This window comes from Musca domestica, unplaced genomic scaffold (genome assembly GCF_030504385.1).
Source record: "Musca domestica strain aabys unplaced genomic scaffold, Musca_domestica.polishedcontigs.V.1.1 49, whole genome shotgun sequence".
In the NCBI taxonomy this organism is placed as follows: Eukaryota; Metazoa; Arthropoda; class Insecta; order Diptera; family Muscidae; genus Musca; species Musca domestica.
Genome location: NW_026712344.1, coordinates 687,151 through 759,239, shown reverse-complemented (window position 1 = coordinate 759,239; position 72,089 = coordinate 687,151). Strand labels below are relative to the sequence as shown.

Genomic DNA, 72,089 nt, shown 5'->3' with positions numbered 1-72,089 from the left:
CAGAAAAATATGCCAATAATGATGTTAATATAGATTTTGTAGTATTTTGTGACATTTTTTTTATTTTTTCATATTTTTATCGCATGCGATTTTTTCAATTTGACTCATAATATTGAAGTGTATATTTTGTAATATTTTTTTCACTTTACAACACAGGTTGGGGTTATTATATATAGATTGCAATTATTATCCGATCCTCACGGAAAGTTTCGCAATGGTAGGTTTAGGCTCAGAAGGGCTAGGCCTATTGTTTTCAAAGAAGTCCGTAATATATTAGGGGTTGAAATGGACCAACAACTAAAAATTTTCCTGATTTTGCTGCCGTTATAAAGGTCACAAATAGAAACCAGAGGACACGGAATCTCGCATAAAGTTAGAGTTTAGAACAGCGGGTACAATGGACCACTAATTTTGTGTGGAAACATACCAGCATTACTTACAGGCGATATCCGAAATACTCAAAAGGCGAGCTTTTGTCTTTTTTATGCTGATTTCGTTCACGAATATAAGCGAATATCGTAGACAAGCAAATCATATAGATGAATCTAAATTAGGAGATTCAGAGGGACCTTTTGTTTTTGGAGATGATCGCAAAATATTTAGGGGCTCAAATGAACCAAAAACAGGAAAAATTCCTGATCACACAAATTGAAGCCAATCGACACACCTAAGGAGAGAGCATGACGGAGCGCGTTAATATTAGGCAAATATACCTGGTCAAAATGCTAAGAGTAATATCTGGGCAGTGTTCCGTGATATAATTTCAAAAGCGAAATCTATCAAAATGGTTCCGATAAAGGTGTTTTTTTTTTGTAGATTTGGAGGGCATCACATAGTCGGCCACGCACGACTATAGCCTTTGCTTAATTGCTTTTTTTTGTTTTTTTTTTTTTTTTTTTTTTTTTTTTTTGAAAATTACCAAATTCTTTCCAAATGTTGATAAAAATTCTTAAATTTCTGTAAATAAATAACAGGTTTCCAAAGACTGTGTTGCGACTGAAATTAGTTTACATCTGAATTATTACCCGGAAATTTGATAAATACGCTGTAAATATCATCTCCATCTATGCAAGATATAAATAAACGTCATTAGTTTTCTGAAAAATTTTCATTTTGAGTTTCGATACACTTTTAGTAAATATCTTTAGATTTGAATTAGTTTTATATTTATTTTCTAGAAAATATTTCTTCTTTTATTCTCCTGATCACTTCTATTGAGCGTGCAAAACATCCAATCTAACCTAATTTATGGGTTTTCATTGTTATTTTAATAAAATTAAATCATTCATTTCACCAACAAGTCCTAGTTGATTTGATATCAACAAAATTTATAGCCTTGTGAAAGAATTGCAATCAATTACAATTGTGTTCGATTTTCAATTGAAAACTTGGAAACTGATCAAATTAATCGACAATCAACAACAATTGTGAAGATATCAAACACTTTATGGTGTGACAGTTACATATCTTGACATGGATGAAGAATATTCGAATGCATTCACCATACATTCCATACACTTCCTATGGAAGGAGGCAACTAATTGCAGTTGGTAACCGGCCGACAACCACATGATTGTAAACTCAATTCGATGATTTGATTTTAATTCTCCTAGAAATGGATTTCGATCAAAACTAAATTTTGAACGTGTCTTGGCACAAACTGACTTAGAATGTGGGAGTTTCTTGCTTGTCGGCCAAATGATTTGTTCACCTTTAGTTCGTGATTGCAATGGCTAGTCAGCCATGCTGTGGTCTAAGTGGGTTTCCAGTTCAAATTCTTGTGACCAAAATACAAAATCAAAAACAATTTTCCACAACACCACCTAATGCCTCACAAAAAAAAAAAACGAAAAACACAGTTAGTCTGCTGTTATTTTCCCGCTACCTAATCTCGGGAAAGGCTACCCAAAAAAAATAAACAACAACAAGGTGAAGAGTGTTCCAAGCGAATGTTCAAATTGACTTGCAAATACATGATGGCTACTTTGTTACAATTTGCTAAGCAGCAGCACAAATTCAAACGTGGTGGACACGAGCATAACATTCATACAAATCGGCCGGGATAAAAATGTACTACACTCGCCAATGCTTCAATAATCGCCTCCCTCCATCCTCCCATTGCGGGTATATCTAACATTCGAAATCCAAAAGAATACCAAATCGTAGTTGAAAGAACAAAACTCTTACCTGATACGCTTATCGTTCGCTTTGTATCTGGTGTGCATAATCAATGAGTTTTGTGTGCATTACAAATGTTCTACGCTGCTGTCCGATGCCATACTTCCATGGCTAGCTGCAGCAACAGTTGGTGTTAAGGTGGCTGGCTACTGAGATTGGTCATGGTCCGAATAAAAACACCTTCTCCAAAATGTTTTTCGTTGTTGTTCTTTTTTTTTTTGTGAAATGCTTAAGTTTTTTTATATCCTCTATCATTGGAGTGATGGTACACAGATTTTATCGTCCTGTATGTAACACTTAAAATATTTGTCGTAGAGTCTATGAAGTATATTTTGTGGGGTTGATAACACGATCGACCTCACTATATTTAAGAAAATTTTTTAGTAACTCACTAAAAATTTCAAAGCCTCCCTCTCTCGTTCTGTTCCTAATATATAAACAAATTCATCTTAGACCCCATAAATTATATATTTATTACGCTATATTAGGCTGAGGCGATTTGTATGGAAAGAAAAACCAAATAGGCACGTTGCGTTTCTGATTCCTGGGTTTGTACGTAGTAAAAAAGTACACTAGGCTATATGTTTACGGTGAAAATCGAGACCGCCCAATATCATTTGATACGGCCAAAACGTGTCTTATCGATATACCGGTTTTAGACCCTTGGTTTCTTTGGAACAAAACATTTTAATATTTTTCTTGTATTATCAATTGTAGATCGAGTTCGGTACCTCCCCCACAAAGGGCCAACATTTTGAAAGGAATTCTAACTTTTATAAAATTTTGAAGACGGAATATATCGGCCTACTCCTTCTGGTACCTCTCTCACAACGGATAAAAATTTTTAATAATTATCCAATTTTCATATGATTATCCAATTCGTCTCAAGCTCGGTACATCCTAATATTTCTATATCGGTTCACTCCTTTTGGTATCTACCCCACAATGGGTCAATATTTTGAATAATCATGAAGATCATAAATCGCAATATGAGTATCCAATTAGCCTAAAACTCGGCACATACCAATATTACCAACAACACAAGATCTGGTGGGAAGATGGTGTATATCGATCGACTTCTTCTTGTACCTCCCTCAATACGGGTAAACATTTTGAATAATAACAAAGCTTATAAATCACGATATGAACATTCTATTTGTTATAAAATCGGCACATCTCAATATTTCTACCAAAACATGATCTCTTGCAAAGATGGTGTATATCAGTCCATTCCTTTTTGTAACTCTCCTACAACGGTTCAAAATTTGTTTTTTTTTTTCTAAAAAAGGCGGAATCTGGAAAATTCGCCTTTTTTCCATTTTTGTTTTAGATATTTTTGTATATTACAGTAAAGACAATAGTTAAGAACTCTCTAAAACATTACAAAAGCATCGGAATGCTCATTCTGGCTGTTGCTACCTTGTGAAAGTGCACATTTTCATTAAAATATTGATAAGCTAGAAAATACCAGCTACTTCCTCAGCCCAATGCCCAACTTAGTACCATTTAGTACTTTCCGTATAAATATAGTACACATTTTCGAAACTAACTCTACCAATAGTGGCATCTATATCAAACTTCTGGCAATCACTTCTTTTCTTTCACCCAATACACAATTTAGTACCAGATAATACTTTTTCGCTACCCATTTTGATTTTATATGCATTCAAAATTTTATTTACGAATATGTGTTGGATAAAAAACAAATTCAAAAATTAAAAAAAAAAAATGCACCACTTTAATGCGTTAACAAACAAACCATTAGAAAAAAACAGTAACATGACATGCATACACGAAGGGTTTGTCCTTCGGATTTATTTATTTCATAGCAAATACCAAGCGTGCAGGAAACTGCAATTTTTTGAAGTTGAGTGGCATTAGTGAATTCGAGGTAGCAACATACTTCCCCGTAATAAGCGTATTTCAAATTAACTGTTGTGTTGTTTTTTAGTGTTAGCCTAAGGCGTTCTGATCCGATTTAAATATAATTTTAAAAAATTTACTTTTACACCAAATTCCGCCACAACGTTCATATTTCATTGAAATTGGTGCGTCAAATATGTGAAATCAACCAATTAATTTATCACATTTATTATTGTAACCAAATTCCACCACATATTCTGAATTTCATTGGAATCAGTCATATATATAATTTGGCAATTTTTTTCTGGTGTCAGATTTCGTCTCTCTCGCTTTGGGTGCACCAAATACATGAAATCGGCCGAAAATGTATATGGGAGCTATATCCAAATCTGAACCGATTTCAATATAATTTGGCAAATTTATTTTTGTTCCAAATTCCGTTACGCATTCCAAATTTTGAGACTGTATCTGTAATCGATCAATAGATATGTGCATACAAAATCTAAATTTTGGGGAGGTACCTCCGATTCTGATGCTATATCTCCACTTCCAAGTGGAATTTCAAAAATGTATATAGCCTATGTTACTTTCAGGCGATGTTGCAGTATACATGCAAATTTTCAGGAAAATCTGCTCAGCGGTTTTCGAGTCCATAAATTACTAACAAACAAACATACAAACATTTTCCTCTTTTTTAGATATAGATTTCAGAAGTTTATCTCTAACTCTTCACCCAATACCAAATTTAGTAACATTGTGTAATTTTTAGTACATATTTCCCGAACCATCTCCAAATCTCAACCAAACACACTAACATTGATCCCTAATGCCAAATTTTATCCAGTATACGTTCACGCAATACAATATGTAGTACCATGTAGTATCTTTCGTACACTTGCTGAACGCATTTCCAAAACAAACACTTTAACTCAATCCTACCCGCGAACCAAGACCCCAATACGAACATTTCAAATTTCCAGATTCTACTGTTCACCCAAAATGGAATTATACCAAATTTAGTACCATTTTAGTACTTTTGGTAAAGGTTTTGTTAGTTAGTTATCCTACACAACATGAATAATTTTCCATTCATAGTTCAGATTTACAGCTCTATTCCTTTCCCAAATACCAAAGTTTATACTATTTAGTACTTTTCGCATTTTTTAGTACGTATTTCCAATTCCCCCGACATGTATCAACCAAACCGCACAAAAGACGACCATAATACCAAGTTCTAGATTTCCAAATTAATTTCTTACCAAAATACTAAATTTAGTACCATTAGGCACTTTTTAGTATGTATTTCCAGAACCACTACCAAATCTCAATCCCACACACATTAATAGTGATCCTAATGTCCAATTTCAGATAGCATTTAGTATCTGTTCACGCAATACCAAATTTAGAACCACTAAGTACCTTTCGTACGCTTGCTGAACGCAATTTCAAACACAAATCTTTATCATAACCCTGGCCACCAGCAGAGACCCCAATACCAATAATTTAAATTACTAGCTTCTTCCGTTCATTCAAAATGGAATTGAACCAAATTTAGTACCATTTAAAACAGCTCTTACACTTAACACAAATTTCCAAAACCACGCCATTTCCAAGAATTAATTCTCATGCCAAATTGCAATTCATTCCGTAATACTAAAGCCTTCAAGGCCAATAAATAGTATTAACAATTCTCTACATATTCAAATAACTCCAAATGGTACCAAATGTAATGCATTTTAGTACTTTTGGTAGACATATTGTTCGAACTTCCAAGAATCCTATAGTTTGCATATCCTACACGACATCACGGAATCTTACTCCAAATTTCAGATTTCCAACTCTAATCCTTCCCTAAATGACTTCTTGGTACGTATTTCCAAATCCAAATTGTCACCAATCCTGCACTCCAAATTTCCAAAACTATCTTCGAACCTAACTTATACAATCCTATAGAAATCTTTCAGAAATACAGCTCAATCGCTTGACCACAATTATAATTTCTACCGAATTTATTACCATTTAGTACACATAGGTACAAATTTCTGTAACTACCTACATCATAAAATCCAATAAAAATCTTATATCAAAATTTAAGGATTCCAACTTTATTGGATCTCCCAAAAATTTAAATTATACCAAAAGTAGTACCATTTAGTACACATAAGTACGAATTTCCAAAACAACCTACATTCCTCGGCCCTAGCATGCAATAGTAATCTTATTTCTAAATTCCACAATTCCAGCTCTATCGGTTCATTCAAATTCAAATTGTACCAAACATACCAAAATAGTACCATTTAGTACACATAAGTAGAAAATTTCCATAACTATCTGCATCATACAATCCAAGGGAAATCTTACTTTCAAATTTCAGGATTCCATCTCTACCGGTTCTACACAAATTCAAATTGTACCATATTTAGAACAATTTACTACACATAAGTACGAATTACATATACTACCTACATACCTCAGTCCTACAATGAAATAGTAATCGTATTTGAAAATTTCAACATTTCAGCTCTATCGATGAGCCCAAATCGAAATTAGTACCATTTAATACGTTTTGTTTACATAAGTAGAAATTTCCTCCATATTCAATTTGTACCAAATTTAGTACCGTTTAGAACTTTTCCGTATACATGAGTACGCATTTCCAAAAATAACTCCTTACACCGACCCTAGATTGTCGGCAACCTAGATTGTCACTCTAAATTTCAAGGCTTTAGCGACAACCGTTCACATGATACGAAATAGTACCAAATGTAGGACTTTTTAATACTTTTCGTACAATTATTGTGCGAATTTCAAAAGACTCTTTGATACATCTATCAGTGAACCTTATTTCAAATTTAAGAGTCGTAAAATACAGGGTGATATAATAAATTGCAACGAGTTTAAGCGACATAATTTTAATATTTGTTTTATTGAATGAAAGCAAAATATGTCGGAAATAGCATAAAATTTTAGAATAAGTTTAGATTAGTTCGAATTGGTCACCTTTGGCACGAATTATGGCCTTCAAACGGCCAATGAAACCTTCACACGCTGGCCGAATGTTGCTCTGCGGTATTTTGGCCCATTCCCGGCGAAGCGCTTGCTTGAGGTGATCGACACTTTGGTATTTTTTAGTGTCAGCCTTGCTTTCCAAAATACTTCAGACACAATAGTCCAACGGATTGGTATCCGGAGATTTTGGTGGCCATTGGGCACTGGAAATGAAGCCAGGAACATCATTTTGTAACCATTAACTTGGTTGGAGCGTGCTGAATCCTGTTCGGAATGTCCACGGTCTGCGGCCAAAATGTTTGCGTGCTCAAGGCCTTAATACACCCTCCAGAATATTTTCGGGATAATATTCGGCATTTATTCTAATGCCACGGTTGATTAATACGAGCGGAGAGCGACCATCGGCTGTTATGGCGGCACACACCATTACCATGGCCGGCGCTTGAGTTCTGGTGGCCAGCCGAAGGTCCACATTTTCAGCTTCCCTCTTTGGCAAGTAAGCCTTATCTGACACCTTTGGACCAAGATTGACCCTCACCAAAGAGTTCAAGGTTCTAACTATAGTCGTTTCGTTTGGGCCTTGATGAATCGTTAAGACAGTCAGTGAATTACTTTACTCTTTTATTAATAAAGATAGTACCATATTAAGTCGTTTCATATTCTTAAAATCGAAAACACTCCACAAATGCTTCCTTAAAACAGATGTACATAAACCTACAAACATATACATATGTCGGTATAAGCATCATGTTGCAACAAAAGCAAAACAATCACCATCATCGTCATCATCATCATCATCTATATATGTATATTGTCTTGCCCAAATGCTGTAGCAATATAACATCCGTTAGAATAACGATTTGTGATATTCACACTATCAAATTTAACGACAAACGATTTTCTTCGACAGGGGTTCTGAACATTTTCAGGTGTATTCCAGTTGCATTGCCAAATCATCGAATTGCAGTGCTGGTGGAACAACGGTGGCAATGAAGGCTGTTACCGCCTGCTGCCGTTGATTCGCCAAAGACAACCATCATTCTTCGTACCAGTAAGCAACCACCTAACTTACAAAAAGGAACAAAAACAAAAAAAAAACGTGAGCAATAAAAAATTATCACATTCTTAATGCTCAGCCATTGTCGAAATTAAAGGGGGGACGTGTACTGACGTGCATGCATTTTAGGCGTTTGCAATTTCGCCTTGAATTGGCGAAGAGGTGAGGCTGCTTCTTTTTTTGCTTTTTGTGGCACAATTCAGTTCAACATTGAAATGTTCTGTCGAGAATCTGCAACACTAAAAACAAGAGAGAAATACATCAGCATAACAAAAATAACAACAACAATAGATGTTAGAATTATATTAACCTATATAAAAAGAAGGAAGACAAAATGTTGTGTGCTGGTGTACCGGAAGATGACAGTTGGATAAAATGACAAAAACAGTAAGGAAACACTTTTGTAGAATTGAATAATATTGGAAGCAAGTTGAACATTTATCAGTTGGTCTTATCGATGGCTGTATGAAATCAGTCCATATCCATAAGGTTTTGACCCATGTCAGCACAATCATGGGAGTTTATGGTCCGAATAACCCATTTAAATACTTATATTAATAAAAGAGTAAAAAGACTGACCTAACGATTTATCAACGCTCAGACGAAACGGCTGTAGCTAGAATCTTGAAATTTTGGGTGAGAGTCACTCGTAGTCCAAAGGTCTTAGATATGGCTGGGTTTTTGGAAATTCGCACTACAGGGGTACGAAAAGTACTAAAAGGTAAAATGGTACCCTTTGTATTTGAAGAACCAATATACACATAACTCTTAAATTTATAATGAAGGTCACTGATGTAGTATATGACGGATATACAGAAGAGTATTTTACACACGAAAAGTACTTTTCTACCAATTCGAAATAGAACGAATTTTGGGCGAGGGTCACTCGTAGTCCAAAGGCGTCAGATAAGGCTGGGTTTTTGGAAATACGTACTAGAATGGTACGAAAAGTACTAAAAGGTAAAATGGTACCCTTTGGATTTGAAGAACCAATACACACAGAGGGTGAGATTCTGTAATAGCACACAAATCAGATTGAAACACCTTCTTTTGAATTGTAATTTTTATACCCTACACCACAAGGTGGTCAGGGTATTATGTCTTTGTGCATTTGTTTGTAACAGGCAAAAGGAAACAAGATAGACCCATCCGTCCGTCCGTCCGTCTGTCCATGTATTCTTGTGAACAAAATGCAGGTCGAATTTATTATCCGATTGAGATGAAATTTTGCAAACAACATTTTTTTGGCCCAAGGATGAACCCTATTGAAACTGAAGATAATCGGTAAAAACTTAGATATAGCTCCCATATATATCTTCGTCAGATTTGCCTTTTATTGTGCACCAAACGTGTAATATCAGCCCGAATAGTATGGAATTTTGCACATACAACCAAATTAGGCCTGAAAATAAGTATGCCAAATTTGATCGAAATCGGTTCAGATATAGCTATAGCTCCCATATATATTGTTCATCCGATTTGTTATTTTTGTCCTCCGCAGCCGTAATATGCACTCTGTAACAAAAATATTTGGGGAAATATATCAAATTTGTTGTATTTGTTACCTACAGCCTTAATATGCAATCCGTAACAACGATATTCAGGGAAATATATCAAATACAGCTCCGAAACACCTTTGATAAATTTTATCGAGATCGGTTCAGATTTGGATATAGCTCCCATATATAACTTCGTCCGATTTACATTTTATTGTGCACCAGACGTCTAATATATGCCCAAATGGAATGGAATTTGGCACATACGACCGAATTGAGTCTAGAAGATAATATGACAAATTTGGTGAAGATCGGTTCAGATATAGCTATAGCTCCCATATATATTGTTCATCCGATTTGTTCTATTTGTTACCTACAGCCGTAATATGCACTCCGTAACAACGATAATCAGGGAAATATATCAAATACAGCTCAGAAATATATTTGCCAAATTTTATCAAGATCGGTTCAGATTTGGGTATAGTTCTCATATATATCTTTATCTGATTTCAATTTAATTTAGCACCAAATGGGCAATGCAAGTCCGAATTTAAAAGATACAAATGCTTCGGCATATTTAGTCATTTGAATTTTAAATTATAATTATAATCATAGCGTGTACGATTGAATTCTCCCATAAAAACTTTTAATTATTAAGTGGAGCTCAACTAAATTAGCAAAGTGGTGTAGGGTATTATAAAATCGGCCCGCCCGACTTTAGGACTTTCTTTACTGGTTTCCAATCAGAGAGAGTGAATTGTTTTTCAAATAAAAATGTTGTAGACATCCACAATAATTTAACGCCCACAAACCTTAACTTGTTCTGAATTATTTAACAAGTTGTAACTTATATAGACATACGAATTTGTAATTAATTATTTGTGACATATAAAAATCCTTTCAGCTTAAGATCATCACTGCCATAGCTTAATTACTTTATATCTTTTATAATAATATTATAAATGCGATATAATTAAAAATAAAATAAATCAATTTCAGACTGCTGACCAAGCCACTCGTTCGACAGCTGTTAAAATTATTCCAGTGATAGTTCATTATATTGTTTACAAGCGTACAAAAGAGTTTTGGTGAGAATTTTCCAGAAAAAAAGTGATTTGTGATTTAAGCGTGGTAGTGTGATTTCTTTATATTTGACTGAAAACCACAACTGGCTATCGTTAGAGCACTCCAGCATTTAAATGTGAATAAATATTTCATGTCTCGTACCATCACTCAAGGAAATGGACGGAAAAAAACACCAAGATCTGCAGAAATGCTTCGAAAAGTAAAGAAGCGACTTGATCGAAACCCGCGTCGCAGTGGCCGAAAAATGGATCGTGAGCTGAACATATCGCAATATTCCATTCGGCAAATATTGAAAAATGAGGTCGGGGTAAAACCACTGGAATTCCAAAAAGTGCAAGAACTTACACCGCAACAGAAAGAAAATAGACTCAAAAGACCTAAAGAGTTGATTAGCTTGGCCGCAAGTGGTAAACTGCCGAATTTGGTTTTCTCCGATCTCCGATGAGAAAATATTCGTTGCCAAGCTGTTTGTAAGCAAACAAAATGATCGTGTTTACCAAAGAGGTCAGCTGAAAATGTGCGTCTTCGGTTGGCTACCAGAACTCAAGCGCCGGCAATGGTGATAGTGTGGCCGCCATAACAGCCGATGGTCGCTCTCCACTCGTATTAATCGACCGTGGAATCAGAATAAATGCCGAATACTATCGCGAAAATATTGTGGAGGGTGTATTAAAGCCTTGGGCACTCAAACATTTTGGCCGCAGACCTTGGACATTCCAACAAGACTCTGCACGCGCCACCTAAGAATGGTCACAAAATGAGGTTCCTCGCTTCATTTCTAGCGCACAATGGCCACCAAAATCTCCGGATACCAATCCGTTAGACTATTGTGTCTGGAGTATTTTAGAAAGCAAGGTTGGCACTAAAAAAAACCAAAGTGTCGATCACCTCAAGCAAGCGCTTCGCCGGGAATGGACCAAAATACTGTAGAACAACTTTCGGGCAACGTGTGACGGTTTCATTGGCCGTTTAAAGGCCAAATCTAAACTTATTTTAAAATTTGAAGCTATTTCCGACATTTTTTGCTTTCCTTCACTAAATTTTAAACCAAATTTTTTAAAAAATATGATGTTTGACTTTGTTGCAGTTTGTTTTTATCTCACCCAATATCTCCTTTATATATTTTTATTCCAATATCAGGCTTATTGTGCTAATAATGGCAAATAGCAGCCCAAATGGAGTGAATTTCGGGACGTACATTTCTATTTTATGCAACTCGGCTCCGATATATATTTTTCTACCTTATGAATGTGTTGGGGGTGTTATACATTTGATTGGGCCAAAAATTATGTAACATATATATATGGATCTTCCTTTCCCGCCAAGCTGAGTCGCTCTAGCTATGTTTGTCCGTCCGTCTGTCCGTTTGTCCATGTTTATTTGTAATCACGGTACAGGTCGCAATAATAGCTCTATCCTCACGAAATTGAAAATAGAGGTGGGGATAGGGTTAAAAGCAATAGGGTTCTACTATTGCTTTTTGAGATGATCGCAAAATATTTAGGGGTTGAAATGGGTCAAAAACTGAAAAATTTTCTGATTTTGCAGGTGCTCTACAGGTTATGAACAAATCGACGCGGAAGTTAGCACGGGGCCAGAGCTTTGGGCTGGCCAGAAGCCTTCCAATTTAGATGGTCATCGGGTAATATTTTGTTGGGTGAAATAGATCATAATATTTGTGTTAAATAAAAGTCAAATTTTCTATTAAGCCGCGAATATTTTTAATCCCGGCGAGATCACAAATATACGAAAAGGTAAATTCTGATCGTTACGTAGATGCCGATAGCAAATATATCGGATATATATTCCGAAATATGTGTACATACAAAGGAATAGATAGATAGAATGATTATATCTCAAGAATGACAGGACCGATTTGGACAAATTATTTCAATTCAGAATGCCCTCATGGCATAAAAGAATAACATCTAAAAAAAGCACATAAAAAGATGCCAAGAATGACATAATGCCAATATTTTGTGAAATTTTTTTATTTCTTCATATTTTTTATCGCATGCTATTTTTTCAATTTGACTCATAATATTGAAGTGTATATTTTGTAATATTTTTTCACCTTAAAACACAGGTTGGGGTTATTATATACATTTTGCCATTATCGTCCGATCCTCACGAAAATTTTCACAAGGGTAGGGTTAGGCTCAGAAGGGCTAGGCCTGTTGTTTTCAAAGATGTCCGCAACATATTTGGGGGTTGAAATGGACCAATAACTGAAAATGTTCCTGATTTTGCTGTTAGAAAGGCAATTAGAAACCAACGGACACGAAATCTCGCATGAAGTTAGAGTTTTGGAACAGCGGGTAGTATGGACCACTACTTTTGTGTGGAAAATACCAACATTTCCATTCTACGAAACGCTGAAACTAAGTTACAGGCGAAATCCAAAATACACAAAAAGGCGAACTTTTATGGTGATGTCGTTGACGAATCAAGCCAAATATCGTAGACAAGCAAATCATATAGATGAGTCTAAATTTAGAGATACAAACGGGCCTCGTGCTTTTGGAGATGATCGCAAATAAACCAAACACAAAAAAAATCCTGTTCACACAATTGAAGCCAATCGACACGCCTAAGAAGAGAGTTAAGGACAGAGAAGAATTCTAGAATTTTGGATGACCATTGGATTATGTTTAGCTGCAAATTTGACCACAACAACTAACAGCACGACGGATTGCGTAAATATTGGGCAAATGTCCCTGGCCAAAACGCAAAGTGTAATATCTGGGCTGTGCTCCGTGTCATAATTTCAAAAGCGAAATCTTCAAAAATGGATTTGGACATAAAGTGGCTTATAACATATTGTAGTGTTGTAGGGTATCACATGGTCGGGCCCGCACGGCTATAGCCTTTGTTTACTGGTTTTTATACCCTCCACCTTGGAAAGGAGGGTATATTAACTTTGTCATTCCGTTTGTAACATCCTTAAATATTCGTCGTAGACCCCATAATATATATATATATATATTCATAATCAGCATAAAATTCTAAGTCGATTTAACGATCTCCGTCTGTCTGTCTATCCGTCTCTCTGTCTGTTGAAATCACGATACAACCCACATTATTTGACGTAGAGCGCCAAAATTTAGCAGAGCAATTTGTATTGTGTCTAGGATGGATGGTATTGAAAATGAGATATATCGGTCCACGTTCTGGTATAGTCCCCATATAAAGGTACCTCCCGATATTCGGTATTTTGATGATTTGTGCCACATTTTTTCACGGATTTGTCTGAAAATTGGTATTTGTAGGATATAACAGGTCCCTGTGCGTGTTGCAAAACATTGCATGTATGGGTTCACGTTTTCGTATAGCCCCCATATAAAGGTACCTCCCGATATTGGATATTTTAAATTTTTGCCACACTTTTTCACGGATTTGTCTATAAATTGGTATTCGTTTGTCATAATGGGTTCCAGCTCCGGTGGCGAAACATTGCATATATGGGTCCATGATTTGGTATAGCCGCCATATAACGGTACCTCCCGATATTCGGTATTTTTAAGGTTTTTTGCCACATTTTTTCAAGAATTTCTCTGAAAATGGTAGTTGTAGATCATAATGGGTCCTAGTTCGTGTGGCGAGTCATTGTAATTATAGGTCCACGCTTTGGTATAGCCCCCATATAACGGTACCTCCCGATATTCGGTAATTTGATGATTTTTGCCACATTTTTTCACGGATTTGTCTGAAAATTGGTATTTGTAGGTCATAATGGGTTCTAGCTCCTTTGGCGAAACATTGTATGTGTAGGTCCACGATTTGGTATAGCCCCAATATAACGGTACGTGCCGATATTCGGCATTTTAATGGTTTTTGCCACATTTCTTCTAATGTTTACTTTACCCTAAGGTGGGGGGCATTAAAAGTTTGGCCCGGCCGAACTTAATGTTTTTTTTTTTTCTTCAAGTGATATCATGCACTCTATAGCAAATTATTTTGATGCCATTTATTGATAGTTGGTATGACCTACTTGAAACAAATTATTTTCTTATGGGAGCTCTACTAAATGTTCATAGTGGTGTAGATTATCATGTAGTCGGCCTCATCCGACTTTTGATTTTTTATCTGCAATAATTCCGAAGACACTATATACCTAAAATGCACGGATTTCGAAGTGCACAATAAGTGTGAAATTGGATGAAGATTTGAAGCATCGCGAAAATACTCTCAAAATATAGATTTGGCTTTGAAACAAACAACTACTTTATGGGGGACTACATTAAGTTCTCAGATTAGCCAAATTACAAAAAAAATATTACTTAATTTCTATATTAATGAACATATGTGATAAACATTTCCTGCTAACAACAATGTAACAACCTACAAATGTGGCCACGAATTAATGAAGATATATGTAAACAAAATAAAATCTTCATTTGAGGCAGACAGATTTTCCACCTCATATGTATATTTATTACCTTAACTCTTACCTGCTATTGTTTGTAGTTCGGACAGATAGTCATAAATTAAAAATGTTATTTTTGGTAATATTTGAAAATGTCGTTAAATAAATCTTATTGGCAAATTTCCAATAAAAAGGCAACTAAAGAAACAAAACTTTAAATCCCCACATAAACGCCGAATGCCTATTGACAACAAATCTCTTAAAAAGGCAATCCTTAATAAAAATGAATTTCAAAATTCAAGACAAAATTGTAATAATTCTTCGTTTGTTTCGTTTCGTTTCGTTTTTTTTTCTTCGTTCAAAAGCGGTCTCGAACACAATTACAGACCAACTGCTCAACATTCGCGGTAATAATCTTCGGGAAAAATTTATTAACTGTAAATGTCATTTATTGACTACTTTTGCCAAGATCTTCATAAAAGTCACGTATCTTTAACGCAAACAAACATTTTATGATCGAAAATCGCATAAAAATCGTATTACAAGAAATGCGCCATGAACACCTTTGGCATAACATCGAAAACTCTATTTTCTCTCTCCTTGGCGTTGGGCGGACGGACGGACGGATGGCAACAACAGGGATAATGGTTTAAACTGTGCGACTAAGCAGATGTCGGCCAATGTAGACTTATTAACTTTTAACCAACATGTCGAGCAAACTTTGATCTTTATTCACATATGTGTTGACTCCAATGTGAGAGTGTGACGTAAGGACAGTGTTACGAAACAAATGTGACTTTTTTACAAAATTCTTTACGACAAGATTACCACGTGTAGAAATATTTTCGCAGGCCCTGCTGGAACTGGTAGTATAGAACACTTTTACTAATCTCCTTTAGGCAGACGGGATTTTAGAAGTTTTTTTCAAGTTGTTGTATAGAAAAATTTTTTCTATGGAAATTAAGTCTTTTGTGATGTTCTTTTGAGTGAAGATCTATTCAAAGTCTTCTATAGAAAGTAGACCCTTTCCAAATTTTATTGGAAGAGATCACACCTATTTGAAACGTACCCATGATTGAAGACTCTGTGAAGGTCTGCTTTTGACAGAAGAACTTTGATGGCCTTCTATGGACCGAAGACTTTTCTAATGACCTCTGCGGACAGTAGCCCTTTTGACTGACTCTTGAATAAATTCTATGGAAATCAGGCGAAGAAGTTCTTTAAAAAGTCTTCCATAAAAAATAGCTTCTGCAGGTCTTCTGACAAGACAAATATTTTTTTGGATGGATATAAAACATTTCTAAGAACTTTTATGGACAGTAGGTCTTTTGAAAGTATGGACGAGGACGTCCATGCGAACAATTTCTATGGACAGCGGATATTTTCGACAGAAGAACTCCTGAAGGTCCTGAGGGGACATAAATCATCTTGAAGGCCTCTTGAGACCTCTTGAAGGCCTTTTATGGATAGAAGAATAACTTGTCCAGGACGTGTTTAAGACCTTTAAAGATGGAAGAATTTGTGAAGGTTATCCTAGGGACAAAATTATTTTTCTACATCTTCGAGAAACAGGCGACGTTTTGAAGGTCTCTTACTTTTTAAGATCTTCTATGGTCTGTTCAAGTTTTGACCTTTCTCTGGTCCTCTAGTGACGAGAGAACTCTTAACTGATTTTTATGGATTTTATTTTTTAGTCCTTTTAAAAATCCACGTTCATTCCTTGAAAATTATGCTATACAAATTCATGTTTATTCCTTTAATAATATCCTTTTAAAAATCCACGTTCATTCCTTTATTTATTCCTTGAAAATTATCATCTAAAAACTCATGTTTATTGCTTTAAAAATATCCTTTTAAAAATCCACGTTAATTCCTTGAAAATTATCCATTAAAAACTCATGTTTATTCCTTTATTTATTCCTTGAAAATTATCCTTTTAAAAATCCAGGTTTATTCCATAGTTTGTTCCTTTGAAAATTATCCTTTTAAAAATCCAGGTTTATTCCATAGTTTGTTCCTTTGAAAATTATTCTTTTAAAAATCCACGTTAATTCCTTGAAAATTGTCCATTAAAAACTCATGTTTATTCCTTTATTTATTCCTTGAAAATTATCCTTTTAAAAATCCAGGTTTATTCCTTAGTTTGTTCTTTTGAAAATTATTCTTTAAAAATCCACGTTCATTCCTTTATTTATTCCTTTAAATTATCCTTTTTAAAACCATATTTATTCCTTGAAACGTATTCTTTAATTCCTTTCCTTTATTTATTCCTTGAAAAATATCCTTTAAGAATCCATGTTTATTCCTTGAAAAATATAATTTAAAAATCCGCGTTTATTCCTTGAAAAATATCATTTAAAAATCCGCGTTTATTCCTTGAAAAATATCATTTAAAAATCAATGTTTATTCCTTTATTTATTCCTTGAAAAATATCCTTTAAAATCCACGTTTATTCCTTAAAAAATATCCTTTAAAATCCACGTTTATTCCTTGAAAAATATCCTTTAAAATCCACGTTTATTCCTTAAAAAATATCCTTTAAAATCCACGTTTATTCCTTGAAAAATATCCTTTAAAATCCACGTTTATTCCTTAAAAAATATCCTTTAAAAATCAACGTTTATTCCTTTATAAATCCATGTTTATTCCTCTATTTAGTCCTTGAAAAATATCCTTTAAAATTAAATTTTTTAGTCTATGGGTCATTGAAAAAATATGTTTTAAAAATTCAAGTTTATTTGGTGTGTGGTTCCTTGAAAAATATACTTCAAAAATTCACATTTATTTGGTCTATGGAATATTGGTAAATATCCTTTAAAACTCTACATTTATTTGGTAATATGGGACATGTTTTAAAAATCCATGTCTATTTGGTCTATGGCCCTTGAAAAATATCCACCTTTATTTTGCATATGGGTCTTTGGAAAATATAATTTAAAAATCCGACTTTAATTGGTTCTTCAAAAATATCCTTTAAAATTCACGTTTATTGGGTCCTTGGAAAATACCCTTTAAAATCCGCTTTTATTGGTTCCTTTAAAAATCCACATTTATTTGTTCTGTGGTTCCTTGAAAAATAACCTTTAAAATCCATGTTTATTGGGTCCTTGGAAAGTATTCTTTAAAATCCGTGTTTATTGGGTTTTGGAAAATTATCGTTTAAAATCCCCGTTTATTGGATACTTGAAGAATATGCTTTGAAAATCCGAGTTTATTGGCTACTTTAAAAATACATGTTTATTCAGTCCAAAGGTCCTTGAAAATTATATTTCAAAAATCCACCTTTATTGGGTCCTTGAAAAGTATATTTCAAAAACCCAAATTTATTGGGTCCTCAAAAATACCCTTTACAAATCCACGTTTATTGAGTGCGTGAGCAATATTCTTTAAAAGTCTTCGTTTATTGGGTTCTTGAAAAATATACTTTAAAAACAACGTTTATTGGGTAGTTGAAAAATATACTCGAAAAGTCCTCGATCATTTTGTGTATGAGTCCTTGAAAAATATTTGAAAATATTCCTTAAAAATTCACAGGTGTCATAGTATATATTTATTGACGTGAAGACTTTCTTGAGTTACTCTACAGATGGCTTTCCAATATCACAACACTGTGCTACATTTTCAGTGGTTACAAGAAACTGTTCGCCTTAACAATGAACATAATTTATTCCTGCAAAGAAACTCAGCCAGATATACGAGTGGAAACTAACAATTTAACGACCCAACAACTGATGTTTTAACAGCCCATTGAAGATGTTACTTCTTCCCCCACCCCCCAAAAAACAAAGATAAATTTCCGTTAAACAAAAAGCAAAGCGAAGCCGAGACTACAAACGTTACAGACACGTTCAAAGATTAACTTCAACATTGACCAGCTAACCCACAACAAACAAAAACAAAATCGATTTCAGAATTTCACTTTTCTTTTCAATTTTCTATAAAAAGCCAAGCCAAATGGCCAAAGAATTATGGACGACACCCCAGTAACACAATGACCCAATGCACTTGCGTTGAGGTTAAGGTGCCGCCGCCGCCGTCATTTTCTTATCTGGCATCCAAAGCTGTGGGCCAACAAATAAAACCGCCAAACATTAACTAAAGGGCATTTTGCGAAACATTTGGGTGATACCGAAAAATGCGTTGCGATCACCTAAAGTGCTCTCGTATCTTTCGCTTCGAGGTCCCCGCCAAAAAGAGAAAAAAAAAACGACACAAAGCGATTTAAATCGTTTGATTGTTATGCAGATATAATTCAATAAATGTAAATATTTACCAGCATATGTTAAAGGGTCGGACTGCTGGAAACTTTTGTCCTCTTTGTCTTTGTGTTTTTGCTTTTCTTTATTTTTTTCTGGTGTTGGGCTCTGGGGCCACAGACCAAAACGACAGCCATGCGAATGCATAAAAATTGCCAAAACGAAAATATAAATTAACAGAGAAATCGAAATTGAAAATGAAAATGTTAAAGGCGTATCCTTTTCATGGATTGTGCAAAACACTGGGGAGGATTTGTTAATTAAAAAACAAATGTTAATTAAAAATTATTATTAATTTTTGATGGTAATGGTAACGTGTGTCACGATATTTACATAGCCAAAAGGGAGGGCATTAAATACATCATTCACATGGTAAAAAAAAAATTTTTGACAAAAAAATCAATAAGGAAAAGGCAAAAGTCGGACGGGTGCGACTATATGATACCCCACACCACTCCTTATACTTAGTTGAGATTCCCGAAACATGTGTATGTTGGTGGTAGAGAAATCATAATTATTATGAACCGATGAATTATGAAGGCCTTTACTAGAATCGATCTCAACCAAGATTGCCAGTTGACAGTATTTGATCCTTCTTACTAAATATCGATGGCAAAGAGTACATATTAGGAATATGGTACATCATAAAAATCGGAGTGAATTGCACTATGCAACACGAAAAATAATTATATAAGAAATACAGTAGATTATGAAAGTAGAGTTAAAAATAGAAGACAGTATTGGCTTTTTAAAGTTTAAATCGTATGGTAATCTTTTATAACATCAGTCTTCTCAGGAGCTGAGGTACGTTCAGTCATTGGCAGGGTCAGCTTTGGGACTTACGAGTGAAATATGTTTGGCATATTCGTATAGTGAGATATATGGTGACGATGGTAAAGTACACGGTTTTGGTAGAGAGATAATGCGATGCAGCTGGGCTAGTGCTGGTGCAGATCAAGCTAGTGGTGGGAGCTCGGGTGTAGATCGGGACGAGAAGCTTTATATTGCACTCATCGGCTCCTGCGTAATTAGTTTAACTAAAGAGGCGGGTTCGGTTGGATCGTTGTCGGCTCATATACAAACGGTTATTTTCTTCGTTCGCGGTTCTCGGATCGGTTAAATGTTTGCCTGCTTGTTTGTTTTCGGGCCTCTCCTGCAGGGAAATTATATGGATAGATGGTTAGGTGACGACAGCGATCCTAGGGAAGCGAACGATGCAGAGGGAGCGAAAGAATCGCTGGGGCGAATTATTCGATGAACACGGATATGTCTGCGGACAATGCCACACGCCTTTGCCTTTAATTCGTCCTACGTCAGCACTCGACAAATCTTGGCCGGCGCTTTTCTGTTCTTTGTCGAGTCCCTGCTCAGGCGCCAAGATCAAGATTTTAAATACTTTTTTATACCCTCCACCATAGTATGGAGGGTATATTAAGTTTGTCATTCCGTTTGTAACACCTCGAAATATACATTTTAGACCCCACAAAGTATATATATTCTATTCCTGATCAGCATAAAATTCGTCTGTGGAAATCACCCTTGCTTCCGAATGAAATGAAGGTGGTTGATAAAAATTTACCCAAATGTATATTACGTCCACAGGACTTTTGGTAATTAAAATTGGTCATGTAGGTCCACGTTTTGGTATACCACCTCTATTTTCGGTATTTTTTTATAATTTACTCGAAATTATTCACAGGGGTGGCTTCAAATTTGGCATTTGATGTTCGTAATGGATACTACAGTCTATGACAGAAAATTGTTTGTGCAGGTCCACGTCTTCGTATAGCCCCCATATAACGGTACCTTCCGATATTCGGTATTTTGATGATTTTAGCGACATTATTTACCGGAATTGTTTTAAATTTGGTATTTGAAGTTCGTAATGGATACTTCCGTATTTTGATGATTTTAGCTATATTATTCACCGATATATTTTAAAGTTTCGCATTTGAATATTGTAATAGCTTATGACAAAAGTTAGCTATGCAGGTCCATGTCATCGTATAGACCCTAATATAATATCAACATTCGGTATTTTTAAGATTTTAACAGAATTTTTAAAGGATTTCATTGTTTTTGAGAATTGTCAAATTCGTTACAAATGGCGGAGGGTATTCAAAGTTCGGCCCGGCCGAACTCCCAGCTTTTTTACTTGTTATCTTTAAATACAATTCTATATATAAATGTAAAAATTTTCTAATAATTGATATTTCCTAACTAGTTCATAAAATCTATCCTTCCATACAACGACATCTCTGGCTGTAAGACAGCAAGACAAGATTAAAAATGAAAATGTTACACTACGCACCGAAGGCGATTAAGCCACAGTCAATCGGTTTCTCTGTAAGATGTACTCACTAACACACAATCACTTAGAGAAACCCGAAAATTTCAAAGGAAAAGGTTTACAAAAATCATGTGTGGCCTTAGCCACAACCAGGTTGGTTATCCTTATCATTTTGGTTCATCTTCAGCAATGACTTCTGCATTTCCATTTACGCCATGCCATTGAATGTGGCAAATGATATTGTACATTGTACGTATGTACATTGAGTAGGATGAATATATAATAATTACAGTAATTCTCACAGATTTCAGATATGCGTTTTTTTTTGGAAATACTTTTTTTTTTTGATAACAGGATGCGCAGTATTATCCCATGTCAGACGGTTTTGAGTGGCGAAGAAAAAGTACATTGGGCTCCCAGGGAAATTGAGCATAGGAAATGAAAAAGTTTACATTAAAGTAAGTCGGCCAGTTATTTTAACATGGACTTGTTATAGGAAGTAACTGCTTCCCAAGCGGCCACCAAAACAGAAAAAATAAATTCAATAAAATCAGCCATTCCAATTTTAGAACACAATAATTGTAATTTCATTTAATTTAAAGCCCTTCATATTTTATACCCCCCTGCCACATGGTAACAGAGAAATGTTATATACCATTTGATGCAGCCAAAAAGGTCCCCATTGAAATAACGGTTTAGACACATATCCCTTTCAGGACTTTTAAAGTCGGTCTAGACGTGTACACCCCTCTGTCTGTCTGTGTTCACGAAAACTCTCGAAGGGAGTATCCAATTTCGTCCAAATCTGGTAAATCCCAAAGGAGTTTGAAGAAGGGATAACATGGGCGACACTTTCTGGTACATTCTCTAAAAAAGGCCAAAATTAAAAAAAAAAAAAACAAGTAAAAAAGCTGTATGTTCGGCCGGGCCGAACTTTGAATACCCTCCACCAATTTAACAATTTTCAAAAAAAAAAAAAAAACAAAATAAAAACGTTAAAAAATTTTGTTAAAATCTTAAAAATACCGAATGTAGCCGTATATTAGGGTATATACGACGACGTGGACTTGCATAGGCAACTCTTGTCAGAAGCTATTATAACATTCAAATGCGAAACTTGAAAAAAAATCTGTTTATAATGTAGCTAAAGTCATAAAAATACCGAATATGGGGAGGTACCATGGGGGTTATAAAACGTGGACCTGCACAGACAATTTTCTGTCATAAGCTGTAGTATCCATTACGAACTTCAAATACCAAAATTGAAACAATTCCGTAAATAATGTCGCTAAAATCATTAAACTACCGAATATCGGGGGGTATCGTCATATTGGGGCTATACGAAGAAGTGGACCTACATGGCCCATTTTCTTTTTTAAGCTGTAGTATCTATTACGAACTTCAAATACCAAATTTGAAACAATTCCGGTAAATAATGTCGCTGAAATCATCAAAATACCGAATATCTGGACATACCGTTATATGGAGGCTATACGAAGAAGTGGACCTTTTCAATACCAAAAGTCTTGCAGACATAATACACATTTGAGAAAAATGTTATCAACCAACTTCATTTCGTTCGGAAGCTAGAGTGATTTCTACAGACGGACGGACATTGATAAATCGACATAGAATTTTATGCTGATCAAGAATATATATACTTTGTGGGGTCTAAAATGTATATTTCGAGGTGTTATAAACGGAGTAACAAACTTAATATAGTCTCCATACTATGGTGGAGGGTATAATAATGTTTTTATTTCCTACACCACAAGGTTGTCAGGGTATTATGTCTTTGTGCATTTCTTTGTAACGGGCAAAAAGAAACGAGATAGACCCATAGTTTCGAGTCGATCTGTGCATGTCGGTCCATCCGCCTGTCCATGTATTTATGTAAACAAAGTATAGGTCGCATTATTGTCACAAATCATTTATTTGATCCAAGGACGAACTCTATTGAAATTGGAGATAATCGGTCAAAATTTAGATATAGCTCCCATATATATCTTCGACCGATTTACCTTTTATTGTTATATTTGTTATATGTGTTCTCCACAGCCGTAATATGCATTCCGTTACAACGACATTCGGGGAAATATGTCAAATACAGCTCAGAAATACTTTTGCCAAAATTTATCGAGATCGGTTCAGATTTCGATGTAACTCCCATACATATCATTATCCGATTTCAAGTTAATTGTGCACCAAATTAGTAATACAAAACCGTATTGAAAAGGCACAAATGTCTCGGCAAATTTAGTCGAAATCGATTCAGGGGAGGATATTCACATCATATATTAGTTCTTTTTATACCCTCCACACTATGGTGGAACACGTCGAAATATACATTTTAGACCCCACAAAGAATATATATTCTTGATCAGCATAAAAATTTATGTCGATTTAGCGATTTCCCTCCGTCTGTGGAAATCACTCTAGCTTCCGAACGAATTAAAGTAGATTGATAAAATTTTACTCAAATGTATGTTATGTCTGCAGGACTTTTGGTAATGAAAATTCGTCCACGTTATGGTATAGCCTTCATATAACGGTACCTCCCGATATTCGGTATTTTTATAATTTCAGCATTATTCACCGGAATTCTTTCAAATTTGGTATTTGATGTTCGTAATGGATGCCAGGGCCTATGATAGGAGATTATCTGTACAGGTCCACGTCTTCGTATAGCCCCCATACAACGGTGCCTCCCGATATTCGGTATTTTGAAGATTTTGGCGTCATTATTCGCCGAGGTAGTTTCAAATTCGCAATGGGAACTACAGTCTGTGACAGAAAATTGTATATGTAGGTCCAGGTCTTCGTATAGGCCCCGTATATCAGTACTCACCGAAATTGTTTGAGATGTCGTATTTGAAGTTCGTTATGGATACTACAGCCTGTGACAGAAAGTTGTCTATGCTGGTCCAGGTCTTCATATAGCTCCGATATAACGGTACCCCCTTATATATTTTGGTGATTTTAGCTACATTATTCACCGTTAATTTCAGGTTTCGAATTTGAATATGGCAATGGCTTATAGACCCAAATATAACGGCTATCGTCGGTATTTTTAAAACTTTAAAAGAACTTTTAACGGATCTTATTTTTTGGAAATTTCCAAATTCCTTTCAAATGATGGAGGATATTCAAAGTTCGGCCACAAGAAATCTTGTATTAGCAAAAGTGTTTATATGTGTGAAATTAGAAGAGAGTTCAATGCTTATTTCGCCTTCTTTGAGCGTTTTGTTTTTCAAAATCTTGAACCCTATGTGGGGGAGGTATCAGAAGAAATATTCTGATTTCTACCATATTTATAAGAGATATTGGGTTGATGGTATTGGTATTGAGATGTACCAAGTCTGAATTGAGATGTACCAAGTCGGAATGGAATGGGATGTTAATTTCGCGTTTTGTGAGCTTCATGGATATTCAAAATTTTGAGCCTTTGTGGGGGAGGTAGCAGAAGGAGTGGACCGATACATCCCATCTTCACAGATCTGGTGTTAGTGGAAATAATGAGATGTGTGAAATATGAAGAGAACCGAATGCTCATTTCGGATTTTATAATCGTTTTGGTCATTCAAAGCTTTGACCCTTTGTGGGTGGGGTAACAGAAGACTGGTCCAATTTCTGCCATCTTTGAAACATATCTTGTGTAAATGGTTATCGTATGTGTAAATGGAATCGGATGGCAATTTCGCGTTTTATGAGCTTAATGGGATTATTACAATCGGACTCTTACATCACATTTTATAAGAGTTGCAATTATTTAAAATGTTCATCCCTTGTGGGGGAGGTACTTTATGGAGCGGACCGTTATAATTCATTTTTTTTTTTGTTTTGCACCTGTCCTAGAACTGATGCAAATATTACGATTTGCAAAGTTGGAGCAAAATCGGATTACTGCTTCTCTTTTTGTGCAGATTTTTTTTTTTTTTTTTTTTTTTTGTAAAATTTCGTATAAGGTACCGGAAATTATAGACCAATATTGCCCATCTCCGAACTCGATCTAAGTTTGACAAAAATATTACGATGCGTCAAGTTTGGACCAAATTGGATACTCCCGCTAGAGTTATCGTGTTCACCAGCCAGATAGACAGTCGGACGGACGAACATCGCTAGATCGGATTTGGACCAAAGAGACCTAGGGTCTAAAACCGTTATTTCGACTAGACACGTTCTGACCGTATCAAATGATATATACCCTCTCTAGCCATATGACTGGTCTGAGCGCTAAAGTTTTCGGCCAAAATATTTCTGGTATTTTTATATACAATATTGCCAACGACAATATACACCTGAAATGCAGGGATTAACCTGAAAATTTCCAAAATTATGAAAGAGGGTGGAACCTGCCCCCTTAGGCTAGTCAGCGATACTTAGCATTTATTATTCGATTGAGATGAAATTTTCTAAGTAACATTTTTTTTTGGCTCAAGGACGAACCCTGTTGAAATTGGTGAGAATCAGTTCAAATTTAGATAAAGCTTCCATATATATCGTCATCCGATTTTAGGTTTCTTTGGCACCAAATGGCTAATATCAGTCCAAATAGTGTGAATTTTGCTACATCCGACCGAATTCAGCCTACAAGCATGTGCTTCAAATTTGGTGAAAATCGGTTCAGATATAGCTATAGCTCCCATATATATGTTTCATCCTATTTTGGTGCTTAAGTCCCTCACATTCGTAATATACACCCCACAAAAGTGATATTTAGTACCAGATATTAGAATCAGCCCAGCAATATATGATTCAAAGTTTATCAAGATCGGTTCAGATTTGGATATAGCTCACCCATCACCCATATCTTCATCCGATTTTAGGTTTCTTGTTCACCAAATGGCTAATATCAGTCCAAATTGTTTGAATTTTGTCACTTTGAATGAATTTGGTATAGAAATAAGTACTTTAAGTTTGGTGGAAATCGGTTCAGATATAGCTATAGCTCCCATACATATGTTTCATCCGATTTGGTGTTTAAGTCCCTCACATTCATAATATACAACCCACAAAAGTGATATTTGGTAGCAGATATTAGATTCAGCCTAGCAATACATTATTCAATTTTTATCAAGATCGGATCAGATTTGGATATAGCATCCCTATATATCTTCATCCGAATTTAGGTTTCTTGTGCACCAATTGGCTAATTTCATCCCAAAGTAAGTGAAAAGTTGCACTTCTAGAAGTTTAAATTTAAAACTTGGTGAAAATCGGTTCAGTTATAGGTCTAGCTCCATATATATGTGATTCATCCAATTTGGTGTTTAAACTTTCGGAATATGCACTCTATCATAATCATATTTGTACCATAGCGCTAAAAGTGCCCAATATAAACCTTTCTTTTACGAGAGCTCTACTAAATATGCATAGTGCTGTAGGGTATCATATAGTCGGGACGCTCGACTTTTGAGCTTTCCTTACTGGTTTTGTTTTATATTTTTTTTTTGTTGTTGCAAAATTTTTTAGTTTTTATGAAAACAACGTTTGTTTATTAGTGAAGAAAGATGGCAATGTTTACCAGGATGGCAGGGAATCTGTTCTGTAGGTTTTTGTTTTTGAATGTTCTACGTTATTTGAAAAACAAGTAAAAAAATTAAGTTTGGTCGAGCCGAACTTTTAATACCCTCCACCTTAAGGTAAAGGAAACATTAGAAGAAATGTGGCAAAAACCATCAAAATACCGAATATTGGGGCTACCGTTACCGTTATATGGGGGCTATATCAAATCATGGACCTATACATACAATGTTTCGCCAACGGAGCTAGAACCCAATATGACTACAAATACCAATTTTCAGACAAATCCGTGAAAAAAATGTGGTAAAAATCATCAAATTACCGAATGTCGGGAGGTATCGTTATATGGGGGATATACCAAAACGTGGACCTATAATCTACAACCACCAATTTTTTTAGAGTAATTCTTGAAAAAATGTGTCAAAAATCATCAAAATACCGAATATTGGAAGGTACCGTTATATGGGGACTATACCAGAACGTGGACCGATATATCTCATTTTCAATACCAACCATCCTAGATACAATACAAATAGCTCTGCTAAATTTTGGCGCTCTGCGTCAAATAATGTGGGCTGTATCGTGATTTCAACAGACAGAACAGCGAACTTCGTTAAATCGACTCAGAATTTTATGCTGATTATGAATATATATACTTTATGCGGTCTACGAAGAATATTTAAGGATGTTACAAACGGAATGACAAAGTTAATATACCCTCCTTTTAAAGGTGGAGAGTATAATAAAGTTCGCCCGGGCCGAACTTTTAATACCCTCCACCTTTGGGTAGAGGAATCATTAGAACCCATTATGACCCACAAATACCAATTTTTAGACATATTCGTGGGAAAATGTGGCAAAAATCGTCAAAATACCGAATATCGGGAGGTACCGTTATATGGGGGCTATACCAAAACGTGGACCTATACATACAATGTTTCGTCACATGAACTAGGGCCCATTATGACCTACAAATACCAACGTTTAAACAAATCCGTTATAAAATTTGACAAAAACCATCAAAATACGGAATGTCGGGAGGTACCCTTATATGGGGACTATATCAAAACGTGTAGCGATATATCTCGTTTTCCAACCAAATACGAACCATCCCACCCATAGAAATTGTTCTGCTAAATTTTTACGCTCTACGTCAAATAATGTGAGCTTCATCATAGTTTCAACAGACATACGGACATTATATGCTGATTATGAATATATATATACTTTATGGGGCCTACGATGAATTTTTAGGGATGTTACAAACGGAATGTGGAGGGTATAATAACACATACTAAGACTAAGATTTGTTTAGTCTCAAATGACGATCACAAGTTCAAAAGAATAGAAGCTCAATAATTAAAGAAAACTAAAATTCTTGTTACAAATTTGTTTCGAAATTTAACAAATGCACCTTTAAACATTTCCACCGATCTCCACTGTTATGCGTTCATTTACAATCTAAGCAAATATTTCCCCATTGAAATCGAATGTGTGAAAATATAATAAATCCCAATGTTAAATATTTCAAACCCATACGCACATGAACACCTTAAATGACTTGCCTGATGAAAAAAAGTACCATGGCGTTCATGTGAACCCGCTTTTGTTTCAATAATAACCAACGAGTTAGCTATCGAACAAAAAAACAATCATGATTTTCATGACACACAAACACCAACCCGGCGCATGAGCGGAAAGTTGACGTTGAGACACCAAATGGGCACAGTAGGAAACCCACTGCCACCGCCGAATGTGATTGGGTTCCCTTTTTATCGCAATTTGGCAATCTATCTTATCGGAAATTGATTGCGTAGGATGTCTTCTTAATGCATGAAACCGTCATTATTTATTTTGCATTCGATTATTTTTATTTTGCCGCAGCAAATGCCACTATTTTCATTAATGCCACAAAGTAAGAGAAGTGCAAAAGGCATTGTTGTAACGCTGGGCGCATTATAACAAATGACTTTATGTGAAAAGGGCCAAAATTGAAATGTAAATCTTTGTAGGTAGGTAAATTAGGATGTTCCAAATCTCGATATCCTCTATATTTCTAAATAATATCTGATATCTTGAGCCGAAAATCATTTTTATGTAGTGCATATTACGGCTGTGGAGGAACTTAAATATCAAATCGAATTAAACATATATAGGTAACTATAGCTACTTTTGATCAGATTTTCTCTAAATTTGACCTACTAGCCTGAGTTCTGTCGTATGTGCCAAAATCCATCCAATTTAGGCTAATATTACTCATTTGTTGCACAATAAGCCTGAAATCGGATACAATTATTTATGATAACCATTTCTAAATCAGAACCGATCCAAACCGAAAATTCAGTAGAGGCATTGCTGATCTGTACCTGATATTTATATATACAGAATATCATTGTTATGGAGTACAGATGTATTAGGGTTTTGGGAGATTTAAATATAATAAATCTTATGAAATATACAGGGTGAGATAAAAAACTGCAACAAAGTCAAACGCAACAATTTCAACATCTTTCTTTCAATTTCATTGAATGAAAGCAAACAATGTCGAAAATAGCATCTAATTTTAGAATAAGTTTATATTGTTAGAATTGGTCACCTGTGCCACGAATTATGACCTTCAAACGGCCAATGAAATCGTCACACGCTGCCCGAATGTTGCTCTGCGGTATTTTGAGGTGATCAACACTTTGGTGTTTTTTTAGGGCCAACCTTGCTCTCCTCTATACTCCAGACACAATAGTCCAACGAATTGGTATCCGGAGATTTTTGTGGCCATTGTGAACTGGAAATAAAGCGAGGAACCTCATTTTGTAACCATTCTTGTGTGGCGCGTGCTGCGGTAGTGAGTCTTGTTGAAATATTTAAGGTCTGCGGCCAAACTGTTTGCGTACCCAAGGCTTTAGTACACCCTCCAGAATAATTTCGCGATAATATTCGGCATTTATTCTGATGCCACGGTCGATTAATACGATCTGATATCCACCATCGGCTGTTATGGCGGCCCACACCATCACAATGGCCGGCGCTTGAGTTCTAGTGGCCAAACGAAGGTGCACCAATTTGGCAAGTAAACACGATCATTTTGTTTGTTTACAAACTGCTGGACAACGAATGTTTTCTCATCGGAGAAAACCAAATTCGGCAGTTCACCACTTTCGGCCAAGCGAAGCAACTCTTTAGCTCTTTTGAGTCTATATTCTTTCTGTTGCGATGTAAGTTCGTGCACTTTTTGGAATTTCAATGGCTTTACCCCGAGCCCATTATTTGCCGAATGAAATATTGCGAAATGTTCATCTCACGAGCCATTTTTCGACCACTGCGACGCGGGTTTCGAACAAGTCGCATATTTGCTTTTTGAAACCTTTCTGCTGATGTTGCTGTTTTCTTCCGTCCACTTCCTTGACGTCGAGTTACGCTACTAGTATCACGATAACGACCGATGGTACGAGACACAAAATATTTATTAATATTTAAATGCTCTAACGATAGCCACTTGTGGTTTTCCAGCCAAATATAAAGAAATCACACTATCACGCTTGAATTCCATCGCGAATAACTTTTTTTCTGGAAAAAATCTCACCAAAATGCTTTTGCACGCTTGTAAACAATATAATGAGCTGTCGCTGGAATAATTTTAACAGCTGTTGGGCGAGTGCATTAGAAATGATAGCAGTCTGACTTTGATTGCAGTTTTTTCATCTCACCCTGTATATGTTTCATCCGATTTGGTGTTTAAGTTCCTCACATCCGTAATTTGCATTCGACAACAATGATATTTGGTACTAGATATCTTTTAGACTTTGGAAATACCCTTGCCAAATTTTATTGAGATCGGCTGCGATTTGGACATTGCTCCCACATATATCCGTAATCCGATTTCAGGTTTAATTATACCCTCAGCCATATGGCTACAGAGGGTATATATCATTTGATACGGTCAAAACGTGCCTAGTCGAAATAACGGTTTTAGACCCTAAGTCTCTTTGGACCAAATCCGTTTCAGAACATTTGGAGTCGATCTAGCGATGTCCGTCCGTCGGTCTGTCTGGCTGGCTGGTGCGCACGATAACTCTCGAAGGGAGCATCCGATTTGGTCCAAACTTGGTACATCGTTATATTTTTGTCAAACTTAGATCGAGTTCGGAGATAGGCAATATCGGTCCACTCCTTCTGGTACCTCCCCCACAAAACGTCGAAATTTTCAAAAAATATATTTTTTGCACAGAAAGAGAAAGTATAATCGGATTTTGCTCCAACTTTGCAAATCCTAATAATTGCGTCAGTGCTAGGTCAGGTATGAATATGGACAATATCGGTCAACTCCATCAAGTACCTCCCCCACAAATGGTCAAAATTTTGAATAATTAACACTCTCATAAAATGTGATGTAAGAGTGCGATTGTCTTAAAATTTCACACATTACAATATTTTTATAAACCCAAGATCTGATGTTAAGATGGAACATATCGGCCACTCCTTCTGGTACCTCCCCAACAAACGGTCGAAATTTTCAAAAAAAAAGTTTTTTCTGCACGGAAAGAGAAGCGATAATCCGGGTTGGCTCCAACTTTCCAAATCCTAATGTTTCTATCAGTGCTACGTCAGGTGCAAAAATGGATAATATCGGTCCACTCCATCAAGTACCTCCCCCATAAAGGGTAAACATTTTGAATAAATTTAAGTCTTATAAAATATTTGTCCACCCCTTCTGGTACCTCCCCCACAAAAGGTCGAAATTTTGAATATCCATTAAGCTCATATTCAAGACTTGGTACATCCCAAAATTTCCATTAACACAACACAGTCCAAACCTAGCACGTCGCAATATTTATATCATATTTATTTAGGTCCGAAACGAATATTTTTAAATAATCGAATATTGGCTGAGGGTATACATCTGCTGCAACACCGACCGATACTTTTTTATTTTTAATATAAATAATTTTGTTACGGAAGCTCTACTAAATATGCATAGTGTAGGGTATCATAATGGTTTAATGGTTTTATGCTACATTTTAGGTACACACATTTCATTTTGTGTCAAGAGACTCACAATGAAATTTTGGAATAGAATTATTTCTACTTTGAAACTTTCCCCTAAAAATTAATATAAAGAAAGTTTTTATCTCGGATACATGTTAAATTAACAGTACAAATATTCCAAAATAGTACTGGTATTTTTATCTACAATATTGCCGAAGACACTATATACCAAGAATCCACGGATTCCGAGGAATTTTAATCCACAAATTTCCAAAAGTGTGGAAGAGGGGGAACTTGCTTCTTCTATTTTGGTTAATTTCCTGTGTAAACTTTGAAAACGCCGATACACATGTCTTCTTTTTTGGTACTACTGTCATAATCTGCTAGACTTTCACCGTAATTATCAAAAAAAAAAAAACAAGTAAGCAAAGGCTACAGTCGAGCGGGACCGACTGTTGAATACCCTACAACACTATAATAAACCATACAGTTTATTAGGCGAAATACTCGACAGAATTCCACAAGATATTGTGACAAATAATAAAAGAAAACCATCAGGTTTCGTTCTCTAATTTTCGAATAATAGTAACTTAAACTAATTTGCTCATTTCCAATTTATTGGTAGATGTTGCACGTAAATGGTCTTCCTAGATCAGGAACCAATATTTCCCAAAGACCTATAATGTCTCAGAAGTGGCAAAAGATTAACATTTATAATTGATTTTTAACTGAAACGCATCTATATGAGATACAGACATTTGACTAAAATCTTCAACGAAATCAGCGTTAACGAAATAGTCAGAAGTGCGTCTTTCCTGTATTTGTGAATTCTCCAAAAAGTCACTGGAATGTACATTTTCGTATTTTGTCTTCAAAAGTTGGAAAACTATTTCACAAATTGAATATTTTTGGATGACCAACTGCTTGGCTTTTGCAATGTGCGGTATCCCCCATTCAAATGTGCCTAAGGATCGGGCGATAATTACGACCTACCGACAATTTTGCATTTTTTTTTTTGGTCCATTTCAACCCCTAAATATATGGCGATCATCTCCAAAAAGAGTAGGCTTCTATTCTGACCCTCATCTTATCCCCATGCAAAATTTCGTAAGGATCGGGCCATAAATGCGATCTGTATATGATATCCTGATATCCTAACTACTTAGTTTTGTTAGCTGTAGAAATATTACCAAATGTTTAATTCAAAATGAAAATATGCCAAAAATATGACAAAATTGAAAAATATGAGAACATTTTACAAAATCAATATTTTCATCTTTAGGGAGATATTTTTATGCGATTTTTTTAGACGTTTTTTCCTTCCTGCTAAGAGGTCATTCTGAATTAATGAGAACTGTCGAAATCAGTTCAGCCGTTCTCCACATATATGAGATCTTTCAAGCATATCTTCTTTGATAGACATATATATTGCACATAGTTTGCTATATATCCGATTTGTTAGATGTTAACATCAATGTAAAGATCAGAAGTAACCTTGTAATGGCTTTGTGATTTCGTCGGGATTTAAAATATTCGCGGTTTAATGAAAAATTTTGAATTTTTTCAACACAAAAGATATGGTCTATTTCACCCGCTAAATATTATCCGATGACCACCCAAATTGGTAGGCTTCTTCCCTGCCATAAACTCTAGCTACATGCGAATTTCCGTCGATTGGTCTATAATTGCGACCTGTATAGCTACTGCAAAATCCGACATTTTTTTAGTATTTGGTCCATTTCAACCCCTAAACGTTTGGCGATCATCTCCAAAAGAAATAGGCTTCTATTCTGACCCTATCCCCACCTCCATTCTGAATTTCGTAAGGATCGGGCCATAATTGCGACCTGTAGCGTGATTACAAATTAACATGGACAGACGGACAGACGGACGGCGGACATACAAAGCTAGATCGACTCAGCTCGGCGAGCTAGGAAGATCCATATATACTCTCCTATATAGGAAACCAATATTTCGAGGTGTTACATAAATTCTGGCCCAATCAAACTTATAATAGCCCCAACACATAGTGTTGTAGGGTATAAAAAATAATAATAATAATAATAATAATTTTGTTGCACAGTGTTAATTTCAATGAACTTGTAATGGAAAAGTAGTTTGTTTACATTAACTTTTGAATGGTTATTCGATTTAGGAGATTGTCATTTTTTATACCCTCCACCATAGTATTAAGGGTAAATCAAGTTTGTCATTCCGTTTGTAACACCTTGAAATATACATTTTAGACCCCACAAAGTATATATATTCGTGATCAGCATAATATTCTATGTCGATTTAGCAATGTCCGTCCGTCTGTCCGTCTGTGGAAATCACTCTAGCTTCCGAACGAAATGAAATATGTTGATAAAAAAATTTAATCAAATGTGTATTATGTCTGCAGGACTTTTGGTATTGAAAATGGACTGTGTAGGTCCACGTCTTCGTATAGCCCCCATATAACGGTACCTCCCGATATTTGTGTATTTTGATGATTTTGAGTGACATTATTTTGCGGAATTTTTTCAAATTTTGTATTTGAAGTTCGTAATGGATACTACAGCCTATGGCAGAAAATTGTCTGTGCAGGTCCATGTTTTATAACCCCCATGGTACCTCACTATATACGGTATTTTGATGATTTTAGCTGCATTATAAACAGATTTTTTTCAAGTTTCGTATTTGAATATTGTAATACGGCCTACCTATCTAGTAAATCCCCCTGAAAGTGTTAGTATTCCATAAAAATATGACATTTTGTATTGTTATTAAAAAAATGGTATAGCATGTCAGATTTTGCGCTGTTACAGAACTGCAAGAATGTAAACATTTTTACTTTGATAGCCGATTTTGCCTTTATGATATCTTTATGAAAAAAATAGTAGATTCTTGCAGATTCTGTAACAGAGCATTGATTTATTTTAATTTTTTTTTCTCTATTTTTTTTGGAAATATTAACTCCAAATTTGCATTTGGGTTGTTCAGTGAATAGAAAACTTTTTGTAAAAAATCTTTTAAGAAATCCTTTATTTATCGCCCAAATTTCCTATTTTATTTTTTTAGGTGTTAAATGAAAGCCTAGTTTCAACTAATTATTCTCATTTTTGTTTTTAATTATTAAGCATTTTCATTGTTTATTTGTCCCTTGATTACAATTGAACATTTGGATTGTATTTAAACTGACATCTACCAAATACGCCACATGCCGGTTCAACTGGTCGAGAGCAAATGAAGTAATGAGACTCAGTGCAAGCACCGGTTACCCACAAGAAATTATCATTTGTGCGAACACATTGATTGGCCGTGGTGCTTGGATTAGTGGCCCATTTGGTGTAGGAAAGTCGAGTGCCCGACATTAACCAAACATAATCGGAACTTGCGGGCAAATTGGTACCAGAAAGCCAGTATTGATTACCATAAAGTTCTTAGCATAGATAAACAAAAAAAAAAAAAACAATAATTATTAAGATATTATTAATTTTCAAATTTATAAATTAACTTACTTTTTTCACGTAAATAATTTCGGAGGCTCTCATATTCTGCACTGGATTCGATGGAGGCCAGTGTCATGCCATGTGCAGCACATGTTTGAGCTGCACGATACCAATTGACCTGTAGTAAGATTTTATGGAATAAGAAGGAGAAAATTCAAAATAATATTCAATTACCTTGCTAAATGCTCCCACATAGTACTCCTTGTCATTCAAAACCTTGCTTGTAAAAATGTCATCATCTGCTAAACCAACAGTTATAACGGCCAAAACACCAAAAACTGCCAAGAAACTATAGAATGCGGACATTTTGGTTTCGTATTTTTGCTTTCTGAATTTTCGCAAAGTTCCTCTTGTATATATACTCTATGACAACATTTTCTTGGCCTTTAATGGCCGAGAAAAAGGAATCCCCGCCGTTTATAATATGCATATTTTATCTTTTGCGTTAACATTTAAAATTAAAGCAATTAGCATTTCGGTCATGACAATGATTGATTACAACTCACAGGTGGATGATCTAATTCGGTTGAAAGTTTGTAAGTACCTAAATAGCCTACTCTTAAACTCGCCGATATTATACTTCTTCAAAATTGAAGAAATATAGAACATTTTTAGATGACTTGGTTAAAATGTATTATGAAGAGAATGGACTATAGCCAGTAAAAAACGTATTGCAAATCGGAGTGGGACAAAATTCTTTTTATACCCTCCACCAAAAAAAGTATGGAGGGTATATTAAGTTCGTCATTCCGTTTGAAACTCATCGAAATAATCATTTTAGACCGTCTGTCCGTCCGTCCGTCTGTTGTAATCACGCTACAGTCTAAACGAATAAAGGTAGGAAGCTAAAATTTTGCACAGATCTGTATTTGTCTGCAGGCTGGTCAAGTTCGAAGATGGGCCATATCGGTCCACGATATCGTATAGCCCCCATATAACGGTACCCCCGATATTCGGTATTTTGACGATGTTAGCCACACTTTTCAATGGAATTGTCTTAAAATCCACACAAGTAGTTCCTTGTGAGTACTTTACCCCCTGAGAGAGAATTGTCTATACAGGTACACGTTATCGTACATCCCCCATATAACGGTACCCCCCGGTATTTTGATGATTTTACCCACATTCTTCAACGGAATTGTCTGTAAATCCACACAAGGAGTTCGTTGTGGGTACTTTATTCCTCGGCAGAGAATTATCTATATAGGTCCACAATATCGTATAGCCACAATATAACGGTACCCCCCCCCCCCCCCCCCCCCCCCATATTCGGTATTTTGATGATTTTACCCACATTCTTCAACGGAATTGTCTGTTAATCCACACAAGGAGTTCGTTGTGGGTACTTTATTCCTCGGCAGAGAATTATCTATATAGGTCCACAATATCGTATAGCCACAATATAACGGTACCCCCCCCCCCCCATATTCGGTATTTTGATGATTTTACCCACATTCTTCAACGCAATTGTCTGAAAATCCACACAAGGAGTTCCTTGTGGGTACTTTATACCTCGGCAGAGAATTATCTATATAGGTCCACGATATCGTATGGCCCCAACATAACGGTACCCCCGATATTCGGTATATTGATGATTTTAGCCACTTTTTCCAATGGAATTATCTGAAAATCCACACAAGGAGTTCCTTGTGAGTACTTTACACGCAAACATAGATTTGTCTTTATAGGTCCACAATATCGTATATCCCCCCATATATCGGCACCTTCCTATATTAGATATTTTAAAGATTTTAAAAGAATTTTTATTGGATTTAGTTTTTTTGAAAATTTTCTAATTCGTTCCAAATGGTGGAGGGTATTCAAAGTTCGGCCCGGCCGAACTTACTGCTTTTTTACTTGTTTTATTTGAAGTTCGTAATGGATACTACAGCCTATGCCAGAAAATTGTCTGTGCAGGTCCACGTATGGTACCTCCCTATATTCGGTATTTTTTTTTATTTTTTTTTTTAAGTTTAGCATTTGAATATTATAATAGCTTATGACAAAAGTTACCTATGCAGGTCCATGTCGTCGTATAGACCCTAATATAATAACTTCATTCGGCATTTTTAAGATCTTAATAGAATTTTTAACGGATTTTATTGTTTGAAAAATTTAAAAAATGTGTTTCAAATGGTGGGGGAGTATTAAAAGTTAGGCCCGGTCGAACTTACTGCTTTTTTACTTGTTTTTCAATAACACTGTGCAACAAAATATAATAACAGGGAAAATCTAGAAGATTTTGAAAGTAGAGCTACAAAAAGAAGACACGGGTATCGGCGCTTTGAAAGTTTACATCGGAAAGTAACCAAAATAGAGGGGGAAAGTTCCCCTCCACCCAAACGTTGTTGAAAATTTTTTGCTAAAGATTCTCCGCAATCCGTATATAATGTCTTCGGCAACATTGTAGGAAAAAAAATACGAGGTAAATTTTAACCAGAAGGTGAGCCTACAAAGGTCCTTTATTAAAATATGATTAAAAACTTCCACGGGATCGTAGCAAGTCAAAATATCCCACAAAATTATTTGTCATAAAATTCTACTATAGGTCATAGAAAACGTCAAGAGTCTTAATATTACCTAAACGCCAGAAATTCATATACAGGGTGAGATAAAAAAAACTGCAGAAAAGTCAAACGCCATAATTTTTACTTTTTTTTAAATTTTATTGAATGGAAGCAAAAAATGTCAGAAATGGCATTAAATTTTAGAATAAGTTGAGATATGCTCGAATCGGTCACCTTTGGCACAAATTATGGCTTTCAAACGGCCAATGAAATCGTCACACGCTACCCGAATTTTGCTCTGCTGTATTTTGGCCCATTCCCGGCGAAGCGCTTGCTTAGGGTGATCGACCCCTTGGCATTTTTTAGTGCCAACTTTGCTTTCCTAAATACTCCAAACACAATAGCCCAACGGATTGGTATGCGGAGATTTTGGTGGCCATTGTGCGCTGGAAATGAAGCGAGGAACCTTATGTTGTAACCATTATTGGCTGGTGATTGATGAGTGCGATGGTGCTGAGTCCTGGGAATGTCCAATGTCTGCGCCCAAAATGATTGCGTGTCATCGGCTGTTATGGCGGCCCACACCATCACCATGGCCGGCGCTTGAGTTCTGGTGGCCAACCGAAGGTGCACATTTTCAGCTGACCTCTTTGGCAAGTAAACACGATCATTTCTGTTTGTTTACAAACTGCTGGACAACGAATGTTTTCTTATCGGAGAAAACCAAATTCGGCAACTCTTTAGTTCTTTTGAGTCTATTTTCTTTCTGCTGCGGTGTAAGTTCTTGCACTTTTTGGAATTTCAATAGCTTTATCCCGAGCTCATTTTTCATTATTTGCCGAATGAAATACAGCTCACGGGCCATTTTTTGGGTCACTGCGACGCGGATTTCGATCAAGTCGCTTCTTTACTTTTCGAACCATTTCTGCTGATGTTGCTGTTTTCTTCCGTCCACTTCCTTGACGTCGGGCTACGCTACCAGTATCACGGTAACAAGCGATGGTACGAGACATAAAAGATTTATTCACATTTAAATGCTGGAGTGCTCTAACGATAGCCACTTGTGGTTTTCTAGCCAAATATAAAGAAATCACACTATCACGCTTGAATTCCATCACGAATAATTTTTTTCTGGAAAATTCTCACCAAAATGCTTTTGTACGCTTGTTAACAATATAATGAGGCTCCCTCCCGTCTGTCTATGAGAGACTGTCTCATTTAGAGTAATGATTATAATTAACACTTTAAATTGAAACAAATAGAATCTAAACAACATGTATATTACAAGATGAAACAAAAAATATCTCCTTATTAAAAATTTCTATCCTCTGAATGCCTCCTGTATCAACAGATTTGATGTTAAGTTAAACCAAAGTGAAACCCCCTCAGCAAAATATTATTCCATTCCATTATGATGTCACTGTTGTGTGTCGTTGTGTTTGTGGCAATTAAAAATAATTGCATCAATTCCATTCAGTAATCGGCATCGCTTATTGACATTATTCATGTTATGTAGCTGATATCGCATTTTCGACAATGATTTTCTCATAACCAAAGCGACATGAAACTATTTTCCAATAAATGACGAAAAAATGTATTTCATTAAAATCGAATGCGAATCTCAAAAAAAAGAAAAACTTGTTAAAAAATATTTTTATGGTCAAAAGTTAATAAATGATGGCTTTGGTGATGTGCGGATTTTCTATGGGCATTGCGAGAGATTCGTTTTCGTTTGTCATCATTGTGAAGCATTGAATGAATGTATGTATTTGTTGTTTGTTGGCTCACAATTTCATGGTCTTCTTTGGAAAATCCTTGTCAAAAAAAGTTGCAACAAACCATGGAAATTACATTCGGAAAACACAAATCTTACAAAAAATATGCTGCCGAAGAAATAACAAATAGTGCGACAGACGTTTGAGTTTATGAAATGACGACAACGACGACGACACTTGAATGTCATATCTGGAGATACAGCTAACCATAAAGGTAAACGATAATAGCAAAAACAACAACAACAACAATACAATATATGTTGCAAGGTACAAAAACTTCACTGGCCAACTTGGCCACCAGTTGAATGTGGCCAATTGTCGCACCACAGCTAGCCAACAACAAGATTTGGTAATGGCAGCAGCAGCAGCAGCTCCAACATGTCACTTTCATTTGAACGTTTTCGATTTTGTCTCTTTTTTCCCTCTGTTTCTCTTTCGTTATGCTGCAACTTTGAAATGTCAAAAGAAAGTAGAAGTTAAGCAAAACTTAGCAACATAAAAGCAGACAAGCAGCGATTTTTATGGGATTTAAGTCAAAGTACTCCTTGAATTGACACAATCGCAATCAAACAACAGACAGCGACAGCAGACCAAAAAGAAAAAAGTTTGAACCAAACTTGGTGTAAACACACAATAACAGAAGACGACTAGATGGGTGGAGAGACTAGAAATAAGGAAACCTATACGAGGGTTATTTCTCAAAAGAAAGTGTTCCCTACCTAGCGACGATATATGTGAGTATCTCTTTTTTAAGAAGACCTGAAAAAGGTCTCCAAACTTTAAGGAACCATACGAGGGTTATCTCTTAAAAGAGTGTATTCTCTACCTTGGGACGATATATGTGTGTTATTCTTTATTAAGGTCTCCTATCTTCAAGGAACCAGTAAAGGTTTTCTATCGAACTTTAGATGGACTGATATCACCAGAAGACCCGTAAGAGAACTTCTGTATCCAGCAGCACCTTCGAAAAATTTAACGCAAGAAGTCTTGAAAAAATCGTTGTATGTAAACGAATGCTCTAGGACCCTTCTACCTGGACAAGACTATGAACTGAAGAAATGACGAAGAACTTAAAACACTTAAGGAAAGTCTTCAGTCCAAGCAGACCTGTAGCATGTCTTCGTCCATAAAAGACATGTAGAAGTTCATTGGTCCATAGAAGACCTGTAGAAGGTCTTTGGTCCGTAGAAGATCTTTGTAACATGGAAGACCTATGGAAGGTCGTTGGTCCACATAACACTTATAGACTGTCTTCGGGCTATAGAAGACCTGTAGAAGATCTTTGGCCCATAAAAGACCAGTGAAAGTTTTCCAGTCCATAGAGGGCCTGAGGAAATTCTTCTGCCCATATGAAACCTGTAGAAGGTTTTCGGTCTATAGAAGACATATAGAATGTCATCCCTCCATAGAAGACCTAGAGAAGGTCTTCGTTCTATAGAAGACCTAGAGGAGGTCTTCGATCTATAGAAGATCTAGAAAGGTCTTCTGTCCATAGAAGGCCTGTAGAAGGTCTTCGGTCCATAAAACACCTGTAGAAGGTCATTGGTCCATAGAAGATTTGAAGATCTTCGGTCCACGGACGACCTGTAGAAGATTTTCGGCCCATAGATTTTGGTCCACATAACACTTAAAGACTGTCTTCGGCCCACAGAAGCCTGTGGAAAATCTTTGGTCCACAAAAGACCGGTCCGTAGAGAACCTGTAGATCTTCGATCGACCTGTAGAAGATCTTTGATCTATAGAGGACCTTAAAATGGTCTTCAGTCTATAGAAGACCTGTAGAAGAGTTTTGGTCCATAGAAGACCTGTAGAAGGCCTTCGGTCTATAGAATACCTATTGAAGGGCTTGGGTCCATGAAAGACCTTTTATTGGTCCGTTTAATACGAGAAGAAAGTCTTCGGTCTATAAAATACCTGTGGAAGGCCTCCGACCCATAGAAGACCTGTAGAAGGTCTTTTTATACCCTCAACCATTTTATGGGTGGTATATTAGCTTTGTCATTCCGTTTGTTACATTTTGGATCAGCGTAAAATTTTAAAACGATCTAGCGTCTGTCTGTCTGTTGTAATCATTTTTTTTTTCGAACGAATTGAGATAGAAGGCTAAAATTTTACATACATGCATAGATTACCAGTAGGAAGACTAAGTTGGTAAATGGTCCATGACGATCGGTATTTTCTTATCATTTTAGCAACATTTTTTACCGGAATTATTTCAAATTTCGTATTTGAAGTTCGTAATGGGTACGAAAGTCTATGACGCATGCTGATCCACGTCATCGTGTAGCATCCATATAACGGTACCTCCCGATATTCGGTATTTTTTATTATTTCAGAAACATTATTCACCGGAATCCTTTCAACAGGTTCACGTCTTCGTACCGCCTCCATATGACGGTACCTCTCGATACTTGGTATTTTCATGATTTTTACGACATCATTCACCGTAGTTGTAACAAATTTCGAATTTAAAGTTCGTAATGGTTACTATGACTATGAACCTAGAAAAGGTCTTATGACTAAAAATATGCAGGTCCACGTCTTCGTATAGTCCCTATATAACTGTTTTTAAGCGGTTTTCGGATTTTTTTTTTTGAAAAATTGCAATTTCCTTCCAAATGGTGGAGGTTATTAAAAGTTCGACACGCCCGAACTTAGCTGCTTTTTTACTTGTTTCTTCTTCTACGAACATATCAAAAGAAAAAGAAACCTTCAGTATAATTTTTGCAACATCACTCGTTAGTCAACATAAATGTTAATATCTCATTCATAACGAAATAGTCGAGTTTAAATGAAAATAAACATTTGTTTGAAATGTTGCATGCAACATGACAATGTTGTCGTCGTTTGGAACGATAGTTTGCTTTGTTTTTTTGCCAATGTGTCAATGAAATCTTAAACGGCAGCATATCGGTAGCATCGCTTACCGCTTCCATTTACAAAAAATGGCATCAATGGTGGTGGCGGTGGCATTGGTAGCCAACAACGACGACTTTAACAGTTACCGGTAACAGCAAATTTGCGCTTTTTTATTGGATTGTCGGAAAAAATTAACGCATTGTCAACTCTGGTGGGTAATATTATTTTCTTAACGCTAAAAACTGACAGCCAGCGTTTGGCTTATTGCTTTTTGACGTAGCTGACGACAATGTGGCTGGCTGGCTGACTGGCTGCCAGTTGTGGCTTCTGTTGGATGGTGGTGGTGGTGGGAATGTTGCTGATCGATGATCGTTTGATGGCGGTGGTGGTGCCAAAGAAATTGCCTAATGGCCATAACTAAGACACGAGAGAAAAAAACAAAGAAATGCAACTAACTGAGACAAAAAAAAAGAAGAAAAAAAGAAGTTGTTAATGCCAATTTAGAGCTGTGGCGATTGTAAACTCACCATCATCACGACTGGCCGTTTTTGTGTGTGATGAAAGTGACACCAATGTAAATAATCAACATCAACCCGCACATTTGGACGACATTCATTCAATAACTGAAACCAAGTTTCAAAAAAGCTATGATAGATTACCTACCCGCTCACTTTTCAGGGGCGTCAATGCAGTTTGTTTTTGTCGGGGGCAGGATTTAGTATTATATTCTAAAAGGACTAAACATTGACAGAAATTAATGCAAATTGAAAAAAATAAGATTCCCAAGATTATGACAAGCCAAAACAACTAATGAGAATTCATAGTTTATTCTAAGTTTACCCCATTATACCTCCCCAGATTTAATATAGATATTTGTTGTTGATATTAATACTATTTCTAAAATAAGGTGTTTTTTAGTCCTTTTATAGGCACGTCGATTCCCTGTATCTTTTCATTTTGGTCATACACAAGGTGGCGCAAAAGTAATCCTCCCATCAGAGAATGCTATAAATTTTACGATTGACAACTAATGTCTTAATTACAAAAAAAACGGGGCCGTCTTTATGATACCCTACACCACTTTCCTAATTTAGTAGAGCTCCACATAACAATTAAAAGTTTTTAGGGGAGAATTTAATCATACACGCTATGATTATAATTACAATTTAAAATTTAAAGGACTAAATATGCCGAAGCATTTGTATCTTTCAAATTCTGACTTGTATTGCCCATTTGGTGCACAATTAATTGGAAATCGGATAAAAATATGTATGGGAGCTATATCCAAATCTGAACCGATCTCGATAAAATTTGGCAAAGATATTTCCGAGCTGCATTTGATATATTTCCCTGAATATCGTTGTTACGGAGTGCATATTACGGCTATGGGTAACAAATATAACAAATCGGATGAACAGTATATATGGGAGCTAAAGCTACATCTGAACCGATCTTCACCAAATTTGACATACTAGCTTCTAGACTCAATTCGGTCGTAAGTGCCAAATTTTATCCCATTTGGGAAAATATTAGACGTTTGGTGCACAATCAAAAGTAAATCGGACGAAGTTATATATAGGAGCTATATCCAAATTTGAACCGATCTCGATAAAATTTAGCAAATGTATTTCTGAGCTGTATTTGATATATTTTCCCAAATATTGTTGTTACAGAGTGTATATTACGTCTGCGGAGGACAAAAATAACAAATCGGATGAACAATATATATGGGAGCTATAGCTATATCTGAATCGATTTCGATCAAATTTGGCATAATTGTTTTCAGGCCTAATTTGGTTGTATGTGCAAAATTACATACTATTCGGGATGATATTACACGTTTGGTATACAATAAAAGGCAAATCGGACGAAGATATATATGGGAGCTATATCTAAATTTTGACCGATTATCTCCAATTTCAATAGGTTTCGTCCTTGGGCCAAACAAATGATTTGTGCAAAATTTCATCTGGATAGGGCAATAAATGCGAACTGTACTTTGTTTACAAAAATACATGGACAGACGGACGGACGGACGGACATGCATAAATCGACTCAGAATGTGATTCTATGCAGATCATCAAAAGGAACTACGGGTCTATCTCGTTTCCTTTTGCCTGTTACAAACAAATGCACAAAGACATAATACCCTGACCACCTTGTGGTGTAGGGTATAAAAAAACAAACAAAAAACATCGGAATGTCTGTCAAGTACAAAAGCATATATAAGGTGGGGCAGAAGTAAACTTCTAATGTTTTTTGGCTGTAACTAAGAAATTAGGGGCCAATCGTGGTAGGAGGATTACTTTTGCGCCACCTTGTATTTCTCAGCTAATTTCGCCAAATTTTGGTAGTTCGGACTCTAGAAAGGTGATTGCCTCCACTTGGAATTTCCCACACACACACACACACTATTCCTGTTCAGTACGTGGACTTATGAAACAGCTGAAGCTGGATCCTTGAAATTTTGCACGAGGGCCAGTCTTGGGGCGCAGGGGTTTTATAAGGCTGGGTTTTAAGAAATGTACAGGGTGAGATCAAAAAATTTAAACAACTTCAGACTGCTGTAATTTCTAAGCCACTCGTCCGACAGCTGATAAAATTATTCCAGTGACAGCTCATTACATTGTTTACAAGCGTACAAAAGCATTTTGGTGAGAATTTTCCAGAAAAAAAGTTATTTGTGATTTAATTCAAGCGTGATAGTGTGATTTCTTTATATTTGGCTGGAAAACCACAAGTGACCATCGTTAGAGCACTCCAGAATTTAAATGTGAAGAAATCTTTTGTGTCTCGTACCATCGCTCGTTGCTGTGATACTGGTAACGTAGCCCGACGTCAAAGACGTGGACTGAAGAAAACATCAACATCAGTAGAAATGGTTTGAAAAGTAAAGAAGCGACTTGATCGAAATCCGCGCCGCAGTGGCCGAAAAATGGCTCGTGAGCTGAACATATCGCAATATTCCATTCGGCAAATATTAAAAAATGAGCTCGGGGCAGTGCAAGAACTTGCACCGCAACAGAAAGAAAATCGACTCAAAAGAGCTTAAGAGTTGCTTCGCTTGGCCGAAAGTGGTGAACTGCAGAATTTTGTTTTCTCCGATGAGAAAACATTCGTTGTCCAGCAATTTGTAAACAAACAAAATGATCGTGTTTACTTGCCAAAGAGGTCAACTGAAACTGTGCACCTTCGGTTGGCCACCAGAACTTAAGCGCCGGCCATGAAGATGGTGTGGGCCGCCATAACAGCCGATGGTCGCTCTCCGCTCGTATTAATCGACCGTAGCATCAGAATATTGTCGCGGAGAAATATATTGTTGAGGGTGTATTAAAGCCTTGGGCACGCAAACATTTTGGCCGCAGGCCTTGCAAATTCCAACAGGACTAAGCACGCGTCGCCCATGAATGGTTACAAAATGAGGTTTTTTGCTTCATTTCCAGCGCATAATGGCCACCAAAATTTCGGGATACCAATCCGTTTGACTATTGTGTCCGGAGTATTTTGGAAAGCAAGGTTGGCACTAAAAAATACCAAAGTGTCAATCACCTCAAGCAAACGCTTCGCCGGGAATGGGCCAAAATACCGCAGAGTAACATTCGGGCAGCGTGTGACGGTTTCATTGGCCGTTTGAAGGCCATAATTCGTGCCAATTCGTGCTATTTCCACACTTTTCTCTTTCATTCAATAAAATTAAAAAAAATATAAAAATTATGGCGTTTGACTTTGTTGAAGTTTTTTTATACCCTCCACCATAGTATGGAGGGTATATAAAGTTTGTCATTCCGTGTGTAACACCTCGAAATATGCATTTTAGACCCCACAAAGTATATATATTCCTGATCAGCATAAAATTCTACGTCGATTTAGCGATGTCCGTTCGTCTGTCCGTCTGTCCGTCTGTGGAAATCAGTCTAGCTTCCGAACGAAATGAAGTAGGTTGATAAAATTTTATTTATTATGTCTGCAGGACTTTTGGTATTGAAAATGGGTCATGTAGGTCCACGTTTTCAAATAGCCCCCACATAACGGTACCTCCAAATTTTAGGAATTTTGATGATTTTAGCTACATTATTTACCGGAATTATTTCAAATTTGCAGTTCGTAATAGATACTACGGCTTAAGACAGGAAATGGACCATATAGGTTCACTTCTTCGTAGAGCCCCCATATAACGATAACTTCCCATATTCGGTATTCTGATGATTTTAGCAACATTATTTACCGGAATTGTTTCAAATTTGATATTTGAAATTCGTAACAGATACTGCAGCATAGAACAGAAAATGGGCCATGTAGCTCCACTTCTTCGTACATCCTCCATATAACGGTACCTCCCTATATTCGGTATTTTGATGATTTTAGCTTTATAAACAGATTTTTTTCAAGATTCGCATTTGAATATTATGATAGCTTGTGACAAAAGTTGCCTATGCGGGTCCACGTCGTCGTATAGACCCTAATATATGGCTACATTCGGTATTTTTGAGATTTTAACAAAAGACTTTACAGCTTTTTTACTTATTTTATCTCACTCTGTATATTTTCCATCCAATTTAGCGTTTAAATCCCTCACTTCCGTGTAATATGCATTCGACAACAATGATATTTTGTTCCGGATATCTTGGAGGCTTGGAAATACCTTTGCCAAATTTTATCGAGAGATTTGCACAGGTTTACTGTGCAAATAAAGGCTAATATCAGCCCAAAATGAATCGAGTTTCGTGGCGTACGTTTCCATTTTGTGCAACTTGGCTCCGATATATTTTTTATTAATATAACCCTCGTCCAAGTAATATCATGCACTCAATGGCAAACTCTAACTGCTCTAAAGCCAAATGTTGATAGGTGGTATGATCTACTTGAAATAATTTCTATTGTTACGGGAGCTATACTAAATATTCATAGTTGTGTAGGGTATCATCCGCCCGACTTTTCACTTATCCTTACTGGTAAAATCCATGATACAATACAAAGGTAAGGTAGATCTACCAGCTGATTAAAATTTTTTTAAGTGTGCCCGACTTCTGCCAATTTTGTGTATGTATTTTTTGTTTTGAAAAATGAAACCAATTTTTTTCAAAACCAATGATTGGAAGACACGTAGATTGCGGCTAACAGTTTAGCCATGAAATTGAAATATTGAATAGTTTGGATCATATTTTTGAGGGAAAAGCAAGGTATTTAATTTATTTTTCGCGCTATTTCACTTTTAAAATAGTGAGGAAAAATATGAAAACAACATGTTGCATATAATTTTGAATGAGTCTGACAGAAAGCGGACATAGCCTCAGGGCTGTATTTTTGCAGTTTTACAAAGCTGTTCCACCTCTTTATTGTGCCATGATTAAATCTACTTTAATTATCTGCTGGATTTTCCATGTAAAACTGCTCAGTGTAAAACCGAATTTTATGAGACCTATAATTATTAATAGTTTTTCCCTCTGTTGGGGGAGGTACCTCTATTCATTTGACCTAATATTAATTAAAATATTACTTTTTTAGGTAAATATTTATAATTTTTTTATACCCTCCACCATACATAGTATGGAGGGTATATTAAGTTCGTCATTCCGTTTGTAACTCATCGAAATAATCATTTTAGACCCAACAAAGTATATATATTCTTGATTAGCGTAAAATTCTAAGACGATTTAGCCCTGTCCGTCCGTCTGTCCGTCTGTTGTAATCACGCTACAGTCCAAACGAATTAAGATAGGAAGCTAAAATTTTGCACAGATCTGTATTTGTCTGCAGGCTGGTCAAGTTCGAAGATGGGCTATATAGGTCCACAATATCGTATAGCCCCCATATAACGGTATCCCCCGATATTCGGTATTTTGATGATTTTAGCCACATTTTTCAATGGAATTGTCTGAAAGTTCACACAAGGGGTTCTTTGTGGGTACTTTATACCTCGGCAGAGAATTATCTATATAGGTCCACGATATCGTATATCCCCCATATAACTGTACCCCCCGATATTCGGTGTTTTGATGATTTTACCCACATTTTTCAACGGAATTGTCTGAAAATCCACACAAGGAGTTCCTTATGGGTACTTTATACCTCGGCAGAGAATTATCTATATAGGTCCACGATATCGTATATCCCCCATATAACGGTACCCCCGATATTCGGTATTTTGATAACTTTACCCACATTTTTCAATGGAATTGCCTGAAAATCCACACAAGGAGTTCCTTGTGGGTACTTTATATCTCAGCAGACAATTATCTGTATAGATACACGATATCGTATATCCCCCATATAACGGTACCCTCGATATTCGGTATTTTGATGATTTTAGCCACATTTTTCAATGGAATTGACTGAAATTCTACACGAGGAGTTCCTTGTGGGTACTTTATATCTCAGCAGAGAATTATCTGTATAGATACACGATATCGTATATCCCCCATAAAACGGTACCCTCGATATTCGATATTTTGATGATTTTAGCCACATTTTTCAACGGAAATTGTACACGGGGTATTTTATTGTACAAGGGGTATTTTGTGAGCACTTTACCCCCCGACAGAGAATTCTTTTTATAGGTTAATGATATCGTATAGCACCCATATAACGGTACCGCCGATATTCGGTATTTTGATGATTTTAGCTATATATTCCAATGGTATTCTCTGAAAATCCGCACAAGGATTTCTTTGTGAGCACTTTAACCCCTAAAAGGTATTTGTCTATATAGGTCTACAATATCGTATATCCCCCATATAACGGTACCCCCGATATTTGGGGTTTTGATGATTTTAGCCACATTTCCCAATGGAATTATCTGAAAATCCACACAAGGAGTTCCTGTGAGTACTTTACACCCAGACATAGATGTGTTTTAATAGGTCCACAATATCATATATACCTCCATATATCATCAGATATATGGTATTAGATATTGTAAAGATTTAAAATAAAATTAATGGATTTTATTTTTTTGAAAATTTTCTAATTCGTTCCAAATGGTGGAGGGTATTCCAAGTTCGGACCGGCAGAAATTACTTCTTTTTTACTAGTTTTTTTTTTTTTTTTGTTTTGTAAATTTCGATATTTGGAATGGTGCCAGAAATAATGGGTCGAGATTAACCAACTCCAAAATCGATACAAATTTTATGAATATAATACGGTTTTCAAAATATTAAAATTTTTCAGAGTTATGCTCCTGTAGCTATGAAAAAATATACCATTAAAACTGCCATTGGTGCAAGCATAAATAAGCGTTTTTGTCAACTACAAAACTTAATTGCAATTATGAAAGTGTTTTTTTTTTTTTTTTTTTTTGGAATGGCGTTGCCTTGTTTATTCGCACGACAGTGCTCGTGTTTTCCTCCAACATTGGGATGTCTAATGAAAATGAACGCCTTTTTGGAAAATGACAAGTTTGTCTGCCTGAATGTCTGCCAAATCTTCTAATATGGTGTGGAGTACCAAAAATGGAGAATGACACAAACACACAACCACAACCACATATACACATTCATACACACACATGCGGATCAAAATATTTCATTCAGAGTGTCGTTTTCGTCTATGTTTCGATGTGGCTGCAGTAGGAGTCGGTTTTTTTGTCGCCTTCTTTTTCAGAGATTACGTTGTGGAAATTGCTTGCTTGCGTTTTCAGTGCGCCTTTATTTTTGCGCTGACATGGAATGACAAAAGCGGTAACCCGTGGCGGCGTTAACGCAACCATTGTTGTTGGTGGTTGGTCTCTAGAGAAATTTAGTTCAATGAAAGTGAAGCTTTCCGTACAAGATTTTCACAAACCCAACAAAAAATAATGGAAACATCACAACAAACACATATGGGGCGACTTTTCAATAAGTGAATCAAGTGAGCCTATGTTCAAATCATTTTGATTTCATTTTCAATTCACTTCTCATTGATTTTCATTTTTTTTTTTTTTTGCTGCCATTTTGAGTTTTTCACCATAAATGTTATGTTGACTTTATTTGTTGTCGCTTTTGTCCATGTTGTTGTTACTGTTATTATTCATCTTTGTCGATGTTGTTGTTTTTTCTTGCTTCGCTATTTAGAAACTCCTTTTTTCTGCGTGTTAACTCCTCCATTGACGTTTGATCGATGGCTTCGCTTGCCTGGTGACTGGTGGGATTTGGGGATTGCCGGTGATGGAGGCAATGAGGATGAAGGTGGCCACATTCGTTTCACTCAGGATGATGACAAAAGAAAAGTTAAAATGTTCCATAGACGTATGTCAGTCAGTCTAATCGACTTTTATTTTTTGCATATGTTTATGGTTCCATTGAACTTTCTATCGCAGACATCAGTCATAAGTTTTTGTCTTCATTTTTTGTTTTCGTACTGAAAATCATATCGAAAAAATAAACTGCCACGGAAAATATTTAGTGGGTGTCATATGTAAATTTTGTGCATTGTAAAAAAACAACAAATCAAATAGAAAGATTTGGTTAAATCTACTGATATCCACCCATATATGGCATGGAAATTAAATTGAGATCACACACACACAAAACGATAATAACATTTATCTTAATAATATCGCCAAAAAAAGAGAAATCAATCGATATATATTTGTATATAGAGATTGTTTTATTTTACGTTTGTTAATTCAAAATAAGTTGGAATTTAATCTCCTTCCGTTTATATTCAGAATCAACATTGGTGAGAGGTTTGAATGTTATTATGCAAAACAAGTAAGCAAAGGCTATAGTCGTGCGGGGCCGACTATGTTATACCCTACAACACTACAACATGTTAGAAGCCCCATTATGTCCAAATCCATATTCGAAGAGTTTGCTTTTGAAATTAGGATTTTTATACACTCCGTCTAATATAATCCAATGGTCATCCAAAATGCTAGAATTCCTCCCTGTCCTTAACTCTCTTCACAGGCGTGTCGATTGGCTTCAATTGTGTGATCGGAAAAACATTTCTGTTTTGGTTAATTTGAACCCCTAAATATTTTGCAATCATCTCCAAAATTTAATTTAGTATCTCCAAAGGATATTTGACTATATTCGTCAACCAAAATAAGCATAAAAAGCCAGAAGTTAGCCTTTTGTGTATTTCGGATATCGCCTGTAAGTAATGTTGGTATTTTTTTACGCAAAAGTAGTGGTCCATTATACCCGCTGTCCTAAATTCTAACTTCATGCTAGATTTCATGACCTCTGGTTTCTAATTGTGACCTGAATACCGGCTGTAAAGCCAGGAACATATTTAGTTGTTGGTCGATTTCAACCCCTAAATATATTGGGGACATCCTCGAAAACAATAGGTCTAGCCCTTCTGAGCCTAACCCTACTCTTGTGAAAATTTTCGTTAGGAAAGGACGATAATTGCAATACTTATATAATATCCCCAACCTGTGTTGTAATGTGAAAAAATATTACAAAATATTTTAAGTCAAATTGAAAAAATCGCATGCGATAAAAAATATCAAAAAATAAAAAAAAATGTCACAAAATACTACAAAATCAATATTAACATCATTATTGATATATTTTATTGGCGATTTTGTTAGATTTTATACTTTTATGTCAAGAGGACATTCTGAATTGACAAAATTTGTCAAAATCGGTCCAGCCATTTTCAAGATATAAGCATTCTAATTAACATCCCCTTCCTTTGTATATACACATTGTATATATTTCGCTATATATAACCGATATATTTACTATCGGCATCTACGTAACGGTCAGAATTGACCTGTTCGTCTATTTGAGATTTCGCCGGGATTAAAAATATTCGTGGTTTAATTGAAAATTTGACTTTTATTTAATACAAATGTTGTGGCCTATTTCACTCACTAAATATTACCCGATGCCCATCCCTAAGCTCTAGCCGCATGCTAACTCCCATCCGTCGATTGGTCTATAAATGCGACCTGTAACTGCAAAATTAGGAATTTTTCAGTTTTTGGTCCATTTCAACCCCTAAATATTATGCGATCATCTCCAAAAGAAATAGGGTTCTATTCTGACCCTATCCCCACCTCCATTCTGAATTTCGAGAAGATCGGGCCATAATTGCGACCTGTAGAGTGATTACAATTTAACATGGACAGACGGACAGACGGACGGACGGACATACATAGCTAGATCGACTCAGCTCGGCGAGATAGGAAGATCCATATATATTCTCCTATGTGGGAAACCAATATTACGTGGTGTTACATAATTTTTGGCCCAATCAAACTTATAATACCCCAAGTATTGTAAGGTATAAAAATTGGTCCTACATTCTGTTCGAAAAAAGTAAATACCATATTTTTTGAAATTTTAAATTTTTTAGGTTTAAAAAAAATCTAAATTATGAGAACGCACTCTTTTTTTCGACATCCATGTAGAAGCTGTAAATGTTTCGTACATTAAAACCTATGATATTGGTGGACTATGTCTGACTTCTATTCAAAAAATGCCCATCAGCCATCATCGGAAAATTGTGGAACATTCGAACAGGAGAAGTTAGTATATGGTTGTTACACCAATATGGGGACCATACTATGGAGGCTATATCAACTTTGTCATTCCGTTTGTAACACCTCGAAATATACATTTTAGACCCACACAAAGTATATACATTCTTGATCAGCATAAAAATCTATGTCGATTTAGCGATGTCCGTCCCTCTGTGGAGCTCACTCTAGCTTCCAAAAGAAATGAAGTAGGTTGATAAAATGTCACCAAATTTCAAATGCATATTATGCCTGCACAACTTTTTGCATTGAAAATGGGGCATGTAGGTCCACGTTTTAGTATAGCCCCCATACAATGGTTCCTCCCGATATTCGGTATTTTGATGATTTTAGCGACATTATTCACTGGAATTGTTTTAAATTTGGTATTTTAAGTTCGTAATGGATACTACAGCCTAAGACAGAAAATTGTCTATGCAGGACCACGTCTTCGTATAGCCCCCATATAACGGTACCTGCCGATATTCAGTATTTTAATGATTTTAGCGACATTGTTCACCGGATATGGTTTCAAATTTGGTATTTGAAGTTCGCAATGAATACTGCAGACTATGACAGAAATTTGTCTGTGCATGTCCACCTTTTGGTATATCCCTCATATCATAGTACCTCTATTCGGTATTTTGACTATTTTTGTGGCATTATACATCGAATTATTTTTTTCAAGTTTCGCATTTGAATATTGTAATGGCTTATGACAAAAATTGAATATGCAGTTCCACGTCGTCGTACAGATCTTAATATTACGGGTACATTCCATATTTTTTAAGATTTTTAGAGAGTTTTTAACGGACTTTATTTTTTGAAAATTGTCAGACTCGTTCCAAATGGGGGGATGGGGTATTCAAAGTTCGGCCCGACCGAATTTACGGCTTTTTTTACTTGTTGTACCCGCCACCATACTATGGAAGGTATGTTAACTTTGAAAATTCTATTCCTGCAAAAATTTCAACTTGGCTTTTGACCGAAACCAAATCTTCGTCGTTTTATTGGGAATTTTAAACAAAATTTGAAAAGAAAGATTGCTCTATATTTTTCAGTATTTCCGATAGTTGGATATATTCGTCAACGAAATCAGCATCAATGTAAAGGTCCGAGTTGCGCCTTTTGTGTATTTGCAATTTCCGTAATTTTTTCACACAAAATTGTGGTGCATTTCACCAGCTAAATATTATCCGATAACATTCTGTCTAAAACTCAAACACCATAAAATGTTCCATATCTATTGACCCTTTTTTGAGAAGTGTAGGACGGCTGTAAAATCCTGACAATATTTATTTTTTTGATCCATTATAAACACTACACATTTTGAAAATATCTTCCAAAACAACAGGATTCTATTCTGATCGCAACCCTAACTCCATGCAAAGTTTAGTGAAGATCGGACGATAATTGCGACCGGAATATAATACATCTAACATATTTCCATTTCGTGAGGATCGGTCCATAATTGCGACCTGTAGCATGATTAAAATTAACATGGACGGACGGACGGACGGACGGATATACATAGCTAGATCGACCCAGCTCGGTTGGTTTCAGAATTTTGTTTCCATCCCTTCACCCAATACCAAACATCGTACAATTCTGTACTTTCCGTACAATTATAGTGAACAATTCCGAAACCACCTCTATATGTCCAGGATATACATGAAAAGCTACCCTAAGACAAAATTTCAGATTTCAAGCATAAACAGTTCACCCAACATCAAAGTGTACTGAATATGGTATTGTTTAGAACTTTTGGTGCACTTATGTATTCATTTCCGAAACCACCTCCTTATCACAAACCTAGCAAAATTTCAAATTTCCAGCTTCATCCGTTCACCTTTAGCCAAAGTGTTCCAAATTTAGCAGCATTTAGAACAGTTCTTACACTCAGTACACATTTCCAAAATCAGTACTTCTAAATTTAATTCGTATACCAAGTGTCAAGATTTTGGCTCTATCCGTTCATAAAATACCAAATGGTACCAAATTGAAAAGTTTAATAGAAATATGGTCACTCGGGCCAGTCGAAACTACATACGAATATGGCTAGATAAACCTCAAATATCCTAGAACGCTTTTCGTGCAAAGAGACATGGCTCCATACTCCCTTGTTGCGATAAGGCGGATTTTAGCCGCATATGTTGTCATCTCTTTATACCCTACACCACATATTGGTAAGGGTATTATGTCTTCGTGCATATGTTTGTAACATGGAGAAGGAAGCGAGATAGACCCATAGTTAGACCCATATTCATATAATCACTTTCTGAGTAGATTTACGCCTGTCAGTTCGTCAGACTGTCCATGTATTATTAGAAAAAAAATGCAGGTCACATTTATTATCCGATTGAGATAAAATTTTGAAAACAATATTTGTTTGGCCCAAGGACGAACCCTATTGAAATTGGTGATAATCGAATCAGATTTGGATATAGCTCCCTTATATGTCTTCAAGCGATTTCGGGTTAATTGTGCACCAAATGGCTAATCTAATTTCAAATAACCTGTATTTTGGTACATCCGACCGAATTCAGTCTATAAGCAAGTACATTACATTTGGTGAAAATCGGTTCAGATGTAGGTATAGCTCCCACATATATGTTTCATCCGATTTGGTGTTTAAGTCCTTCAAATTCGTAATGTGATTTGACAGCAATGATATTTGGTACCAGATATCTTAAAATACCAGATATCTCGAAAATAGCTTTGCAAAACTTTATCCAGGACCACTAAGATTTGGATATAGCTCCCATATATATCCCATATATATCTTCAATTAGGTTTATCGTGCAAATAATGGCGAATATCAGCCCAAATGGAGTGATTTTCGGGACGTACATTTCCACTTTGTGCAACTCGTCTCCGATGTAATTTTTATACCCTCCACCATACTATGGAAGGTATATTAATTATGTCCTTCCGTTTGTAACTCCTCGAAATACTCATGTCAGACCCAACAAAGTATATATATTCTTGATCAGCGTAAAATTCCAAGACGATTTAGACATGTCCGTCTGTTTGTATGTTGTAATCGCGCTATCTTTCGAACAAATTGAGATAAAAGGCTAAAATTTTGCACACATGTATATTTTGCCAGTAGGCAGGTTGAGTTCGTAAATGGGGCATGTAGGTCCAAGTTATCATATAGCCCCCATATAACGGTCCCTCCCTATATTCGGTATTTTGATGATTGTAGCGACATTATTTACCGGAATTGTTTAAAATTTGGCATTTGAAGTTCGTAATGGATACTACGTCCTAAGTCAAAAAATGAGCCATGTAGGTCCACGTCTTCATATAGCCCCCATATACTGGTACCCCCCGATATTCGGTATTTTGAGGATTTTAGCCACATTATTTAACGGAATCGTTTCAAATTTGGTATTTGAAGTTCGTAATGGATACTACGTCCTAAGTCAAAAAATGAGCCATGTAGGTCCACGTCTTCATATAGCCCCCATATACTGGTACCCCCCGATATTCGGTATTTTGAGGATTTTAGCCACATTATTTAACGGAATCGTTTCAAATTTGGTATTTGAAGTTCGTAATGGATACTACATCCTAAGTCAAAAAATGAGCCATGTAGGTCCACGTCTTCATATAACCCCCATATACCGGTACCCTCCGATATTCGGTATTTTGATGATTTTAGCGACATTATTGAACGGAATCGTTCCAAATTTGGTATTTGAAATTCGTATTGGATACCTCAGCCCGTGCCAGAAAATTGTCTGTGCAGGTCCACGTCTTCGTATAGCCCCCATATACCGTACCCTCCGATATTCGGTATTTTTATGATTTTAGCGACATTATTCACCAGGATTGTTTCAAATTTCGCATGTGAAGTTCGTAATGGATACCTCAGACCGTGCCAGAAATTTTTCTGTGCAGGTCCACGTCTTCGTATAGCCCCCATATAACGGTACCCCTATATTCGGTATTTTGATGATTTTAGCTACTTTATTAGCAGATTTTTCTTCAAGTTTCGCATTTAAATATTGTAATAACTTATGACAAAAGTTGCCCATGCGGGTCCACGTCGTCGTATAGGCATTCGGTATTTTTAAGATTTTAACAGAATATTTAACGGTTTTTTTTTGGAAATTGCCAATTTTACAAAATGGTGGAGGGTATTAATTACTTTTTTACTTGTTAATAACTATAACTGCTCTAAGGCCAAATGTTGATAGGTGGTATGATCTACTTGAAACTAATTTTTTTATTACGGGAGCTCTACTAAATATGCACAGTGGTGTAGGGTCATATCATATAGTCGGCTTTTGACTTCTCCTTATTGGTTTGACATTGTTTATATTGAGTGAAGAGGAATTCTTAAAACTTCTTCTTAAAACAGTCTTTCACAAGTATCACATTTCTTCTTCAATATTTTGATCTGACATGCATAGGAGCACATGAAATCCCCCAATGCTGCTGTAAAATATGAACATATCTTAAATTTGACATTACCCCCAAAATCGTTGCCTTGTCGATTCGCAAATGATGTTGAATATGCAAATATTTTCACAGAATACAATTTCCATCAGACAACAACATTAATTTTCATTTATGAATTGAGTCATTTCTTTTATTTATGAACAACGTTAAAAGGGCTATGCTCCTCTCGAACTACTTCCGCATGGGCACAATGTCAGATAGGAGGGCAAAACATTGGATGCTGTATGTACAATGAGTGTCTGATATTAATGTGTGGTTAAACGTAGTCGATCTTTGGCAAAAAAAGGAAGAAATAAAACATGAAGATGGCGATGAATGACAAAAAGGGGGAGGAAAACATATTTGAGAAATTATTGTAAGAAAAAAAAACTCTGTTAAAATTAGGTCAGCAAATGTTGCCATTAAAAAAAGTGTTGAATGGACACGATGAGTGTCTCATTTTCGGCGCGACAAAAAAACTGCATTTAAAAAATTTAGCCTATAAAACGATAATAAATTATCTCAGTAATTGCACTTTTTCCTGAAGTGGATTCCGTTTTTTGCCCAAAAACTGATTTATATTAGTTTTGTATGTGGGCATTTTTGATTTACAATGCTATTTAACACTTACATCCTTAATTAAGGAACATGAATTTAATGAGAAATTTGAAAAAAATTTGTAAAAAAAACCAAACTCAGGCGGGGCCGACTATATGATACCCTACACCACTATGCATATTTAGTTGATCTCCCGTAACAAAAGAATTTATTTCAAGTAGATCATACCACATATCAACATTTGGCTTTAGAAGATTTATAGTTTGCTATAGAGTGCATGATGTAACTCGGAGAAGGATTATATTAAAAAAAATATATATCGGACCTTAGTTGCACAAAATGGAAACAAACGTCCCGAAATTCACTCCATTCGGGCTGATATTTGTCACTATTTGCACAATAAACCTGAAATCGGATTAAGGATATATATGGGAGCTATATCCAAGTCTTAGCCGTTCTAAATAAAATTTGGCATATGTATTTCGAGCTTTACAAAATATCTGGTACCAAATATCATTGTTGTCGAATGCATTTTACAAATGCTAGAGACTTAAACACCAAATCGGAAGAAACATATATATGGGAGCTATATCTGAACCAAACCAAAATTCAGGACTTTTGGACTGATATTGGCTATATGGTGTACAATTAACCTGAAATCGGTTGAATATATCCTCATGGGAGCTATATCCAAAACTTGACAAAATTTAAAAACACTTATTTTAGAGCTGTATCTGATATCAGGTGCCAAATATCAATGTTGTCGTATGCATTTTACAAATGCAAGGGACTTAAAACCCCAAATCGGATGAAACATATACAGTTTGTCAAATAATTCTTTGCAAAATTAAAAAAATTATTTATTTTCATATATAAAGTAAAAATTTATTAAGAAAACTAATTTTTTTACATATTTTTCGTTTACTATATATTAGATTTAATAGTAAATATTGATATTAATGAAAAAAATTATACGTTTCTACATTAAATAAAAAAAAACAAAATACAAAAACAAAATAAAAGCAAATATTTCCTTGTCAATAAATTCTTTGCAAAACGAAAACTCATAGTAGAATTACAATAGAAACTTTAAAATTTTTTTACTATGAAGGTTAATATTTGGTATGGTGTTCATTAGCATCCATGACTGCCTTTAGCCGACGCGGCATTGACTGTATTAGCCCATTTATATCGTAATATTCAGGAATTTTCTGCCATTCTTCTTGTATTGCTTTGACTAAAGCGTTTTTATTGGTAGGACCGCGTTTTGCAACCTTTTTCTTCAATAATGCCCACAAATTTTCTATGGGATTTAAGTCTGACCTTTGGGGAGGAGCGTCAATAACTTTGCTGCAATTATAAAGCAACCAGGTCCTGCAAAGTAACGATTTGTGTTTGGGGTCGTTGTCCTGATACAACTTATACTTAAGTTTATTTGGCTTTTGAGGATCAACAAACCCGAAACATTTGGCACTCCTGGATAATTCATTTTTCAGAATGTCCAAATAATATTCTTTCGTCATAGTTTCGTTAAAAATACGCAGCTCCCCAATGCCCTTTGAAGAAATACAACCCCACACCATTACAGAGAGCTTGCCAAACTTAACTGTTGGTATTATATTTTTTGGTTGAAGTGCAGAGTTTGGCTTTCTCCATACTTTACTGGGTCGCAAAAAATTACGTCGTTCCAGTACTCCTCAGCATTTGTAACATTATTAATAGAAAATGTAAGCCGCTTCTCAATGTTAACAGCAGAAAGCAATGGTTTCTTTCTGGCTACATGAGACGAGTACTTGTGGATTTTTAAGACTTTTCTAACAGTCTCGTGGCTCACTTCCTTATGACACTCATTTTTTATGTCCAATGCCAACTGCCTCAGACTTGTTTGAGGATTTTCTTCTATTTTTTTTTTTTTTTTTTTTTTAAATTTTGGACTGATCGCGTCTGTTGAGTTTTGATGGTCCTCCCTTAGAATTGTTAAGGTGCAGACGATTTTCTTTTTCTGCACGATTAATTATATTATATATGGTCCTCAATTTAATATTAAACATTTCCGCCAATTCTTTTGCCGTTTTTCCCTTATAATAGTTGTAATAAACTAACTGAATTAAATTATCATCAACTCGTTTTCCAGGCATGGTTAAAATCGCAGTTTCTGTTTAAATGTGCACTTGTCCAAATAATAAATCGTATTAAAATATTAGTGGAGAGCAAATTAAAGAAGCAGACCAAATTTTTTTTTCGAAAATGATGTACCGTTATATAGTTTTGTTTTCCTTTTCGACCTATGTTTACAATTTGCAAAGATTTAATTGACAAGAGAATATTTGCTTTTGTTTTGTTTTTGTTATTTTTTGGTTTGCTTTATATAGAAATTTACATGTTTTTTTATTAATGTCAATAGTAACTGTCACCTTTAATATAAAATAAAAGAAAAAGTGTAAGAAAGTTCGTTTTTTGTTTATACCTTTTCAATTTAAATATCAAAATTACGACTTTTTTGCATTTTTCAAAGAATTATTTGACAAACTGTATATGGGAGCTATTGCTATATCTGAACCGATTTTCCCCAAATTTGTTTTACTTGCATCCAGACTGGATTCGGTGGGATGTACCAAAATACAGGTCATTTGAATTTATATAAGATATTTGGTGCACAATGAACCCAAAATCGGTTGAAGATATATGGGAGCTATATCTAAATCTGATCCGATTATCACCAATTTCAATAGGATTCGTCTCTGGGCCGAACCAATATTGTTTGCAAAATTTCATCTCAATCGGATGATAAATGCCAATTTATTTAGGCTCTATTATACAAGATGGGCCATTGATTTTTTGGAAAATGAGCTGTAGTCGTTAACAAAGGGTTTCTAGTTTTAACAGGACCAGAAAATAATATCTGAAATCCTAAATTTGTCTCTGGCGACCAACATCTTTAAGAAAGGCTAGAAAATGGTTACAGTAGTCACACTACAAGGCAAGTAGGTAAGCAAAGGAAATCGATTGCATTTATTGCCAGTAGTATGATGTCTTGAGGTATTACTCATCCATTTAATTAAAGCAAGGAATCCAGTTACCAATCACCAACTTGGATTACGCCAACACCATAATACCTCAAAAAATATTCCACATTGAAATAACGATTTTTTAATCCATGGTTTTTTGTATGGCATCGGTTTAAGAAGTTAAACCAGTAAAGAAAGTCATAAAGTCAGGCGGGGCCGACTTTATGATACCCTACCCCACTTTGCCAATTTAGTAGAGCAAAGAGGAGAATTTAATCATACACGCTATGATTATAATTATTATTTAAAGTTCAAAGGACTTGTATTGCCCATTTGGTGCAAAAATAATTTGAAATCGGATAAAGATATATATGGGAGCTATATCCAAATCCGAACCGATCTTGATAAAATTTGGCAAATATATTTCTGAGCTGTATTTGATATATTTCCCTGAACATCATTGCGTATTACGGCTATGGGTAACAAATACAATAAATCGGATGAAAAATATATATGGGAGCTATAGCTATATCTGAACCGATCTTCACCAAATTTGGCATACTAGCTTCTAGACTCAATTCGGTCGTATGTGCCAAATTTCATCCCATTTGGGCAAATATTAGACGTTTGGTGCACAATCCAAGGTAAATCGAACGAAATTATATATGGGAGCTATATCCAAATCTGAACCGATCTCGATAAAATTTAGCAAATGTATTTCTAAGCTGTAGTTGATATATTTCCCCAAATATTGTTGTTACAGATTGCATATCACGGCTGCGGAGGACAAGAATAACAAATCGGATGAACAATATATATGGGAGCTATAGCTATGTCTGAACCGATTTCGATCAAATTTGGCATACTTATTTTCAGGCCTAATTGGTTCGGGCTGATATTACACGTTTGGTGCACAATAAACGGCAAATGGAACAAAGATATATATGGGAGCTATATTTAAATTTTTACCGATTATCTCCAATTTCAATTGGGTTCGTCCTTGGGCCAAAAAAATGTTGTTTGGAAAATTTCACCTCAATCGGATAATAAATGCGACCTGCATTTTGTTCACAAGAATACATGGACAGACTGACTGACATGCATAAATCAACTCAGAAAGTGATTCTATGAAGATCCTCAAAAGTAACTATGGGTCTATCTCGCTTCCTTCTCCATGTTACAAACAAATGCACAAAGACATAATACCCTTACCACTATCTGGTGCAGGGTATAAAAGTACACTTTATCGGACCATTTGTTCTGGTATCTCCCAAAGAAAATTTAAAACAAGTAAAAAAGGTGTAAGTTCGGCCGGGTCAAACTTTAAATACCCTACACCATTTGGAACGATTTGGCAATTTTCAAAAGAAAAAATTAAATCATTTAAAAATTCTTTAAAAATCTTAAAAATATCGAATGTAGCCGTTATATTAGGGTCTCTAAGACGACGTTGACCTCCATAGGCAAGTATTGTCATAAGCCATTACAATATTCAAATGTGAAACTTGACAAAAAAAAAAATTGCTGAATAATGTCTCTAAAATCATCAAAATACGGAATATCGGAAGGTGCCGTTATATGGGGGCTGTATGAAGACGTGGACCCGCACAGACAAATTTCTGTCTTAGACTGTAGTATCCATTACGAACTTAAAATAAAATCATCAAAATACCGAATATCGGGGGTACAGTTATATGGGGGCTATACCAAAATGTATATATCTATATAAAAAGCAAATTTAATACCCCCCAAAATTTCAGGTGGAGTGCATAAGAACATCTTCAGTATTTACTCTATTGAAAGTAGCCCTGTCTTAAGTTCGTATACTCTAGAAGCTATTTTAATTAATCTAATTTAAAAGGGCTTTAATTTTTGTTGCGATAATTTCCTTCCCTATTCCCTATGAAATAAGATGTTTCACAATAGAAATAATCCCAAAACATTTCAGACATTACATACATCGGTATGTATGTATCAATGTTATCGCTGTAACGCTGCAACATAAACAACCTAATCTTATCTGGTCTTCCATCATCCTCAGTCATCAACACGACGACAATGTTGGCCGTCGCCATACAATGTCTGACACCCAGTGGTAAGTGGATACAATAACAACAGCAACAAAAACCACCCGAGAAGAAGATGAAAAAATAAAAGTTACATGTACGCTCTCACATCTTCTGATTAAGCTGTAAAAATGCTTATTACAACATTAGTCTTCATCATTTGCATGTGGCGGCGGGACATACACAGAAAAATTCAAACACAAGGAAAGAAAGAAACAAACAAAAAAAATCTAAAACAATGATGTTGATGGCCAACGCCATGATGCCACTGCACAATTGGCCTGGCTGGAGTGTTGGCTGATTCACAGCCCCGAACTAGGCAACTAACCAACCTACTGTGGCAAACAACATCTTCATATGGCCAAGTGGCAACAATTGTTAAAACTGCCGCCGCCGCTGCTGATCACCGTGATGATGATGGTGATAATGACGATGATGGCAATGATGATACCGATGCCGTTGTTACCGGAGATGTTGACGCTGATGATGATGCCTGTAAGTCTGCGATAGACAAGATGTTAACACAAACACAAAATATATACCCACAAATAATGAACAATAAAACAAAATGCAGCGATATGATGATGCCGATGTGTGTGTGTGTGGGGGTATAATAGGGTGAATATTTTAGTAGATAGACAGACAGATAGATAGATAGATAAATTGAAAGAACAAGTAAAAAAGCTGTAAGTTCGACCGAGCCGATCTTTGAATACCCTCCACCATTTGGAAGGATTTTGGGAATTTTCAAAAAAAAAAAAATAAATAAATAAAATAAAATAAAATTCGTTATAAATTCTTTTAAAATCTTAAAAATTCCGAATGTAGCCGGGTCTATACGACGACGTAGACCTGAATAGGCAACTTTTGTCATAAACCATTACAATAATCAAATGCGAAACTTGAAAAAAAAAAAAACAAAAGTTAAAGTGGCCGAATTTACTTATAAATTTTCTTAAGAATTTTGATATTTTGAAGGGAACGTGCTACGTAGAAGACCGTTATAGACAATCTTAAAAGGTAATTTTATTTTGACAAAAAAACAACGAAAAACAAATTAAAAAGCAGTAAGTTCGGCCGGGCCGAACTTTGAATACCCTCCACCATTTGGAACGATTTTGGAAATTTTCAAAAAATAAAAACCCGTTAAAAATTCTGTTAAAATCTTAAAAATATCGAATACAGCCGTTATTTTGGTGTCTCTACGACGTGTTGTTTGTCATAAGCCATTACCATATTCAAATTCGAAACATGAAATAAACGGTGAATAATGTAGCTAAAATCATCAAAATGCCGTATATAGGGAGGTACCGTTATATCGTAGCTATAGAAGACCTGGACCTGCATAGATAATTTTCTGTCACAGGCTGTAGCATCCGGCAATCATCTCAAACAATTTCGGTATTGTACCTAAACTCGTCAAAATACCGAATATAGGGAGGTACTGACATATGGGCCCTATACGAAGACCTGGACCTGCATATACAATTTTCTGTCACAGACTGTAGTTCCCATTACGAACTCTAAATACGTAATTTGAAACAATTCCGGTGAATAATGACGCTAAAATCATCAACATACCGAATATCGGGAGGTACCGCTATATGGGGGTTATATGGGGGCCTGCACAGACAGTTTTCTGTCTTAGGCTGTAGTGTCCATTTCGAACTTCAAATACCAAATTTGAAACAAATCCGGTTAATAATGTCGTACCGTTACATGGGGACTATACGAAGACGTGGACCTGCACACACAATTTTCTGTCATAGACTGTAGTATCCATTATGAACTGCCTGTCATAGGCTGTAGCATTTGTTACGAGCTTTAAATGCCAAATTTGAAACAATTCCGTGAATAATGTTGCTAAAATCATCAAAATACCGAATATCGGGAGATACCGTTATATGGGGGTTATACCGAAACGTGGACCTACATCACAACATTTTCAATACCAAAAGTCCTGCAGACAAAATACACATTAGAGTAAAATTTTATTAATCTACTTTATTTCGTTCGGAAGCTAGAGTGATTTCCACAGACGGAGAGACGGACGGACATCGCTAAATCGACATGGAATATTATGCTGATCAAGAATATATATACTTTGTGGGGTCTAAAATGTATATTTCGAGGTGTTACAAACGGTATGACAAACTTAATATACCCTTAATACTATGGTGGAGGGTATAAAAATTGGTAGATAACAAGTAAAAAAGCTGTAAGTTCGGCCGGGCTGAGCTTTTAATACCCTCCACCATTTTGTACAAATTTGGCGATTTCCAAAAAAAAAAAATAATAATAAAATAAAATCCGTTAAAAATTCTGTTAAAATCTTAAAAATAACGAATGCTTATACGACGACGTGGACCTGCATAGACAACTTTTGTCATAAGTTATTACAATATTCAAATGCGAAACTTGAAGAAAAATCTGTTTATAATGTAGCTAAAATCATCAAAATACCGAAAATGGAGGGTACCGTTATATGGTGGCTATACGAAGACGTGGACCTGCACAGACAATTTTCTGGCATGGGCTGAAGTATCCATTACGAACTTCACATGCGAAATTTGAAACAATCCCGGTAAATAGTGTCGCTAAAATCATCAAAATACCGAATATCGGGGGTACGGTATATGGGGGCTATATGAAGACGTGGACCTTCACACATAATTTTCTGTCTTAGGCTGTAGTATCCATTACGAACTTCAAATGCCATGTTTGAAACAATTCCGGTAAATAATGTCGCTAAAATCATCCAAATACCGAATATCGGGAGGTACCGTTATATGGGGGCTATGTGATAACTTGGGCCAACATGGCCCATTTACGAACTTAAACTGCCTACTGGCAAAATATACATGTGTGCAATTAAAAGACGGGGTGGACCTATATATAAGGCTATACCAACAAGTAGACCGATATCAACCATTTTTAAACCAATGATCCAAAGTTCTCTACAAATTTTCGAAGCTCTATATTAAATATTGCAAAATATATCACAAAATAATGGAATCTCTTTATTTATGGCCAAGGCTATATAGAAAACTTAGACGAGAACCCCTTTGGGTATTTTGGCGTTTATTTAGTTTCACATTCCGTTTGAAACACCACGAAACATTAGACCTCACAATGTACAAATAGTTTTGATCAGAATACAATTCTATTAGCCATGTCTGACTGTCTGTCCAGCTATAGAAACCAATTTAGCTTCCGAACGAAATAATTTGACATAATTATACTGATGTATATTAGGTTCGTAGCAGTTTTGGTATTGAAAATGGGTCCATGTTAAGGTCCAGCCCTCATACAATTTTACAGGCAGCTTTAAGGTGTGATGGGCATTTTACTCACAATTTCCAGATGAATCGGCTGAAACTAGAAACTTGAAATTATGCACCAGGACATATGATAAGGTTGGGCTTTTGGAAATCCGTACTAAAAGGTAGCGAAAAGAAGTAAAGTGTACTAAAAATGGATGACACTTTTTATTGTACAAACGAAAGGAGCTAAAATGGGGGTCAATGATGGAGTGGAGAGCAGATGTTCCAAACGGTTTTTGGAAATTCGAACTTTAAGGTAATGAAAACTTCTAAATAGTACTAAATTTCTAAAATAGTATGAGAATGATTAATGGAAAATGTGTACTCAGTGTGAGAACTAGGGTGTTGTACAACGAATGAAGCTTGAATTTTGAAATTTTGTATAGAGGTAGGTTTGTGATATCTGTGCCACAAGTGCATGAAAAGTAATATATTTGGTACAATTTGTGGAACAGATGGTGCTTTAAATCCAAAATTTGATATTAGGGTGGCCGTTTATGTGTAGCCTGGACATGTGAAAAGTACAGATTACTTAGATTACTGATGGCATCTGTTCAGATTTGGTGGTGGTTTGGAAATGCGTCCTAAATTTATACGAAAAGTACTAAATGGTACTAAATTTGATATTAGGTGAAGGGATAGAGCTGGAATCCTGAAATTGGCAATTAAAGTCTCTGTTGGTATCTGCAATTGAGATATGGATGAGGTTTTGTAAATTATACTATAACTGTGTACCAAAGGTACTAAATTTGGGATTGGGTAACGGAATATAGCTGAAACCGTGAAATTTTATGTTGCGGTAATTGTTGGTGTGTAGGATTGATAATTCTTGGTTGATAAACTTAATTATTCGAAAAGTACCAAATGGTGCTAAGTTTGTATCACCGTTAGTTTCTAGAATGGAGAGATGTAGATTGTGATAGATTTACGTACTAAAGGTTACTAAATTTGGTTTTGAGTGAAGGGATAGAGCTGAAATTCTGAAATTTGATATTGAGGTATCTGTTAGATGTTTCTTTTGTATCCGCAATTGATATATGGAGATATTTTTGGAAAGGTGTGCTATAATTGTTCGAAACGTACTAGGTGATACTACATTGGGTATTGTGTGCAGGGATAAAGCTGGAATCCCTAAATTTAATATTGAGGTATCTGTTGGTATCTGCAGGTAGTTCGGAAGTGTCTTCTGTAATAAGTGTATAAAATATAATAAGAAAAACCAGTTAAGAAAGTCCAAAAGTCGGGCGGGGTCGATTTTATGATACCCTACACCACTTTGCTAATTTAGTTGAGCTCCACTTAATAATTAAAAGTTTTTATGGGAGAATTCAATCATACACGCTATGATTATTATTATAATTTAAAGTTCAAATAACTAAATATGCCGAAGCATTTGTATCTTTTAAATTCGGACTTGTATTGCCCCTATGGGAACTATATCCAAATCTGAACCGATCTCGATAAAATTTAGCAAAGGTATTTCTGAGCTGCATTTGATATATTTCCCCAAATATTGTTTTTACAGAGGTCATATTACGGCTGCGGAGGACAAAAATAACAAATCGGATGAACAATATATATGGGAGCTATAGCTATATCTGAACCAATTTGATCAAATTTGGCATACTTATTTTCAGGAATAATTTGGTTGTATGTGCAAAATTCCATACTATTCGGGCTGATTTTACACGTTTGGTGCACAATAAAATGCAAATCGGACGATGATATGTATGGCAGCTATATCTAAATTTTTACCGATTATCTCCAATTTCAATAGGGTTCGTCCTTGAGCCAAAAAAGGTTGTTTGGAAAATTTCATCTCAATCGGATAATTAATGCAGCCTGCAGTTTGTTCACAAGAATACATGGATAGACTGACGGACGGACGGACAGACGGACTGACATGCATAAATCAACTCAGAAAGTGATTCTATGTAGATCATCAAAAGGAACTATGGGTCTATCTCGTTTCCTTTTGCCTGTTACAAACAAATGCACAAAGACATAATACCCTGACCACCTTGTGGTGTAGGGTATAAATATACTAAATTTGTTATTGGAATTTGGAGCTAGAATCTCGAAATTTTATATTAAGGTTTTTTCTTGGTATATTGGATTATAAAATGCATGTGATTTTGGAAATGTGTTCTGTAATTATACAAGAAGTTCTTATTGGAACTAGGTGAAGGAATAGGGCTAGAATCCTGAAATTTGATATGGATGTTGGTGTCTGTGGTTGAGAGAAGTTAGTTTTGAATATGCGTACAATTGCACCAAATAGTACTAATTTTTTTAATGGAGAAAAGTAAAAGGCTATAACCCTGAACTGTTTTCGGATATGCGTACTATAATTATACTAAAAGGTACGAAATTTGGTTGTAGCGATACAAATAAAATTCTGAAATTTGATATTTATATAACTGATGGTATCTGAAGTTGAGATTTGGAACTGCTCGAAAAGTACAGAATTGAACTAAATTTGTTATTGGGTGAAGGGATAGAGCTGAAACCGTGAAATGTTATGTTGCGGTAATTGTCAGTGTCTGGAATGTGTACTATAATTGTACGAAAATTATTAAATGGTACTAAATTTTGTCCCGGTTGAAAGGATATGGATAAAATTCTGAAATTTTATGTTGCGATAAATGTTTGTGTCTGAGATTGATATATGGAGGTTGTTTGGGAAGTGTTTACTATAATTGTACGATAAGTAAAAAAATAGTACTATATTTAGTATTAGGTGAAAATGTAGAATTGGAATGCCGAAATTTTATGTTGATGTTTCTGTTGATTTCTATGATTTACATATATACTATTGTGCAATGGCTTACCTCGGTAAATTTCGAAATAAAATCATCAAAATACCGAATATAGGAAGGTAATGTTATGTGGGGGCTATACGAAGACCTAGACCTGCATAGACAATTTTCTGTCACAGGCTGGGAACTTCAAATACGAAATTCCAAAAAAAAATCGGTGAATATTGTGCCTGAAATCGTCAAAATAGCGAATATAGGGAGGTACTGGTATATGGGGCGTATACGAAGACGAAATAAAATCATCAAAATACCGAATATAGGGAGGTACCGTTATGTGGGGGCTATACGAAGACCTGGATCTGCTTAGACAATTTTCTGTCACAGGCTGTAGTTCCCATTAGGAACTTCGAATACGAAATTCCAAAAAAAAAAAAAAAAAAAAATTGGTGAATATTGTGCCTGAAATCGTCAAAATAGCGAATATATGGAGGTACTGGTATATGGGGCCTATACGAAGACCTGGACCTTCATAGAAAATTTTCTGGCATATACTGTAGTTTTTATGACAACTCCTGTGAATGATGTCGCTAAAATTATCAAAATACCGAATAATGGAAGGTACTATTATATGGGGGCTATACGATATCGTGGACCTATAAAGACATGTCTCTATATATATATATATATATATATATATATATATATATATATATATATATATATATATATATATATATATATATATATATATATATATATATATATATATATATATATATATATATATATATATGTATATATATATTCCTGATCGGAAGATATATATATATATATATATATATATATATATATATATATATATATATATATATATATATATATATATATATATATATATATATATATATATACTTTGTTAGGTCTAAAATTGTTATTTCGATGGGTTACACACGGAATGACGAACTTAATGTATCTTCCATGTGTATGGTGGAGGGTATAAAAAAAGAAAACAAATATCTTACAATTGATAAAAAGCAATTGCGAAGAACTATTGCTTTGAATAGTTTTATCTAATTTTATTTCCTGTTTTACGATAGAAGACCTTTTTATAGGACTTCTATGGACAGAAGGCCATCTGTTGGTCTGTTATAGATTAGAGACCTTATACAGAGCTCTACCTAAGGACAAAGAGCCTTTACAGATAATTTATGGATAGATGTCCTTTTACACGCCGTATAGATAGATGACCGTGTATAATATACGTTGGCATATTTTATGTAAAAAACCGTTAGAATACCCAACCCAATGTACCACAAGTCGCTGTGGCTGTCACTGTTCATAAACATATGAATTTATTTCGATAACATTATGATAAACCCATAAAGTGAATTTTGGAAAGCTTTTACCTGTATTTTATTTTTTTTTTTGCTGCTTTAATGGTAGTCATGGATGAAATATGCTCAAACACGTACACGTACAGAGATGAGGTTAAGATGAGGCTTTGCATTAATGCAATAGCATTGGTGCATGTTTAGACATCTACATGTGTGTGTGTGCGTGTGATTGAGCGAATGCCTTGCCTATTTGCACGTTTAACTATTTAGCAAAACGTCAATGTCGAATGTTAATCTTGAAGCGATAAACTTTTGGATAAGATGCTTGTCTACAAATTAAATGACATGCCGCTGTGATGTCTTATACCCTACGCATAAATATTTCTGTAACAATTGCACACGTTTCTATAAAGAAATATAAATGGTGATATAATAAAAAATTATAAATAAGTTTGTTAGGTTTCTTATAATTGACTATAATGAAATTAAGTTGAATGATCAAACTTCGGGTAAAAACTTATTTTGCATATAGGGTAAGTGCGCCTAAGTTTTGAAATTTAAACTTAAATAACTAAAAATGGAATTGACCAAATAATGAAATAATTGCAAAAAAACGTCAACAGTGTTCTCTGCTCTCTTTCTGTAAAAAAACAATGAGCTCCGATCATTTATTACGAGAGAATAGCGGTTTTCGTCAGTGAGTGTCTTCCAACTCGTGCGATAGTGCTTGTTTGTAAAGAAAAAATTAGTGGTGGCGTCAACTTAATAATCGATTTAAGTAAATGAAATTTAATACTTTATAATAGTAAATAACAGTCTAAAGATCATTTTATAACTTAAAAAACATACATAATCAAGCATTTTTCTCTTATATTATTTAATGCCGACATTAGGAACAGAAAAAAAAAGAGATTTGCCAGTAGTCGGCAGGGGTTGCCGATCATTTTTGACCTATTTCACTAAAACCTGAGAAAAGTATTAAAAAATAATCCAAAAACTACTCAAATAAAAAAATAGCTTTGAGTCGGCCGTTGCTTTTATTTGTGCTTTTTGACCAACTTTTCTAAATTAAGTAGGTTTTTTTTAAATCAGCTATTTGACGTTTTAGATATCGGTGGCATTTAAAAAATGTTGGCTATCAAAATCATTAATTCACAAATTCCAAATATATTCGCTTCTTTACTTTTCGATGTTGCAGCATTTCTGCTGATGTTCCTGTTTTCTTCTTCACATTTAAATGCTTTAGTGCTCTAACGATAGCCACTTGTGGATTTCCAGCCAAATAAAAAGAATTCACACTATTACGTTTGAATTCCATCACGTATACTTTTAACAGCTGTCGGACAAGTGGCTTAGAAATGACAGCAGTTTGAAGTTGGTTGCAATTTTTTCATCTCACCCT

General features: G+C 35.5%; 1 protein-coding gene across 1 annotated transcript; it reads right to left on the bottom strand.

The window, feature by feature from the left end:
• Positions 1–35,206: 35,206 nt before the first annotated feature.
• Positions 35,207–35,937, bottom strand: LOC101890209 (macrophage mannose receptor 1). The gene is made up of 3 exons (XM_005188619.4): positions 35,774–35,937; positions 35,609–35,717; positions 35,207–35,529 (listed from the first exon to the last, which is right to left on the bottom strand). The coding sequence occupies exons 1-3, from the start codon at positions 35,903–35,905 to the stop codon at positions 35,255–35,257; spliced, it is 516 nt and encodes a 171-aa protein (XP_005188676.2). The 5' UTR covers positions 35,906–35,937; the 3' UTR covers positions 35,207–35,254.
• Between the last annotated feature and the right edge of the window lie 36,152 nt (positions 35,938–72,089).

Coding starts and splice junctions, on each gene's coding strand:
- LOC101890209 (XM_005188619.4), bottom strand. CDS start 35,905: ATGTCCGCATTCTATAGTTTCTTGGCAGTTTTTGGTGTTTTGGCCGTT. Junction 35,718..35,773: donor ATGTGGGAGCATTTAGCAAG/GTAATTGAATAT, acceptor ATCTTACTACAG/GTCAATTGGTATCGTGCAGC. Junction 35,530..35,608: donor AAATTATTTACGTGAAAAAA/GTAAGTTAATTT, acceptor ATCTATGCTAAG/AACTTTATGGTAATCAATAC.